Genomic DNA, 72,089 nt, shown 5'->3' with positions numbered 1-72,089 from the left:
AAAATACAGTGGAAAGCAATAACATGATTAATATTTTAAGTCTTTTCACCAGTAATACTATGTCACACTTGTAAACTCCCTTTAAGTTTTTTCATGCTATAGTATTTAAAGATTTTAAGTGTCATTATGTCCAGTTTATTGATAGCTGAGACATGGTGCAATAAAATAACTCATCTAGGGTTTCCACTTGGCCATAGGTTAGTCTTTAAATAAAAGATATGGTTTCTAATACACAATCCCCTGTTCAATCATTTGGGACATATAAAATTGAAGATATTACAGTGGTCATTATTGTGACCTTTGATCCCTTTCTGTATTATTAGTCATTTAAAAATAGTCTTGTAATAAGAACAGTGTAGGAAGAGAAGAGCCATTTACACAGAAGGTTATAAGCTACTCTCAGCAAAGACTGTCTTTTGTCTGGATATTTATATGCTAGTTATCTGTACAAGTTTCTGGAAATTATCACATTCTGTCACACTTGCAAGATATTATAGGGTTGGGAATCATCAGTTGACAATCCCAGCTAGTGATATTAAGTTGAACAATTTATTCTAAGTTTGTTCAGGAACTTATACTTATGTATGGAACCTGACTCTCAGGAGCAAGTGACAAGTGAGAGCTTTAAATGTGCCCAGAATGAATTTCTATTTCATTACTGAAATATTCTACTGGTCTAAATTATTCTGTAACTGCATTTGATCATGCAGCTCTCAGACCAAGGTTCATTTACGCTAAGGTTAGTACGGCTACAACTTAAATTGCTTAACAGTTCGGAGCATCAAAATTAATTCTCTTTCCTTTATTAAACATTTCTATTTTAAGTAGTTGAAACTTGATAAGGAGAAAAGAAAAATCAGAAGTCCAGCCTGGATGGAATGCCCTTAATTATTCCCTGGAATTGCAGCACAAGACCCTGAATGGGAATGAGAGCAAACACCAGAGCTCTCGACAGTGTGGGAGAAAGTGAACTTTACCTTTTGGTCAGTAAGTAGCGTTGGGATGTTTCTGTTATGGGAAGGGGAGGTTAAAAAAAAAGGAAAGAGGTAGAAAGGTGTGAGAGAAAAGAAGGAATTAGCCCCGGAGAGGTAGGATTGCTGCTTCTGCTGCCTTTGGAAGGATGGAAAGTCATCCCTGACGAGGGATGATTGCCTGATGAAAAGCAAACAATTGATGTTGTTGACTGAAATTACCTTCTCCTCTGAAGTAGTAGTACCTTTCCCACAGCTCCTCCCTCAGGAGCAATAACAGCACACCTGCCTTTTCATTATGCCAACAAAACAGATAATAGTACCATAACTACATTATTCCTATCAGCAATCTGCCACCTTAGGAAATTACCAACTTTGCCTGTGGCTAAAACCAGCAGCGCTGTCCGGGAACTGCTCAGCTCCTTCAGCTCCTATGGCAGAGTCATTTAAGGAAATGGCTTAAAACTCTCTGCAGAAAGCCTAGCTGAGGGGCATGTGCTGCACTGGAGCAGCCCCATGGCTACTGAAGTAACTTCTACGATATCCTGTGTGAGTTTTGTTATGTTAATCATTTCAATCCTATAGCAGTGTAAAAAAAAAAAAGAAAAGAAAAAAACACACTTATGACAATTCTGCTCATAGTCAGGTGCGACATAAGGGCTGAGGACTGGACATATTAGGGACAAATTAAGATTCAGATGACTCTAACAACCCCTTTTGAACATAACAAAAAGACATATGGGGCAAAAAGATGCATGTCAAAGAACAAAGAGGAATCATCAATACTGTTTGGCTGCAATTCAGTGGGAGACAGTCAGCTCTGCAGAAAGGCTTCAAAAGACCTAGAAAGGTGTTTAACCTATCACTTGAAGCAGTAGTATTGGATGTGACAGAAGTGTCAGGATCTGACTTACAGTTACCTGAAGATCATTATGAAGATCACTGTGAAGACATAGACTTAAGCCATAGTCTTCTCTACAGGAATGGATTCCACTGAATACTTTTACTCATTCACATTTCTGCTCACTCAACAATGATATCAAACATCATTGTCTGATACAGAACACAGCAGAAAACAAACCTCATCTTTATACTGTGGTGAAGCCACCAAGTGTTAATAGTGGTACTCAGCTCACCTAACTTTAGATATCAAATATGTAGCCTTTTAATTGTCATCCAGCTACTGAGTTTCATTTGTACATCAATGCATCTTGTATAAAAATCATATATATATATATGAATAAACATGTCTAAAAATATAAAATTTATTGTCCACAGAGAAAATAAGCATCTTTTGAAGGATGCATCCACCTTATTTTAGAGTCTATCATGGGATGAGATGAATCATTCTCTTAATCTGGCTATTTCTTGCTGCTGACTGTAAAGCCAAACCAGGGTGGCTGGCTTAGGTTTAACTGCCTGATTTTTAAGTGTATAAATGGCATCAATGAGTCTCACAGATAGTTTCTTGCTTGCTCTCCTTAATATCCCTGAAAGTTTCTTGACTTTCTAAACATTGAGGGGAAAGGGAAAGGTAACGATGCCTTCATGTGTTTATGGAGAACATCAGACATGCAAAGTTACAATTACAGCTAAAAATGTGTTTCTATATGTTACTGTAAGTGTCTGAACAGTCAAAATGTGATTTTAAATTTGAGTAGCCAACACCAAATACATTTCAAGAAAGATTAATTGTTATGCTGCTGACTACCCAAGGTGTAACTATTGTTAACCTTCTTTATGGAAAATTCATAAAATAACTCTTTTTTGCATCTCTTAAAGGTTTAAATTACAATGTTAGTGAAGATGAGTTGCCCCCTTCTTCCTAGGAAAGCCAAGTTTGTGCCCAAGAAGTGTAAGAGAAACTGTTTTGCCCAATAGATCTTGAAAAGCTGGGTTGCTTATCACTGTAAAGCTTTGAGCAGTTAAGGTAATTTAAATCTAAAGGGACTTGATGTGTGCCCAATATACTGGGTAGTATACATTTAGTAATATACTAAATGGTGTTAGCCTGAGGGCACCATGAAAAACAGAATGAAAAATGGTCTGTATGCATTTGTAAATATGCCAAATTTAAATATTCATAACTTTAAATCTTGTTTCTTTTGAGGCTTTGCTGTCTGTCCTTTCTTGATGAGTGTTATAGGCTTGCTAAATTTGATGTTTCCAGTTTCAGCCATTTGGAGTTAGTCAAGCGCAATAATCCCAAACAGAACATATGGAAACATCATTGTATTTTTTCTTACACACATAACTTGGAACTGGCTGAAATGATTCAACTCAAACTTTTCAGACAAAGAAACACCATTGGCCTGAGACCAAGACTAGGAGATGCAAGACTATAGAGCACATTTTTGAAAAGCTGTGCACATATTACATTACGAAATAAATATGTGAGACTTAACTGTTTTGATTGCTTTGCTGAATCACAAATTCATGGATGCTACACTGTTTTCATACAGCTGTACCTAGGATTAGTCATTATCAAACGAATTCAAGTTATTTGCATATTTGAAGGAATATAGGCCCAGCCATGACTAACGACATTGGAGAAGAAAGGAATGCGTTTGAAAACAAAAGTTGGACATTTGAATATAATTTCACCAAGAGCTGGAATTCAGAGAAGAAAGAGATTCAGACATCAAAAGCATTCAAAATATGTTTTGTTTAAAAAAAAAAAAAAGATTTCCAGCAACATACTGGTTGTATTTAGCTGTTTGATTCTATACAAATGTGTTATAAGTAAACTTATTCACAACATTAAGAGAAGACATTAAAATGTGGACATGTGGACATTTAATTAGAAAAGAAGCAGAGTGCCTATAGAACGTAACAATTCAGGGATGTAAAAAAGATTTTAAAAAAACAGGGAAAAAAAAAGAAGAAAAGATGACATTCAAGTAAATAGAAGAAAGCATACTGAAAAACCACTCAGGCTTCAGGATTGGTAATGAGTAGACAGCAGTAAAGAAATCTGTTTTGTCAATGCCATCAGTTCTTGAACTGAGGACAACTGCTTCTGCTGGAGTGGTATAAACATACCACCAGACTTCAGGAGCTCATAAAGTCCCAAGTATTAATATAGCAAACTACAAACAGGAAGATTGATTTTTTTTCAGATGAAAATGATCAAGAATATTTTTATGGATTCACTAATAAGGGAAAAACATTTCTAACACTAAACAGAGCTGTGATTCAGCATGGAAATACTTGGGACTATTCAGTCCAATCATCTGCAGGTGCTATTGTTCTTATGGGTGAGACCAGAAACAGCAATATCTTGTCTATATCTTATCTATATCGATGTCTAATTTACTAACTTCAGTGCAGCAGATTATCTCCTTCAGTATTATATCATGAATAGGGAAAGCGAATTTCTGCATGGTTCCTAAATTTGTTTGTGAGTATGCTTTGGTGAAATTGTCAGTAGGATTCATTTCTGATACTGTTTCTAAATCTCCTGTAAAGTTATGTGTGTCATACTTGAACTCTACGTGTATGTGAATATGAATCAAGAGGTTATTTCATCATGTGTCTAACTTTTGTTTTTTACATAAGAGAACAAGTAAGATATAATCACTAAGGAGTTTAATGAGGGAACCAGTTGTGAGAGATCATTACTGTAGTGACCTACACCGTGAGGTTAGAGAGAGAGAGCAAGACAAAGAACTTTCATCCTATTTAACTGCAGTTACAGAAGAAAGAAACAGTTTATATATTTCCTGCCTTTTTACAGCATCTGTTTGGTCTTAAGAAATAATGAGGTTTGAAAAAGATACTGAGGGTTTTTTTGGGTTGTTTTTTGGTTGAGTTTTTTTTGTTTTTTAAAGGGTAGAAATCTTAGCAAAGGCTATGAAGACTGGTTCAGTCCTTGATCACTCATAATGCACAAATAAGAGCATCTAACAGGAGTTCAATGCTCATTTTTTTGGTGAAAGCAACACTCAAATGATGCTAGGCTCTCTTGGACAATACAAATGAAATGGCAGTATTGTTAAAAGTTATCACACAACATTATCCTAAAAGGGGAAGGGGAGTGTGTTTTGATCTTCAGAGATTTTAGAAAATAGTGCCTGCAAAATCTGGGAATTAGAGGGTATGATCCAATTATATTTCACTTTTCTTCCACTTCTTAATTTTGCTAGATAGACTTTACAGCTTGTTGTTGACTACTGTTTTTATAGAACAATTCATTTTTAGTCATCTTACAACTTTTTATAATTTTATAGCCATAAAGATCACTCACATAAGATATTCTGTTTTCTGTGTCATTTCTCAGGTATTTCCATTTGGAAAACACAGAAATATTTTCTAAACATGATAGGTTTAAATCCATTCAGTTTTTCCACGTAGTTCCTCAAAATTCCACATATTGCCAAGACTGGGGAGATAACCCAGGTGATACTTTCAAAAGCAAATATTACATTAGCTGCTATTGTCTCGGTTAAAAAAAAAGTAGCTATTACCTAGATAGGGGAAGAAACTACCCACTATTGTTGATTATCTCTCTGTTTATTACTTATTAATTTCCTACAGAGGTAGTTCATGTGAGAGCATTCTTCAGTCAGGGTTCAAACCATACTGTTAATGTATTCAGGGCAATTAGAGATGCAAATAATTGTGTTTGTTTAATAAAGGCTCTATGGAAAATGTATAAATGTGTACAAATATACTGGTGTGCAGGTTTTCCAAATTTCTAACCTCACCCTCTCTGTTTGCAGAAAAAAGACTGGTTATAGGGTTCAGTTTGCTATCTGAGATTAAAACTTTATGTGTTGAATGAGGTGACCTCCTGAAGTAACTTTATCTCCTACCAAGACAATTTAAAGGGAGCTTCTATCCACCCTACTCAGTTGCCTGAAGTTATGCATACAGTAACTATTTCTGGAAGCATTCAGAGACACTAACCATCCTCCACTACTCAAAGAGGGAGTTTGTGCTAAAACGCGAAACTAATAATAGGAAATTATTATGTTTGTTCTATACAGGACATCACTTTAAACTTTCATATACAAAGAACGGTGAAAACATTAGAAAAAAAGACCTTTTTCTAAGTAAAGTATGTATTTGATTAGACCTGTGAAGGAAATACACTTCCCATCTTTTGAAGATTTTCAAGAGAGAAAAGAATACAAAAATATGCAGATAATCTGATATTCATCTCTTTATCCCTGAAATCTTTTAAGTTTTTCATGAAGTAGATTAGGAAATAAGACCATTGAAAATAAAGCAATGCTAAAATAATTTAATTTAGAAATTAATGACCTAAGTTCAATTTCTATTTTCTCTCTTTGACTAATTAATATATACCTAGTGTAGCAGGTCAAAAAGGGGAATTAAGCTATTGTCAAGTGGAGTTTCTTCAGTCAGCTGAGGAACAGAGCTCGCTTCAGATGCAGAAGAAACAACTTCCAAACAGTGATCATGATGAGGCACAGACATTTTTGACACATGAGGTTGGTGTCACAATCATTTACATATTGGATACTGTTGGTTATATTCAAGTATATGTTGAATATCCAAAGACTGTTCTTGCTAATGGCCATGGAGATGCACGACTAGAAATGAACTCAGGTTTCAAGAATGCTAGATAAATTTTTTGTTAGTTACTGCTGCAGACATAAAAATGGTTTGGACTTTGGACTTTGGATGTGAGAGTGAATTAAGTATATTATGATTTGCATTCATGTACGAAAGGGCATCTTGTTTGTTTTAATGGAATCAGAAGAGGAATTGACCTGCAATGCATTAATGTGTCAGGTGTGAAATGTTTGCAAGCTAGGAGTTTGATATCAGGTACCTTAAAACATTAGCAAAAATTAAGCTTCTTTCCCAGATAGTTGAAAAATCAAGCAAGACTGATTCTGGTGGTATTATAGAAGGGATGCTCATACATTTTAACATAATGCATAGAAAGTATGTAAATGATTGATAGAGTTTGTAAATGGCTATGTAAATAGACAGTGAAATTGTAAAAAATATAAAGTTAAGGATCTTAGGGGATCTCCTGTAGAGAAAAGAGGAACTATTTTCCTGTGAAATGTTCTGATTTTATTTTTCCTTGTTTCTCCTAAGCCACAAGAAAAACAAACAAAACAAAAATTTAGGCTGTGCTTGTTAGAAATGCAAATGAAATAATACTAATAGAAAATCACAAACTTACAGTTTGTGGGGTTTACTGTTCAAGTGTACAGTATTTCCTACAAAAATAATCATTAAAAAGTGCACATTCAATGAGGGAACAGATATTTAACTGGCCTATCCTCATCTATCAGTCCACAGTTTGCTGGATATAGACTGTTAATATCACATTATCCCAAATTATCCACAGATGGAGGATCCTGGATGATATGCTCAGAAAAGAGACAATTTACTTCCCACAATCTATGACCATGCTTCTTGTTTTGTTTTTCTTTATATATACTTTTTTTCTTTATTGCTGGATGACATAAGATATAAACTAAATTAAAGTGCGTTAACATGTGGACCCACCAAATAGTTTTGAAAACCTACATCTAAGAAATAGTTCCCCATGACACCAAGAAATTATTCTCCAGACTCTTTCATATATTCCCCCAAATTTGTTTCACTTTGACTAACTTCACTTTTTTATTATCTAAATATTTTATTTTTTTATTTTCTAAAAGCAAAAATGTTTTGTACAAATACTCTTGACCCATTCTGTAGCCTGCTCTGTAGGTATCTAATGAACCTTTTCTCTCTTGTAATGTCATTTTCTCTAAGCTAACTGAAGGAAAACCAGACTATATGGCAATGACTCACTTTTCCTATGCCTAGCGTCTTAGGAAAGGCTGTTCTTATTCATACGCTTTCTTAGCCTTATTTATTTATTTATTTAAGCATATATACAGAATTGACTTTATACTACATTATCCAGCCTGGCTTCTCTTAGACAAATAGAACAATGCCAGTGTTCACGGAGGGAGGAAGAGGGGGGTGAAGAGGGGAATGCTGAGGGAACAGGGGGCCGGAAGGAAGAAAAGGGTCCTGCTCTTTGGTAGGCAGCCCTGCTGGGAAATCTCAAATAAAATTCTTTTGAAAGGGAATGTTATTAAAAGTAACTTTAATCTTTCCAGCCAGACGGCTCATAAAAGCATACAATTAAGTCAAACAAATAAGAGCACTCTCTCTCCTATCTGTTTCCCCCTTCAGAGAGTAATTACTGCAGGGTAGTCATCTGGTTTTGTGCAAATAGCAGTGGAGTGCTTGAATGAGGTGCCAATTTCCCCCTCCCTAGCCCAACCCCTCTTGTTCGCTCCTACCAACACTAGCCTGGCTAACATACACAGCCAAGAACAAAGGGGTGAATTTCAATATTTCCTCTTTGTGCAAGGTTAATTGAAAATCAAAAAGTCACTTTTCGAATGTCATATTAGAACTGTTAGTGCATCAATTTTCTTCAGTTTCCTGTCACTGCAGGAGACCAGAAGAGGCAGAGGCATGCATTTGGATGGGAGTTAGTGAGGAAAGAAAGAAAGAAAGAGAGAGAGAGAGAGAGAGAAAGAAGGAAAGAAAAAGAAAGAAAGAAAGAAAGAAAAAGAAAGAAAGAAAGAAAGAAAGAAACAAACAAACAAACAAACAAACGAAAGGAGGAAAGAAAGAGAAAAGAAGGGAGGAAAGGAGGAAGGGAGGGAGGGAGGAAGGAAGGAAGAAACAAACAAAATAAAGGAGGAAAGAAAGAAAGGAAGGAAGGGAGGAAGGAAGGGAGGGAGTGTCCTGGTTTCAGCTGGGATAGCATTGATTTTTCTTCCCAGTAGCTGGTATAGTGCTGTGTTTTGGATTTAGGATGAGAATAATGTTGATAACACACTGATGTTTTAGTTGTTGCTAAGTAGTGCTTACACTAGTTAAGGACTTTTCAGCTTCCCATGCTCGGCCCGGTGTACAAGAAGCTAGGAGGGGGCACAGTCAGGACAGCTGACCCAGACTGGCCAAAGGGCTATTCCAGATCGTATGACTTCATGCTCAGTATATAAACTGGGGAAGAGTTGGCCGGGGGCAGCGATCGCTGCTTGGGGATGTGCTGGGCATTGATCGGCGGGTGGTGAGCCAATTGTGTCGTGTATCACTTGCTTTGTATATTATTATTTTATTATTATATTATTCTATTATTATATTATTATATTACTACATTATTATATTATTATTATTACTATATTACTACCATTCTATTTATTTTACTTCAATTATTAAACTGTTCTTATCTTAACCCACAAGTTTTCCCCTTTTGCCCTTCCAATTCTCTCCCCCATCCCACTGGGGTGGGGGGAGTGAGCGAGTTGCTGTGTGGTGCTTAGTTGCTGGCTGGGGTTAAACCACGACAGGGAGGAAGGGAGGGAGGGAGGGAGGGAGGAAGGGAGGGAGGACAGGAGGGAGGGAGGAAGGAAAGAAGGAAGGAAGGAAGGAAGGAAAGAAAATATTTTTTTTTATTTCAGGTAAGGCTAATGTCAAATTAAGGTTGTTTTCAGAAGTGTCTGGGTGTTTCCTTTTTTTCTGCCATTTTCTTATTTGGGATCATATTTAAGACTATGTGAAGTAAGCAGCAATCTGTCATGGTGTTGTCCAAAAAGCAGATTCTTTGCCCGGTGTGCAATAGGCCAATAATCACACACTCAGGAGAGACATTGCTTATTTATTTATTTCATGTCTGCACAGAGATGGGTGCTAGGTGGTAACTCCACAAAGCTAGCACACCGTCCCGATCGCGTACAATCTTTTTATACAATGCAGAAGGCAGCATCAGCAATTAGGTTTAGAGATAACTTCCGCTTATACAATGGGTCTATAAGTTTCTCGCTTTCAATTAAAGAGACAGTACAACATTTTTATACCATGCATGCTCAAAGGGTGAGGGTCTTCTCATTCAGGCTAGGGTCTCACAGTAGTGGGTGTGATTTTTAGTATTATAATGAGGACAGTTCACAGCAAGTATGTAATAGTTTACATACTTCCAGGATGCTCAGGGTCGGTTCCTGATTAGGAGTTCCTCAACTAATCACCGTTGTCAGCCTCAAGGATGGTCATTCTGACCCCAGACCATATGTTTGTATTTAAATTTCCTGTTCACATACAGATAGTTATGCAAAATCGAGACATATGGTCCTTGAGTCTTCTTTTGCCAAGTTGGAAGCATCTTGATTAACTGTCTCTTCAAGGCCTAATTGTTTTAGCTTGTCAACTTAACATTTACAAAGTACACCTTGCACAAAATGATCAGACCACTCAAAATCTCTAATTTAACCTTCAGCAATGGTAAACCTTTTAGGTGGCAAAGGAAGCAAATGCCAATATTTATCATTCATCACTTATTGTCGATAGTTGTTTCCTGTTAAATTAGCAAGCAGATGAGAATGATGAATCTCTACATGTTTTATCAAGGACTTAAGAAATTGTGAGGAATGATCACTTTATTCTTCTGCTCTGGAAAACGACTGAAGCCTTGGTGTTGTTTTCTGTTTTGATGATAAACTGTTCAGATCTGCGATACTCACTCATTAGACATTTGCAAGGTGTCTTGTTCACCTGGGGCCTCCATCTCTGTTAGAAGTTAGTTATATATGCTGCTGTAATAGAATCAATTCTAGGAGTTCTAAAAGAATGCTCTCTTGGAAGCACAAAGCCAGTTTATCCCCTATAAAAGAAAGGGAAGGAAGCAGAGCAAGAGGCCCCCTTGGCTCAACCACGAGCTCCTGGGTCTGCTTAAAACCAAAAGAGATGCGTACCAGAGATGGAGAAGTGGAAGGGCATTGCCAGAGTGTGCAGAGATGCAGTTAGAAAAGCAAAAGCTCAGCTTGAATTGGAACTGGCCAGAGACGTCAAAAATAACAAGAAGGGGTTCTTCAGGTATGTAAATTGCAAGCAGAAACAGAAGGAAAACATAGGCCCGCTGTTAAACAGTAGAGGTGAATCAGTCACCAACAATGCTGAAAAGGCAGAGGTTCTCAACACTTTCTTCACCTCTGTCTTTACCAACACTGTTGGATCCCAGGCGTTGGGAACGAAAATCCAGGAGGATCCAAACATAGACCCACCATCGGTGAAGGAGGAGTTAGGATGTGAATTATTACAGGAGCTTGACCCCTACAAATCGATGGGCCCTGACGCCATCCACCCGAGGGTGTTGAGAGAGCTGGCTGATGTCATTGCGGGGCCACTCTCCATAATCTTCGAGAAGTCGTGGAGATCGGGGGATGTCCCAGAGGACTGGAGGAAGGCGAATGTTACCCCTATCTACAAGAAGGGCTCAAGGGAAGATCCAGGTAATTATAGGCCCCTCAGTCTTACTTCAATCCCTGGGAAAGTTATGGAACGGATCCTCCTGGGGGCCATCACGAGTCAAATGAAGCACGTGACGGGGAAAAGCCAACACGGCTTCACCAAGGGCAGATCGTGCCTGACAAATCTGGTGGCCTTCTATGATAAAAAGTGACCTGCTCGGTTGACATGGGGCGAGCGGTCAACGTTGTCTACCTGGACTTCTCCAAGGCTTTCGAGACGGTTCCCCACGGCCTCCTCCTGGAGAAATTGATGTGTTATGGCCTAGACAAGTGGTCTGTGCGGTGGGTGAGGAATTGGCTGGTGGGCCACACCCAAAGGGTGGTGGCAAATAGGTCTTTTTCAAACTGGCAACCTGTCACAAGTGGGGTCCCCCAGGGATCGATATTGGGCCCAATGCTATTCAATATCTTCATAAGTGATCTGGATAACAGGATCAAGTGTAGCCTGATGAAGTTTGCAGATGACACCAAACTGAGTGGGGAAGTAGACACTCTGGAAGGGAGAGCCACCCTGATGGAAGATCTGGATAGCCAAAAAAGATGTGGACAGGCTGGAGGGGGTCCAGAGAAGGGCCACCAAGATGATCAAGGGTCTGGGAAGCCTGCCATATGAGGATAGGCTGAGAGAGCTGGGCTTGTTCAGCCTTGAGAAAAGGAGGCTTAGAGGTGATCTCATCACCATGTACCAGTACTTAAAGGGGAGCTACAAAGAAGATGGAGACTCCCTTTTTACAAGGAGTCACATGGTGAGGACAAGGGGTAACGGGTACAAGTTACTCCCAGGGAGATTCCGATTGGACACGAGAGGAAAATTTTTCACAATGAGAACAGTCAATCATTGGAATAATCTCCCCAGGGAAGTGGTTGACTCGGCTACACTGAACATGTTTAAGACTCAGCTGGACATAGTGCTGGGCCCTCTCGTCTAGATTGTGCTAGAAAGGTTGGACCAGATGATCCTTGAGGTCCCTTCCAACCTGGTATTCTATGATTCTATGATTCTATGATAATTAATTATAAGGCAATGGAGAAACAACGCATTAGTGAAATTCATGTTTGTGAAGAGTTTGCACACCAACTTACATATTCAATATAAAGATTTCAAAACTATTCTGCACCATCTTGAAAGTTGTGAATGTCACTGCAGTAGTGGAGATCACTTTTACTTCCAAGGCTAAGGGTGGATTCAAATGGCTTCCTATTCTTCATATGGGGTCAAAATTAAATAATTGGTAGCAACATTAGAATAAAACATGATGCTACTTTCATACTGTGTCCTTGTGAACTCAAGTTTCCATCATTATTTTCTTGAATTCAGGTATTTTGTATGATCCTACATTTACAATGAAAGTGACATGAAAAATTTTCTTTTTGGTTGGTGATTGTACAGTGTTTAATACAATGAGAGAAATGAGTAACTACTGTAAATATTATTTCACATTGTATCTTCTGCTGCAACTCAAATTTTCTGACTTCTTTATGGCACTTTCTTTCAGCAAAACCTGGGTAGAGTCTTTAAAGAAGTTTTGTGAAAATAATCCTCTCCTGCTTGTTGTGAATTTCCCCAGAGTATGGGACTTTTAAAGATGAAAATCTGTGTCTTAATCCAAAACTCATTAATACCAACTGAACTCTTCCTACTGAAGTTCAGAACTGCTCTTTAGCAAATATTTTCTGTTATCCTAACTCATTACCCCATCTTTCTCATTTATTTAATATAGATTTGCAATAAGAAATTCTGTGCGGAAAAAAATAGATTCAGGCCAAGATTGGCACATGAGCTTTGTTTTTCTGCACATCATATCTCCCCTCCAATCTGCATTCCCCTCCCTTGTTTAGATGAAAAGTTTCATCCAGTCCTGCTTTGTCCAGCAAACAAGTTTTATTTATCTATCATCTCGTAGATTTTTTTGTTGCTGTATTCAAAGTATGCATTTAATCCATCCAAGTTTGCCATCACAAGTGTCAAACGCCTCTGCTTAGTAAATGCTCGGTCATGCCAAACTTGAAGCTTTCGGTATATTGCTGAAACCAGCTGTGACCCATTACTAAAGCAGAAGCATTTGCTCCCAAGACTGCTGACTGCATGGAGCATGTACACCCTTTTTAAGGTTTGTCAGGACAGCAACAAGGCTTTTTTTTTTTTTCTTTTTTTTAAAAGCCTTTTAAATTTTGTGTAGACAGGTCTAAAATCAGCTTCCTAGGGGCTGTCTGATCACACAGTCCTCTTAGTCTTTCTTACTCTGTGGGAGGGCCATCATATTTCCTGCTCTCAGTCAGTAGTTGGCTTTTCTCTCTCCCCTCTGTGTAATGACTGGAGTCAAGAGGCCAGCACCTTACCCACCTCCAGAGATGATGTTATAGCTCAAACTTTAAAATGAGATTTTTTTCTTTCTGTTTTCTTTCAGTTCACACTTTTCAGGCAAAATCTCTATTCAGTTCTTCTCATTAGAAATATTTGAAGTGATGACTTTCTATTTATTATCTTGGTCCCAAAACAATTCATTTATTTTCTGCTAATGGAAAATAAGTCCTTTCATTCCAGCTTCATTTCTGGGTTCAGTTGTGACACAGTTCCCAGTTGTTATTTCTGCTTTAGTGCAGTTTTCTACATAGCAATGCCATGAAAGTCTACATCTAGCATGAAGTATATAATGATTCTGATTCTTAAAAACAAATCAGATAAAATTTCCACTGAAAAACTTGCATAAAGAAGATGAATGCAGTGGCTACAGGACTGCTACATTACCGTTAAATAACAGAGACAGGATTAAATAATGCATCTTAGCTCTCAGCACAGGAAAAATTCTTTTGCACTTGTGATATGCCATTGGCCCCAGGAAGAATACATTTTGAAAAGTTGGTGTATATTAGATTGTTATTTTTCATATCATTCTGCCTCCAATATTCGTCTGCTTTGGCTAAAGGTAAGGACAATTTTTTTTTTATTTCTTTTTTTTAAGTTTGAGGTTACACGTTCATCTGAAACTTTTAAGTGGATACTGAGAATTGATAAATCCTCATAAAACAATAGACTTTAGTGACTAGAAGAAAAGAAATGGAAATGAAAGTAAAGAGTTTTTGTTGTCCCTGGAAGTAGTGAGGATGGACAAGATCTTTACATATATGTTGATCACAGGATGACTATGAGATACCTGCCTGGTGGAGCCATGAAAAGTCTAACATAGTTCTAGAATGGATCAGATTTTTTTTTTCATTTCATACAGAAATTGAATTTTTAATATTACAGTACAAGGCACTGGTAAGATCTTATCAGGAATACTGTGAGCAATTCCTTGTGCCTATGGACTTAATCAAGGGATTCAAGCTGGAACAGGTACAGAAGGGACTATAAGCGTATTCAGAGGGATGGAACGGAGCATATGCATAAAGTAAAATTTGCAGGTACATGTCAAGACAGAAAGAGTATTTAAGGTGAGGATAATTAAGAAAATTAAAAAAGATAAGAATTGATGATGAATAAAAGCAGACCAAAATTTTAAGGTTTTTACTTATGTAATAGTAACAGTAGTAGTAGTAGCAGCAGCAGCATAGGACAAAGAACCTGGTTTGGTTTTGATGGAAAACAATAAGTACATAGAAGGAACTGCACTGTAATTCCCCAAGTTGGAAAATTATCTTTGTCTTGTGAGTTCTTGAGCATCTCTTGTGTCTGAGAGGAGTCTGGGTTGCTAATTATTTTCACTTTATTTATACCTTGTGAATGCCAAGCCTTAGGACCTTTATTGTTTGCCTAGCAGGGTCAGAAAAGATTTCCTCTTCCATAGCCCATTCATGAATAACTTAACATGTTTTCTTTTGTTTCTTGTTTTTCTCTGATGCATTGGAAACTAGCTCCAGGTAGCAGCTCTGGGATGAGTGCATCATGGTTTTTAGTGTTTTTAAAATTTCTCAGGTGTCTGCTTTATAAACCCATAAGGTGCACCTAAAGTTAACTAGCCATAGGATTTGGGGTCAGAAATGATTTGCCAGGTGGGTCAGCTTGCCATGGATTTGTGTGGGGATGGCTTACGTTTCCCTATAGCATGGGTTCATCTCCTCAGATATCTAAGAATTTTACCAAACTTATTATTTTATTAGGGAACACACTGTTTAAGAGCTTGGACACTGTCAATGCCTACAATCTCTCTTGCTGTATTCCTGAGTTGATTATAAATTTGGCTTTCAGTCTGTTATTTAGTCTGTCTTCAAAGTGTCTGTAGCAGGCTCCTTCCCATATGCTCATTATCCAGAGCAACAAGGAGATGTTTCAGTTGAAGCTGTACTGTCCTCTCCCATCGTGGGCACAGGCAATGCAGGTGGTGCTGCCAGCCTCTGCTATGGGCACCCTGGAGCTTCCTGCAAGGGCAGAAAGAGGGGAGGGTGTTTCTGAATTTATTTTTGCCCTGCTGACATCATGGCTGTTGTGCTGCTTCCTTCATATTGGTCTCTGAGCATATTCCAGATAATATATTTTTTTTCATCATTTTGAGAGTTCACATATGCATGGCAGACAAAATCAGGTCCCATACTGGCTGTAAGAGACTGAAGTGTTAAGAACAATTGTCTCAAAGCTTGCTTGTGTGTGTTTATCTGATAAGACCGGACAGCAGACCACTCTTTTGCCTGACAAGACCCGAGGGCAGACCACTCTTTGGCTTATCGAGTACCACCATCTGGCAAGGAAACTTGTGCAAACTTGCTGAAGCAGCAGGCCATTCTTTGGCTTATCAGGCACCACCAACCAACTGGTATCCAGGTCAGGCCGCTTGCCCCACCAGCAATATATTAGATGTGCATGTGTTGGGTACGTGATGTTGCCCTGGGTAACCAAAACGGAAATGAGAGGGCAAACTCCCTCTCCAACACCAGATAAAAGACGGCACAACGAAAGCTGAGTGTGGCCATCCACCACCGAAAACCTGAAGACTGAGGACCAACGGGATGCTGCTGGATCCATGGTGGTGACTATCCTTTGCTTCTCTCTCTCTGGATGCTTGCTTAAATTCCTCCTAACATTTCCTGCCTTTCCTATCACTTTACTCTTTTATATTTACCCAATAAAACGTCTGATTGGCGGCATATGACCTCGTTTGTGTCTTAATTTCGCCCTTGGGATTATTACAAACCTTCCCCGAGTCTGACAATCAGACCGGGACTTAACACTGGCAAAGTAGATCTCATTCTCTGCAATGGTTCAAATTAATCTCAGTGTCCAGTTTGTGAGGATACTGCTGAATGAGTGCAAGGATAGCTGGAACAGGACTCCCTAGTTTGTATATATTTTCAGGTGGTCTGCAGTAGAAGTAAATCCTTGCCTATGCTGCCTGTATCTTTTATTTATCAGTTACAGTTGGCCTTGTCTCAGTTTTAGCCATCCGCATGCCAGCTGTCTAGATAAAACTTATTATTTGTGCCCCATTTAAAGTCTAAACAGAAAGATGAGCACTCCCAAAAGATGTCTCACTCCATATATCTTAGACATCTAATCTAGCATTTAGCTTTCTCCATTCACTGGAGACAAAGCTAAACCAAGTGTCTTAGAACAGCCAACTTCTGCACATATAATGTTAACTAAAATGATTAACCTTAACATCTTTTAATAATTCAATAAAATAATTAGATCCATAGAAATATTTTCACTGACTTCAGTGTGGTTTGAGATTGGACCCTAAGGATCCCCTATGTTTTTCTGACATTTATCTTTTTTTTCCTAAAAGTAGCTTATAATAATGCTGTTAAGTGTTGGACCCCTGAACATGTATACTGAGGTCCTTTCTCCACTGACTTTTTAAACGTCCTCAAGATAAGAGCCTGATATTAATCAGAATTTTCTGTATATTACTAAAAAAATTCAAAGCTTTACTTGGATATTGTTGTTTTATCCTGCACAGCAATGCTTTCTGCAGATATACCGAGGAAAGTAAGGATAAAAAATTTGATACATCAGGATGCTTTTCCGCACAATTTGATATCTCAATTCCAAATAACCCCCAAAGAAAAATAGGAAAATAAGTCTTGTCTTTGAATATGATCTAGAGTTGGTAGATATTAAGAGTTCCACTGACCTATTTGGAGCAAAGCCATTTTTTAAGAAAAATGAGGTTTTGTTTCATCATTTAGACACTTGTTGGATCTAATCAGAGATTTCTATTATAGAAACATTATGACGATTCAAAATAGCTGAGTATTTCTGAACATTTCCAGAGATGACTTTACCTTGTGAGTCTTGAAAAAGAACCACATATCTGTGGACTATGTGGCAGATTTCTTAGTTTCTTGAATGACTGTTAGGTTCATCCTTATTCAGAATTAACCCAACATAGAGACTCAGATACAATAGAAACAGAGGGCATATCAACACACAGATTTAAATAAACAAAAAAAAACCCCAGAAACAACCCCCAACTTTCTGAGGAGTTAGCCTTGGTGGGAGGCTGCAAATCAAAGCTTTCTGGTTAGGTTTTTATTCCAATTTAATGGTGAAATCTTGCTTTCTTTTTGGTATCTGAGTTTGGGAATATTTTGTGTATTGCAGTTTAATATTTGTCATTGCTATACAAATTAGTAATTCACAATTGCACAGAAACCTGATACACTGGGACACACTGTGGAAAACCACATAACCCAGTAGCTGAAGTGAAGTCTTGAAAATAATCAGTTGCTTACAAATGTATAGCATCTTTCATATCCCTGGAAGTCTGTGACATGTAAACTTGCTAAGAGGTCTCATCATAGCATGAATTTGCTTATGACTTCTTCAACTTAAGCATTACTTTTTTCTCCTCCTTAAATTGAGTTAGTGAACTCCTCAGCATTCAGCAGTGTGGCTGCAGTTGCGATGAAAAATCTGAATTTTCTTTTGCCTTTTTCATGAGGGTCACATAACTCCTCGTTTTGCACTGTAGTTTTGAAAGAGGAGGGATAGGTAGTCAATGTTGTGTTTCTGTCTACTTGGTTATACAACTAAGATGGAATGGCTTTTTTAGAAAAGCATGGCTTAGAAAAGCAAGGCAATAAACTCCAAATATGTTCAAATCTGAGTGTCTGTGCCTATTTTTTCATCAACAGATACCAAAACTTAATGCTTAACTAAAAGCCAGACTTTGAAATCAAGGGATAGCAGAGCAAACCAGCACAAAATATGTACTTTTCTAGTCTCAGAGTTAATTTGATGCAGGATATTGATTCAATCCACAGTAAAGAGGGAGCAGCTGCAAAGTACATTTCAAAAAGAGAAAAAAGTTCTTGAAAGCCTCATAGTATTGAGAACAGGAATGTGACTTGTCTGTATTAGAAAAGCATCCCTGGTAAGAATGTGTTTCATTTAAAATTTAGCCACAGAAATGTCAGTGAAGATCTAATGGTTCCAGAGTTGCAAATAGGTGAAAGGGAAGGGGCATAAGTTGAAAAGGGACACTTTTAGGCCATGCACATAATTCCCATCATTTTCTTAATGCTCCCTTCTTTTTCAGACTTGTAAAGACCCAAGTAAACCTGCTCAGGCCCCCTTTCTAAGGCAGGTATACGAGCTGGGAACTAGGTCATGACAATCTCATGTCAGAAGATGCTTTAAGCACAAGTTCACTGTATAATCAAAGGAAAGTGGCTTACTTGATGGAAGGTAGCTTATATCTCCAAATCCTGGCTCAGGAGTTTGACTCATGGTTTTTTTACTGAATATAATTCCATTGGGGGAGGGATAAAGCCTTGATTTCCTTTGCTGGGATATAACTGTTTCTTATCCATAACTGTATTGCTAACTGAAATATTGATTTGTGAAATCTGGACTGACCTCTGCTTCTCCTTAAGCTACTCTTCAGTACAGGATAAAAAGGTGGAAACCAGAGAGAGGTTACAAAGGAAGTGTCAAGACTTGGCTGTATACATGCACTATCCATCCCCTTGATAAAACAGATCAGTTGAAAAATCTTGAACAAAACCACTGACTTTGCCATTACAGTGAAAGGGCTGCATGGGCAGAAGTAAGTGCTTTGAGAAAGGCACTGTATTCACAGTCATAAAGAATGATATGTTCTTTATATTCATCAAACAATTGGCATAGAGAAAAGACAGCAAACTTCCTTGAGAAACATCTGCTGCTCAAACCTTTTCAGAATTACCTTTGCTTTCCAAATGTATGGCAGATATAGTAAGTCTGTGCTGTTTTCCATACCGCTTCTCAGGCTGTGGCGGTGTGCTCCCCCTGTACCCTCCTGCCTCCCCCCCCCCATCTGACCTTTTCCCATGGCCCTGCTCAAGTGATAATCACCAGTGGCAGTTGTGATGGATGTATCCAGCTCAAAGTGGATTCAGGGGAGACAGACAACAACACAACAGCCAAGGGCTAATTTATGGCAATGTGTCTACCTAACCACAGTGCTGGTCAGTGTCCAACTCAAGCTAGATTTGGAAGAAACTAACATACTCAGTCGGCATGTAAATATGACTATGAGTCAATCATCTTACTCCCATAAATAGTGAGCAGCCCAAGAGCCCTTTGAGCTCTCCTGCACGGCAGCGGGCTGCACGCCAGGATGTCCCCTTGAGTAGGGACGCCTCTCAAGGTTACTCCTCGAGGTTGAGAGATTCCTTGCCGCAACAGGTCCTCGGTAAGTGACTAATAGCATGCTAAACTTTGAAATCTTAGCTAAGTGATATAAAGGATTGATTGCGCATATATAATCCTTTAGACATAAACCGTTGACCAAGTCTGGGACTAGGACTGGATCCAGCTGCACCTAGACTCCTCTTTGAGAAGGAGTTTAGAAAGCAAGGGGGTCCTCTCTGAACCTCATGACTCAATGGGAGGGTCTCCCTGATGGTCTTGTCTGACCCTGTCCTCTATACAGTAAATAATCAAGTGTATCTTGCCATCGAATCTTGTTAAACCACTGTTGCATTTATTATCAAACTTTGTTATCAATAAACATATTGCTCTTACAAGTGCACTCTCACTCCATCCGCGACACAGGCTTAGATATTGTATCCATCCAATACTACTTCATGCAAACCAAAAGGATTGCACAAATCCTGTGAGTCAGTCCTAACTCTCTTTCTTGAGCCTGCTAGCAAGGGTGAGAACTAGCACTGAAGAACCTGGATAAGGCATGTAAGCAAGAATTAGATCAAGGATTAGACTCAAAGGTTAGTCTCAAGGTGACTTAGGATCCTAAATTGACACCAAGATAGGATTTAGATACCACAAGTCCAAAACAGAGGACTGGAAAACCTCTGGCCCATGTCCATTCAGCCTCTGGTTTCTCATTTTATATCAAAGTCCTCCTGATTGCACCTGGGAAGCTTTTGAGACTATTTAGATCTGACTTTGTCTTGATAGAGACATTTTAGCACTCAGCTCAGAACCAGTTGCTTTGCCCAAGTTGCTATCAGATCAGATAGCATGCTCTGGAAATCTGACAAAACAATGATCGTTTTTCTCCCAAAATGCAAATTTGGCTAGTTTATTTAAAGTGAAAACATCTGAAACTGTGTTGGTTCAGATTTATTTTCAAGCCTACAGCTGTAGGCTGCCCCAAAATGGGGGTGAAAGGAACAGGAAAGGGGAGTGATAAGGAATGGGTATTTCCTGCCTTCCTCTTGAAGCTGTATTATTTTGCAGTAGATTTCTGCTTCTTAGGCTACAGAGAGAGAAGGAAGGTGATTATTATTTTTTATATTTCTAGGAGGCTTTCTGCTATTGCCAATGAAGTTGGAAGGGGGGGGAAGCTGTGATATATAGAATACATAGGAAGACATATGGAGTAATATGGAAATATATGATAAAAAATGAAGCATATGAAAATTTAACATTGCAATGGTTCACCTTCCAGTTTTTGGCCTCTAAATGTAATGAAGTTTCAGGAAAGTGCTTGTATTGCCTCCACTGTTAAGGATGAGAGAAAACTGACATATCAAGCAGACTCCAGGAGCCTGGGATCCCTCCTTCCTGGCTGTTGCATCCCCACCCGCTGCACGTTCAGAACGTGGAAGTCTCTCCCTCCCCATCCAATAGATGCAGCTACTGCTGTTTCCCTTTGCAGGTTTGACCGGCAGCAAGGCTGAGGGTGTATCCCACAGACACACACACACTCGCAGAGGATGCAGACAGGGGGACCGGCCACACAGACTACCATAGGCACAGCACTACCTTTAGTAGCACTCATGTGCACCAACAACATTCATGTAAAATGTGAATATAGAAAGCCCAGTCCTGTTCCGCCTCTCCAGCTGATCAGGATTGAAGTTCACACGCCCCCTCAATCTCTAGTTTCACAAATACTCATATTCACAGTCCTTCAAATACCAGCATGGCCTCTAGGTCTGTCTAATGTATAGGTCCATCTAGTATGCAGGTTTCCTCCTACTCGTTGGCTAGTCCAGCTTGAAGTCAGATAACAGAGAGTTGCATGCAATCACTCAATCATCTCACAAACATCCCCACAGTCAGGGATACCTTGAATATTAGCACAAGCTCTCAGTCTACCTAATATCCATGACCCTACCAGAGAACCCCTAGCACCACTGGCTCAAACTGTGAGTCTTTGCAGATGCAGGTATCCTCCTACTCATCAGCTAGTTCAGCTTGAAGTTAGCTAGAGAGTTATACATACACACACATGCAGGAATGATTAACTGGGGAAAAATAAATAAACCTATGTTTTTCTAGTGCTGGCTTTAGACCTCTCATACATACACATACACTCCAACATACACATACATATACACATAAACAGCAACTGACATACTGACATACTGACATACGAGCCCTGTGACCAGTGGCCCCTTTCCCAGTTTCTGGTAGCCAAACTTCTCTTGCACACTGGTCTCTCTGGATGCTGACACCTAGATCTATGGGTCCCATGACCCTCAGTCCCTTTGCCAGTCTCTGGAACTTTAGATCTCGCAGCACTCACATGTAGGACAGCGAATAAAATTGCGCAGGAGAAAATAGTCAAGAAAAGTATTCAATAAGAAGGTAGGGCAGACTGCTGTGATCAGGTGCAGTGCTCCATCAGACAAGCACACAGCCTGGCAGCTTGCTTGCAGGTGGCTGCTGCTTTTATCTGCCCTCCTTTCTATTTTCCCGCATTTGTTCTTCCCCCATCCATTCTCAGCTCCCCCTTCCCCCGCCTTTGACACTTCCACTAATCATCATGTGACAAGTTTTGCACAGTTCCACAAGCCCCTTCTGATATCTCATAATACTCATGTCACTCTTGAGTCCCCCTTTTCAGGTTGACCCTTTCCAAGGCTACCTCTGAGTAGTTTCATTAGTGGCCCATCAGCCAGTGGCTGAAGAGCTCAGGTCGTCATTATTGTTTCCATTATCACCTGTTTGTTAGCTCTGTGTGTCTGTGTGTTTAATTTATCACTTTCCTTGTTAGTTGTTATTTCTTTTATACTGAGTAGTCCTGAACAAAGTAATTTAATGAACCAGATGCTCTCACATGCTGCTTACCCTCACGTATACAATAAATGGAAATCATAGAATCATAGAATACCAGGTTGGAAGGGACCTCAAGGATCATCTGGTCCAACCTTTCTAGGCAAGAGCACAGTCTAGACGAGATGGCCCAGCACAAAAGAATGAAACTTCATAGAAAGGGACTAACAGTAGCTATCCACAGATAACTGTGGTTAGCAAAGTTAGAACAAAGGGAGAACATCATTAAGAAATGTTGACAGGAGTGTAGGCTTGACCCTTCTCTCCCCCCATTCTGGACTGCAGGGCACCAACGTCCATCCTGTTGGGGGTCTAAAGTCTAGACTGATCTTTTCCTGACACCAAGAGACTCATGCCCTCAGAGAGAGACTACTGAAGACCAGGTGAAGTACTAGGGCGTCCTGAGTGGATATAAATTGTATGCCACATTTCTACAGTGGAGAGATCTAGGTTCCCTTTTCAGTTAGTACAAAAGAGTAAGCACTTTTAGAGTGTGCTTCATCTGTTTCTATACTAGATCTTTAAAATATCTCATATAGATGTCCCTTTAGTCAACAGTATGATATCGGATCATCAGAGGATGATTCATTTAATGTATTTGTGCATCTGTCAAAGCACAATACTCAGGAAATCATTCTCTAGGGGTAGCAGTGCTCTCATGCTATAAAGGAGACAAGAAAACTAGCTCAGATATAAAAAATCATGATATGGTTATCGACAAGCAGGTAGTATGGGTCTCATGCTGGATACACATAACATTTCTTTCCAAGAATTGATTAGGTTTAACTTTTAAAGGTTGAACTTACATTGTAAATTTATATTGTTTCCAATCACTGAGAGATAATTAATCTACCCATAGAGACATTGTATCTGGCAGTTTAGCTCTCAGGGAAGCATAGTAGACTAAGAACTAGGGCACTGAAAGATTCAGTAACTTGCTTACAGTCACATGCATCCTATTTAGTACAATTCAGACTGAATTTACCTCTTCATCAATTTAATTTTAATCTCCAGATTGTATTTCCTCCACTGACATTTTTAATAGAGATTTTATTTTATAATATTATAACGTCTCATAATTTTGTTTCAGTACACATTACCCAATATATTATGTAAAACACAGTACTTAGCATAAATGGGCCATCACTATTAGACTATATATTTAGAAAAGATATTTAAATCACCACATTTTAAAAAATACTTTTAAGAAGTAGGGTAAAAAACAGTAAACAAGAAATTGAAATATTCAAAAAAATTTGGTTCAACAAATATCCCCTTCTCCACAGCCATTCTTTTTCCAGTTCTTCCTCATAGGCATGAGTAAGAAAACAAAATGTCTTCAGTTAATTAATTCATCAGTCTTAAATGCAGAAAGAATCATCTTTTCTAACATGGACCAAGGAATTCAAGCATCAATTACTGCAAGACATAATTTTTCAGTGGCCTTGGATGGAGCATATTCTTATGGAACTACAACCCCAAGCAGAGATATTACAGATAACTTCTAATGTTTTGCTTTAACTTTTGCATTCCTTTGCCAAGAAATCTCCCAGCTTTGTAGAAGCTGGTAAGTTATTCATGTTTAGGAGCATAACAAATATTCTTTCTTAGTTTTATACATCTTGCATGTTTCACAGCTATCTCAAGTGGATAGCTTTTTTCCTATCATATCTTTATTTTATCTTCACAGCATTAGAGCATTCAAGGCAGAACCAATAAAAATACAGGGTTAAACAAAGCTGTGTGACCTGTATTAGCTGGCTGAAAAGATTCTTTAATGTCTTAACCACAACCTCAGTACTCACCTAGCTACTTATTTTGTTGAGATTTAGGTCAAAGATCAATTACATTTGTAATTATGCTATATATCACAAAAAGGTGATTCTGCAAGAGTCCAAGACCAACATGTATCATTAGGAAAGTTCTTATTAAAAAAAAAAAAAAAAGAAAAATACATGGTTAACTTTGAATAGCAATTTTTTCCTCCTCTCCAAGAAAAATATTCTGAGCGTAGTCATATCTGCCACTATGTAACTACTATTATGTAACTACAGACATGTATCTTCAAGTAATGCTTCACTTCTAGTGCTATGTTCATTTTCACCTTTACTTCAATTCAAATTTTTGATGCCAATGGAAGAAACTCTGTGTTACCTTCTACAATGAAGAATCTGAAAATGTATTTCCCTTTTGTTCAACTTCGTAATTTTAACTTTTAATTAGGAAAGTGTGCATTACGTAGACTTGCAAGAGTTCATGAGAATTTGAACTTATGGAGATTTCCATACAACCATCTGTTTAACATAAAGATGGCCTTGTGCATGGCACCGAATATGGAATTCTGAAATCCAATTTCTACCGCCAATTTTACTTCTAATCTGTATATGGCCTTGAGCATGTCATTTCAGCTTCCCATGCCCTTAGCTACCCTTCAGTCCTTTACCTTTCCTTGCTATTTAGACTATTAACTCTCTGAGGCAAGCACTTTCATCTTGCAGGTAGGTGTACAGTGTCTAGCACAGCTAAAGTACTATTAGCCCTTGAGGCACTGCAATAGTATTAAATAATTTCATCTAACCATGTGGAGTAATTAATGTGGAGTAATTAATTGTGAAGCTGGAAGAATAATTCTAATATATAATAATTCTAATTATATAATGAGGAACATGGTCTATTATTTTATTATTATTTCACAACAGTGTCCCGTTAATTGTTATTTCCTTCACCACAACTGCAGCAGGGAAAATCAGTAGCTGATGGAGATTCATAGTGAAAAGACAGAGATAAAGAGCCAAATTTCAAACTTTTGATTTTCAGTGCTTCCTCTGACATTTATTGGCTCCTCTCCTCTCCCAGGGCTGGGAGCCTGATAGTTCCAAGCTGTCTTTTGCCATTGTGTGGTTAAGATGACCATTGCCAGTTCTTCCAGGCAGCATCATTCCTAGTGAGTTTAAGCAGGAATTTGGTGAGGAACACTCTGTAAGTTCCAAGCATGAGGTCAGAAGGAAGGAGCGGATAAGTGTTTTCCTGTCAACAGGTTTCTGATATCAAGATTTGCCTACCCAGTAACAGTCATGTCCTCCAGAGCAACCTGCTTTAACTGACCCTATTTAAGTAGGCAAGCTGGACTAAATGATCTCAAGAGGTCCCTTCGAACCTCAACGATTCTGTGATTTATTTCCAGAGGCTTTCATATAGGTTTGTAAACACCTAATTAATGAATTAATAACATGGGAAGTTCATATGTTTCCAAATCATGATACCAAAGTGAAATTTCCTGGATTTCATTATTTGCTAATATGTTAGCCTTAGGAAGAAATATATTTCAGTCAATAAGTTGGTAAGACTCAATTTTCTGAAAGGTGTAATATCCTTGAAGGCTATGTCACCTTTCCAGGACTAGTCTTTAGTCTTTCTTCTCCTTCCTTTCTAAAATCACTTTCTAGGCACTCTCACAGCTTTGTTATGTTGGTCTAGTATGACCAGAATAAACTTTTTTATTCCTTTCTGGCCTGGCTTTTTAGCTGCAGAACCATGAATGTGCCAAACATATTTTGATTTATTATTAGGATTTTAATAGCAATTCAAGGATCACATGAAGATTTTACTATCTTCTTACTTAAATATACAATTTTTAAGTCATATATATTTAGTTTTGGAACTACTGTTAAAAAGGCAATGGTTTGAGCATAGAAAGACATTACATTGGTGGAGGTTTTTTGTGCTGTTCAGCAATGGATATCTGTGAAGTAGCAGGGTACTATATTACGATCACTATATTTTATTATTTTGTCTGCTTGTTTCTCAAAATGAAGAGACAATATGTTCAATTGCCTGTCAGTGTTTAAGAGGCATTTGGACAATGCCCTTAAAAATATGCTTTAACTTTTGGTCAGCCCTGAAGTGGTCAGGCAGTTGGGCTAGATGATTGTTGTAGGTCCCTTCCAACTGAACTATCCTGTGCTATGCTATGCTATACTACTCTATTCTATTCTATTCTATTGGAGCATGCCAACAGGCGTGGGGAATTTGTTTAGAAGTTTGCTGGTGTGAGAAGGTCAGATCTCTTGGGAAATGTGGTTTCCAGAAGTAGCATGTCTCTAGGTCAGGATTCAGAACTATCTTGGATGGTTAGAGGTTTTCTTTTGTATTTGTGCATAAGTCCGCATTCTGTATCCAAATAAATTGTCTCTTAAAGAATACCTGAGTTTCAACCGCAAATACAGTAGCAGGTACCGCAATTCATAGGCTGACCCTCAGAGGTTTTGCTAGATGTTTTATATGAACACTGAAAGAAAGAAGTAAAAGTTAATTGTTGATTTCCTACTTTTTGCTGCTGATAAAATGAGCTGTGCTATGGAGTGTATCAACATGACATTCACAATAAAATTACATGTGCTTCATCAGTATAGTTCACTCTCTTCCATTGCTTGCATGACCCAACTAAAGAAAACACTTAAGCACATGCTCAGGACTGACTGGTTTAGGACATTTTCAGGCTATAATGAGGAACTGTATAAAAGTCCCTCAGATCAGTATAGACTGCAATGGATGACATTTATCTGTCTCATATACAGCACCAAAAGTTGTATATATTTTAGCTAGTCACTCTAGTTAAGTAATCTAGCTAAGATAGATTTTCTTTATAATAGGTGGAGTTGAGTAGTTATTTTTAGCATGTGACCCTTCAACTTATTTTATTTACATTAGTATGAGACAATAGAACTATGTCTAGTCCAGTGAATCCCACCCTCACTTTGTTCTGACAGCTCATTTTATCCTTGCTTGTCTCATCTCATCTCCCTTATTGCCCCATCCCAACAAAATATCAAAGGAAAGCATACCTGGACTTCTTTTAAGGCCATACATACCCAAGGGCTATATGAGTGACAAGGCAAAGTACTAGCTTTCCTGTGATAAGCACCACAGTTTTTTGTCAGGGGAGGGAGGAATCAGGAGGATTAGGGAAAGTAAACTGAATTGTTTTGCACATAAATACCTATGTGTTTGGCTGGTGTGCTACAGGAGAGATTGCCTCTGGGCTGTTTTATGTGCCAACTGTTTGGGGAATTGTGTTTTGTTGCTGTTGTTTTTTATCCCTTTCCTCCCCTGTTTATGAATTATTGTAGCTTGTATGATCTAGCTTTGGAGGGGGTGGGGGGGTATTATTTATTTATTTATTTGATTATTCAGCTTCTCCTCTTTACCTTCTTCACCCCTTCGGAATGGGGAGGGAGTGTAATGGCAGCCGTTGTATACAAAGAAAATAACCCTGGAGGACCCCAGAGAGGCTTGAGGAGTTTAATGAAATAATTAGGATATAGTTCTTAGATATTTTTACACAGCAGCTATTCAGGGAGAGGAAGAATCCACTCTGTCTAAAATAGGAATTTATCAGAACACAGGACAAAACTAAAATAGTTATTAATAATTAATGATAGAAATAAAGAAAAGGTAGGTGGTGCTAACTGAAAAATAGAGAAGCATGAAAGACTTTAACTACACTGTCTCAGCAATTAGTTAACTTATCTTCTCTCTTGTAATCAGATAGGTAAAGTAAATTCCCTTCCTTTTTTAAAAGCAAACTCAAGGTGCTCTGACTTTTTTCACTGCTTTTCTCTATAGTCTTTGTCTTGCCAGGGGAACGACACAGGAACTGATGTGCCTATTTCTATGCATTATGTATAGACTCTAAGGGTGTACTTTCTTTGCTCAGACTCAGATGTCTACTATGCAGATGTCTTCATCAAAGCTCATAATCCTAATAATCCTCTGTAATCCTTGGAGGAAAATAGTCCATTTTAAGGGTGATTTCTCTCATCATAATGCAGTCATTAAAAATATATGAGAGTTCATATACTAGATCCTTTTCTTTTTTTTTTTTTTTTTTTTTTTTAATAAGGAAACCTCAGATATAAATGTATGGAATATTTAGCTAAAGACAGGTGAGATACAGATAAATCTCATCCTGAGTGATCCACAAACAGGATTATGAGTTTCACCATCAAGACACCTAAAAGTTAGGCACTGTGATTCACCACCGCAAAATTCAAGTCCCTTTTTGGATTTTAGCCACTTGCCTTGACACAACAGCTGAATTTTTAGAGTCAAAACACTTCTCAGTACTCTTGCAGGAACACAGGTAAGATCCATATGTACCAGAATAATTGTACATAAGATAGTAAAACATTTAGACTTACATTACAGAAATCTTCATTTTGCCAGTATTCCTATAATTCATGCATTGGGTATATATTTTCTATTTTGCAAAAGAACTCAGCAATAAGAGCTGCTGGGCCTCAAGCACATGAAAACAATTAGCAAATTTTGTCCATGAGCTGGCTACAGTAGATGGCCATGAATATTTGTTTAACCAATAATTTGGATCCTTTTCTATTTGAGCTCAGGTACTATGGTTTTCTGGCATAACCTAAAGTAAACTCTCACTACAGCCTTTTTAATGAAACAATTTAAATATGTGCATGCATTATCACAACAGCGACAAACACAACAACAAAAGAAATTGTTGATTTCTGCACAAATTAAGCTCTTTGCTAATTTGCACAGATGCAATTGAAACAATAAACTCAATGAGAACAACAAACTGGCTAATTAGCTTAATGATCATTTAATTTTACATTTGGTAACAGATACATTTTTTTTTTCCTTTACTAATAAGATGTAAATTATAATCAACTGGTTTCAAATCTTAGAAGTATAATTTTGTAGATTTTAACTGCTATGTAAAACTGTGTGATGGAAGATCCATCTGCTACTGTTACTAGCAGTGATTCAAACATGGCAGTGATTCTTTGCTTTATATGTTTGATTGTGTATGACGGCAGATGTCAAAGACTAAACCAGACCAAAACCTGCAAATCCAGTCTGAAAAGTAGATGTGCCCTAACCTCTAATCTTAGCTTTCCATATAGGGCAATAGCGATTATATTGTAGCTCTGTTACTGTATGGGCTGGTCTACGTTACCTACAAAAAACAGAGTGACCTAAAGGCTGCTCTAACTTGCGCCATAGTGGTATGGCCTGCTAGAAGAGGAGAATGACTGGTATAAGAAAACTCCAGCACACCCAAAACAGGAGCTGCCTTTACCAACTTAGTGCTAAAAGAGACTGACATAAAGTGGCCAAACTGTAATTGACTTTTTGGGCTCAAGATCTAAAAAAGTGCATGCCTTGACACAGACTTTGAAGTGGACTGATTTTTCAAAGTATTTAAAGCCCAACATTTTCCACTCATGTTTAAGTAATTTTCCCATATTGGTATTTTCTTATATTTTGCTTTCTCTGGCTATCCATATCAACAAAACACAATTGCTAAAATCCTTACTGAAAGCAAAGCCAGTTAAAGTTTAAACACAGATTCATCTGAAGATCTGAAGAGACAGAAAAACTACTTAGCCTTGTGATTTGGTCTGACAAACGCTAAAGCAATGAGAAACAGAATTGCCTTTCTAGTGATGTTGTATAAGAAGCTAGTCTCCACCATTACGCACCATTATCTTCCCAGGTGCTCTTCTAACTTAATTTAATATAATCATAGAACAGAATCTTCACCATTCACTGTATTTTCTTGGATAAATTTCATAGAATCATAGAATCATAGAATACCAGGTTGGAAGGGACCTCAAGGATCATCTGGTCCAACCTTTCTAGCACAATCTAGACGAGAGGGCCCAGCACTATGTCCAGCTGAGTCTTAAACATGTTCAGTGTAGCCGAGTCAACCACTTCCCTGGGGAGATTATTCCAATGATTGACTGTTCTCATTGTGAAAAATTTTCCTCTCGTGTCCAGTCGGAATCTCCCTGGGAGTAACTTGTACCCGTTACCCCTTGTCCTCACCATGTGACTCCTTGTAAAAAGGGAGTCTCCATCTTCTTTGTAGCTCCCCTTTAAGTACTGGTACATGGTGATGAGATCACCTCTAAGCCTCCTTTTCTCAGGGCTGAACAAGCCCAGCTCTCTCAGCCTATCCTCATATGGCAGGCTTCCCAGACCCTTGATCATCTTGGTGGCCCTTCTCTGGACCCCCTCCAGCCTGTCCACATCTTTTTTGTATAACGGGGACCAGAACTGTACACAGTATTCCAGGTGTGGCCTGACAAGCGCCGAGTAGAGTGGGATAATGACTTCTTTATCTCTGCTGGTGATGCCCTTGTTGATGCAACCCAGCATCCTATTGGCCTTCTTGGCCGCAGCAGCACACTGTTCACTCATATTGAGCTTCCTGTCCACCAGGACGCCCAGGTCCCTTTCCACAGAGCTGCTCTCCAGCCAGGTGGATCCCAGTCTGAGCTGCACTCCTGGATTATGTTTTCCCAGGTGCAAGACCTTACACTTGTCTTCTTGTTAAACTTCATAAGGTTCCTGTTAGCCCACTCTTCCAGGCTATCCAGATCTTCCATCAGGGTGGCTCTCCCTTCCAGAGTGTCTACTTCCCCACTCAGTTTGGTGTCATCTGCAAACTTCATCAGGCTACACTTGATCCTGTTATCCAGATCACTTATGAAGATATTGAATAGCATTGGGCCCAATATCGATCCCTGGGGGACCCCACTTGTGACAGGTTGCCAGTTTGAAAAAGACCTATTTGCCACCACCCTTTGGGTGTGGCCCACCAGCCAATTCCTCACCCACCGCACAGACCACTTGTCTAGGCCATAACACATCAATTTCTCCAGGAGGAGGCCGTGGGGAACCGTCTCGAAAGCCTTGGAGAAGTCCAGGTAGACAACATCCACCGCTCGCCCCATGTCAACCGAGCAGGTCACTTTTTATCATAGAAGGCCACCAGATTTGTCAGGCACGATCTGCCCTTGGTGAAGCCGTGTTGGCTTTTCCCCGTCACGTGCTTCATTTGACTCGTGATGGCCCCCAGGAGGATCCGTTCCATAACTTTCCCAGGGATTGAAGTAAGACTGAGGGGCCTATAATTACCTGGATCTTCCCTTGAGCCCTTCTTGTAGATAGGGGTAACATTCGCCTTCCTCCAGTCCTCTGGGACATCCCCCGATCTCCACGACTTCTCGAAGATTATGGAGAGTGGCCCCGCAATGACATCAGCCAGCTCTCTCAACACCCTCGGGTGGATGGCGTCAGGGCCCATCGATTTGTAGGGGTCAAGCTCCTGTAATAATTCACATCCTAACTCCTCCTTCACCGATGGTGGGTCTATGTTTGGATCCTCCTGGATTTTCGTTCCCAACGCCTGGGATCCAACAGTGTTGGTAAAGACAGAGGTGAAGAAAGTGTTGAGAACCTCTGCCTTTTCAGCATTGTTGGTGACTGATTCACCTCTACTGTTTAACAGCGGGCCTATGTTTTCCTTCTGTTTCTGCTTGCAATTTACATACCTGAAGAACCCCTTCTTGTTATTTTTGACGTCTCTGGCCAGTTCCAATTCAAGCTGAGCTTTTGCTTTTTTAACTGCATCTCTGCACACTCTGGCAATGCCCTTCCACTTCTCCATCTCTGGTACACATCTCTTGGTTTTAAGCAGACCCGGGAGCTCGTGGTTGAGCCAAGGGGGCCTCTTGCTCCGCTTCCTTCCCTTTCTTTTATAGGGGATAAACTGGCTTTGTGCTTCCAAGAGAGCATTCTTGAAGAACTCCCAGCACTCGCTAGAGCTCCTTTATCCTCCATGGAAGCTTCCCACGGAATCCCTCCCAACTGAGCTCTGAGCGAGCTGAAGTTTGCTCTTCTAAAATCTAGAACCCTTGTCTTGGTGCTAACCTTCAGCATGCTCAGACGGATCCCGAACTCCACAATATTGTGATCACTGCAGCCAAGGTTGTTACTGACCGAGATGTTACAAAGCAGGTTTTCTTGGTTTGTGAATAGCAGGTCCAGCAGTGCCTCCTTCCTGGTTGGCACATCTAACATTTGTAAGAGGAAACAGTCCCCTATGCATTCCAGGAACTTGATGGATGACATGCAAACTGCTGTATTGTTCTTCCAGCAAATGTCTGGGTAGTTGAAGTCACCCATTGGAACCAGGTTCTGTTGACCAGACGCTTGCCTTAGTGTCCTAAATATTGCTTCATCGGCTTTATCGTCGTGGTTTGGAGGTCGGTAGCAGATGCCCACTGTAAGGTCCTGCTTGGAGACGACCCCTCTGATTTTAACCCAGAGGCATTCAATAGAGCACTCATCACAATCACCGTAGTTGACTTCGATACCTTCGAGGTTTTCCTTAATATAGAGTGCAACTCCTCCACCTGTTCTTCCCTGCCTGTCTTTGCGAAACAGCCTATAACTGTCCATTGCGATTCCCCAGTCATGTGAGTTGTCCCACCATGTCTCAGCTACTCCTATGATATCATAACCTTCTGACTGGGCATGGAGCTCCAGGTCCTCCTGTTTGTTTCCCAGACTGTGTGCATTTGTATACATACACTTGAGGTGGTTGCTCCTCTGGTACACATCTTGGGAGACAGCTAAGGAGCATTTGTCGCCGCTCTGGTTGGCCTGACTTACTCCCCAGTTGGAAGTGGTGGCATGAGCATTTCTGTTTTGGACCCCACCCCCCGAGTCCTTCAGTTTAAAGCCCGCCTCACCATTTTTTCATTTCTTTGCTTTATTCCACCAATTCCTATGAATTCTCAAGCTGCAGAAGTGGCAGACTTAATTTAACATCAAGGAGTTTTTTAAAACAGCAACATAGACACACACAAATTCAAACCTTTTCGTAACTTGGGAAAAGTTTCCTTTGATAGGCAATCAGAAGGAATAAAGAGGGTGCTGATCTCAGCCTAATGCCACTGAATTTACTGAAGGGTAGCTTGAGGGCATGGTAAATTTTGTTGATCAAGACCATGAGATACTCCAGACTTAGAGGAATCTGAATATGACTACTGAGATGAACTTTCCAGCTGCCACCATCCCTAATTAATAGACCAAAGCAATCACTAGCTATCCCCATGCTTTATGGGAATTTGCAGGTAGATTCACATCTGAACTGTGCTGGCTGAGATGACCTCTATCGAGAACTTCAGCATAGCAAAATCCAGTTGTACCAGTCGACTTCTTGCCTGGCTAATGGATGTTGCAAATGTATTGCTAGCAGGACAAAAGCTATGTGGCCACCTACAGCTTTCTGTCAAGACTTTAAAAAGAAATACCAACTGTGTGATAAGAAGAAATCAGCTTGCCAAAACATTACAAAAAGCAAGAGCTTCCAACTCACTGAAACTCTACTTAAGTTATTATATGCTTGAATGGCCCCTGGAACAACAGATAGCTGTGCAATTAACGCAAACCTTGTCATCCTTCTCCACCTCCCTTGTCTCTGCACAGGCCAGTAATGAGGCTCTTTTAGACACAGAATGTGTACAAAGCCCTGACAAACCACCTCAGTATGCCAAAAAAGCTGAGGGGAACAGCAGGAAACATGACCGCAGTTACAAATAATGTCAGCCCTTTCTATATTCACAACTTTGGGTTTTGGAGTCAGTTTGCACTGAGATGGAAGAATGTACGCTTGACTGTTGTTAAGTATCTGTCTCCAAGGGAATTATTTGCGCTTTTGAGGAACAAAGCAACAAAGTCACAAGGGGAAAGCTTGCCCTTTTTCATGGACTAGCCATTTCCCTGGTAGGATCTATTGTGTGTCAGGTGGAATAATTACTGTCTGAAGTTTCCTGTTCAGATGAAAAAGCATTGGCTGGTAAACCATTTTCTAATAAATTCTAAAAAAAAATAAAAAGAAAGCACATCTGTTTTGTAAAATCACCAAATAAAACACAATGCCAGACTTTCTAAACAACTTAGTTTTGAATTACCCAGCTTTAGAACAGACTTGTTTCATAGACTAATCACATGCTTTATTCACTCTCTTCTTGCACAGCTCTTTTTATAGAGCTCAATTTTGCAAATTACTCCGCTGTGCAATTGACCTCACTTCTAGAAAAGACTGTCTGTCTTAAAAATTCTACCTTGGTCTTTTCAGTTTGAGGACATTATTCCCTATAATACCATCATTAACCACCTTAAATAGTTCCTCCAGGAATTTCATGTTATCAAGTATTTATAGACAGTTACCATCATCTTTATTTCTTGAAAGAGGTTCATATAGCTTCATAGCTTCATAGATTATGAAGCCAGAAGGGACCATCATCTGACCTCCCTCATAACAGAAGTCATTGGACTTCCCTGAATTAATTCTGTTTGAACTAGAATATATCTCTTATAATATTTTGACTTAAATATTTCTAGCGTTAGTGAATCTACCAAAACCCTAAGTTGCTCCAGTGGTTAATTACTGTTCCTGTTAAAAGAAAAGTATGTCTTCTTTCTGGTTTTAATTTCTGCAGCACTGAATCTAGGTAAGCACATTACGTTTCCATTACACAGATAAGCAACCAAATGATAACACAAGAGGTGAGAGGAGAAGGTCTCCCAGTTTTGATTTGTGGGTGCTTTTCCAATTCAGCTTGTCAAGACAGTCTTGTAGCTATGCAAAGGGAAAAGGGTATTCAGAAGTCCATTCTAAATAACTGTGTGTTCCTGATTCTGTGGCCTAATTCACCTCATTAGTATTGCTGTGCTAAAAAAATACATTGCTGATTTTGGGGTTCTTGGCTCTCACTGCAAAAAGAGACAGAAGCATACATGAATATTTAATGCAAAGCAATACATTTTAGGAATCTGAGTAGGGCACTCGGAGATTTCCATTTGGCCTTCTCAGCACTCCCATACACACCCTTTCAGCAAGTTACCTAACCTCCTGTGCATCAATTCATTTGCCTCGAGTCAGACTCACTAACCAGACAGATGTGCCTCAAAGACGGAGTAAGTCTTATCTATGAAGTATTTAGAGAACTTTTAGTGAAAGTTGTAATGCTTTATTATCATTGCAGATGATGAGTTTTCCTCTCCTGTTTCTCATGCTTGTTGAGCCAATTTTCAATTGTTTTTTCTTGATTTCCTGTGTGTGAAAAGATCACAAAGCATCGAGTAATTTCTTTTTTTGTTCTTATTTGCAGCCCTTATCACTCCCCCTAGAATTACAGTACCTGCTTGCAATCATGTAGCATTACCTATGGAGAAGACTAAAAATAAAGATGCCACTGCAGCTGTAACACAGAATGGCACATTTTGAAGCTGTTTACGCTTGTTTTGTGCAACCCAAGATCAGGAATTTCATCTGTTACAGAACATCAACTTGCTAAACACAAATCTTTCCTATCCAAAAAAGTCACTAACTATGTGAAGTTGTAATCTTGAACAAGCTGATATCAGCAGAATGGCAGTGAGCCTAATGAAGATACTGGATCTCAGAGAGATGTAGCTGTATTAGAAATGAGGGATGTTAGGAAAGGAATGCTCAACGGTGGAGCTAAATTCAACATTTCACTCTGTGCATGACTATGAAATAAGGAAGAGCTTGGGGGACTACAAGGAATATTTTGGAATGAAACAAACTCTTATTTCTCCCATTGGACCACTTTAGACCCATTGCCTAAGAGGGCTCTATGATGGGGGAAAAAAAAAAGCTTCTAAATGAATGCAGATTAAAATGACCTTGTTGAATATTTTCACAAAAACTGCATTTGCAACTAAAAGCTCTCAGCCTCCTTCAGGGAGTAACTAAAGATGTGATTCATCTGCCTCAACCTAACCTTCTGAGTCTGTATCTGAGATAGTCATCATCAGTTTCTTGATATCAATATAAGGAAATGGGCAACATCTGGATAACATTCATCCCATCCTAAGATAGGGACCTACGATAGATGTATTGCCTATGGTCATGCCTTTCTCTCGACTGATTGTAGACAAATTTTCAAACAACTGTCTCAGACATCAAATTTTTATATACCTAGGGTTAAATTAGATGAATACCAACCGTAAACCCCTCTAAATAATCTTTATGTAGGAACAGAGCAAGAGTTCCCCCAAATTAGAAGAAATTAAAGGCAAAATTTGATCTGTTGCATTTAGCCTCCTAGTTTCATACCACTGATTTCACCTGGGGGGGAAAAAAAAACAACCCCCAAAAAAATCCACTCTTCACTTCCAGTGTTAAGCACTGGTATGGTTTGTGCACATTAAATATTTACTCTTTTCGATCTAATAAATTACAGGTGTGTAAAATCACCCCCCTCTTCACTCAATTCATATACACATTTTGAAACAAACTACCACTCTGTATGAAAAGGACTTTGTGATTTTTCAGTTATATTGATTGGAGTGCATATAAAAAAAAAGTGCAATAGACAGTGCAAGGCAGGGCATACTCATTTCTAAAATTCATCATATATGTAAGAAAGCTTAATTTTTTTTTGTTCTTGTTATGAATCAGTATGCATCACTATTATCTACTTTGAAAATCCAAATACGATGCTATTAAGTGAAGCTAACTACTCATAGTTATCAACCTCATTCACAAAAATTTCATTCTTTTCCTTTTTCATTCACAAATATTTTGTGATTAGCTCTAATTTTTATGATTCTCCAAGAATATGTAACAAACGTTTCTCTTGAATACCTCCCTACATTCAGAATACTTACTAAATGAGTTTGTTTGGGTATATATTGTGTGATTGGTCATTTTAATCTCCTTATAATTAGCATTCATCAACTGGGCCAAGATAATTGCAATAAAAGAGAAGAAACATATCAACAAACCATCCAACTATTAGTTCTTAGCTAGATATTGACAATTAAAAAATAAGGTCATCAGCTTTGGGAGAAATGCAGGGCATCTTCCTTGTAACTTCAGCATTGTCTGGGACATTGCTAACACAAAACGTGATGATTTGTAACGTTTCAGACTACATTTCATCATCTTCCAAGAGATTCAGATTACAACTTCATCACATTTAGTATCTGTACTAGAGTTTCGTGGAAGATACTTCACAGGAGGAATTTGGAAATGATACACCATAGCCACATAGAATTACTTTGGATTGCATGGACCTGCTGAACTCTGGCTGAAAATGGTAAACGCAGGACTTCTGTGAAGCATCCCTGGATTTCAAAAATTGTTCAGTCATTTTTGGATGTGGAGGAGTAAAAGATTACCTCTGCTGAGATTCTGAAACGTCATCTTTAAACAGAAGTTACTGATTTTACAGAGGTAATACTGAGAAGTAAACACTTCTGTCTGGGAAAAAAAGAGTTTAAAAATGACATTTCTTCTTTGGCATGTACTGGGCATCTTGGGTGCTATGAAAACCAGTCTAGCTGTAGGAAAGTTTTCAGTTCCCTCTCAAAATCAGCAAAATTAAGCTCAGCACTATAAATGACATTCTTGGTGCTGGGCAAATGTCGTGGTTTAACCCCAGCCAGCAACTAAGCACCACACAGCTGCTCGCTCACTCCCCCCTGGTTGGGATGGGGGAGAGAATCGGAAGGGTAAAAGTGAGAAAACTCATGGATTGAGATAAAGACAGTTTAATAGGTAAAGCAAAAGCCGCGTGCACAAGCAAAGCAAAACAAGGAATTCATTCACTACTTCCCATTAGCAGGCAGGCGTTCAGCCATCCTCAGGAAAGCAGGGCTCCATCATGCATAACGGTTACTTGGGAAGACAAACACCATCACTCCGAACGTCCCCCCCTTCCTTCTTCTTCCCCCAGCTGTATATGCTGAGCATGATGTCATGTGGTATGGAAAAGCCCTTTGGCCAGTCTGGGTCAGCTGTCCTGGCTGTGCTCCCTCCCAGCTTCTTGTGCACCTGGCAGAGCATGGGAAGCTGAAAAGTCCTTGACTAGTGTAAGCACTACTTAGCAACAACTAAAACATCAGTGTGTTATCAACACTATTCTTACACTAAATCCAAAACACAGCACTCTACCAGCTACTAGGAAGAAAGTTAACTCTATCCCAGCTGAAACCAGCACAGCAAACTTAGCCATTGTCACGCTGACCATTACCAAGTCCGTTTGCAGGATGTGCCCTTACCCTTTTTAAGTCTCTTTTTTTTTTCAGATGTGAAATAGAAATAATCAAATTTAGCTACCTCATGCCATGTTGTTATGTGTGGAGATAAATAGATATTTCACCCTCTCACAATACAAAAATAAATATTTTAATTTCTTGATTTTACATAGAGATTTCCCTCTTATTTGGCTCTTGATCTATTGAGAGCGTGGCAATTAACCTTGTATCCCAGAGAAATAAGGAGAGAGAAGAATTCAAAACTCTCAGTCCCCAAATCTCACACCTTCCCTGTTAGTGCCCCATGTCCAAACAATATTTGATATGTTCTTCCATGCCAGCCAAGTGGATTTTGCCAGGACCTCAAGGGCGGGAAATTCCAGATAATATTAACTGTGAAGAATATGTGTAAGAGGGGAGGGATGGCAAAGGATAGAGTATATTTACTTAAGCTCTAGCCCATTTTCATTTCCAGGATTTTGTCTACATGCTTTACTGAGCCTTTGCTCAGAAATTAGACTGCTTTCTTTAAATCTTATGCCCGGCTTTGGCTTTGAAGCTGTTTCATAAGATGGCAGCTTGGATGTGGCACAGCCATGAGGGCATATTTTAAAGTGTCAGATCTAATATTAAGCTTTTCAGTGTTGGAAAAGAAATGTAATTTGCTTTGAGGGCTGGACTTACTTATTATTGAGAAACATTGTTGCAATCCAAATTTTTCATTAAATCTCTTTCTCTCCCTCTTTCATTCTGTTGCTCCCTCTCCCTCTCTTTCCCACACACATGAACTCATACACACTTATAGTCACAAGCACACTTGTACCTCATTCTTTTTATCTCCCAGTCCCTTTTATATCAGAAAAAGAATTGAGCCTTGTCATTTCAGAGGGAAGTGGCAGCTTGATTTAAATATGTCATTAAAAAGAAGATAGCAATTGTGAAATCTTCTAGATATTATTCCATTATTTGCTAGCTTTCCAAAAGAAAATGTCCCATTTTACTGCTTGAGCATAAGCCAGGTTGTGTTAAAAATAATGATCCAATAATCCAAATGCTTGAAACTTTGAATTTTGCACAAAACAAAATATTGATTATGCATACTGTGCCACACCTTTATGCTGTCAGAAAATGAGATTAAATGTCATTAGTTTACGATGCTCATTGAAGATGAAGGATGAGAGAGAGAGAAAAAGATAAAGGAAAATTTCCCTGTAGTCAAAATAATCTGTTTTTCAGAACTCTGGTTCTGTGATTTGTCCTTTCACTTCAGCATTTTAGGACTCCTAGCAGAAAGGATAGAGTTAAAAGAGATGTGGCAAATTTCCACCACTAGCATTACAGAATGCACAGCTAAACATTTCCCCAAAGTAGTTACTCCAGCCACTGGCATGACATTCATTCAGCTCTGTCTTGCAATCACATACTGTGTCAATGTTAAAGCAATAAGATCTTTCTTTAACACATCTGTCTGCTTAGCTCCAGGACCTCATATTAGGGACCTCCAATGCAATGCTACTGATGAACAGCTGGTGGCAGGAGGATCATGCTTTTCAAATGAGTCTGTAATGATCTGCATTTCAGATGAGTTTGGATGTCATGTCAACAGCTGTAGAGTGGACCATACCCACCAGGCAAAGATCACTAACCACATTGTTCCTTGTCCAAATATGTGATATAGGAATATATATACACATATATGCACATATATATTTCTCCATTATCGCTTGGTTTGCTAATACCAAGCTAAAAAACTCCTTTTTAGCATGTCATTTGGCACAAAGTTGGCACCTTTGCCTATTATCATGGAGAAATCCAGAGAAGTGGAAATGCCATTCTATTAGGTCTGATTTCTTTTTTGAATGCCAAGATAAAAAGTACTCCCTTTCACTAATTGGTGAAAGAACTCGATGACTACCGAATGCCTAAGAAAGCAAAGAGAAACACAAGCCCTGAGCACATGACTGTTTCACCAGTCTTGTTCATGCTTTACTTTCAACAAATGACTATAAGTGCAGCTGTAAGAGTAAGGCTGGGCATCATAATTGTTTGAGGCAGTCACTCATATAAATAAATATGTAAGCAGCTTTCCAAAGTGGATGACGACAGTAAAAGTCTTGAAGCTCTCTTTTCTCTAAAAGTTAAATTAATTCAACTTAGTATGATTGTAATGTTTTAACCAGACTGAGTTCCTGTTCCTTTGTTTTATTGTCTTGCCTTTCTTATAACTAGAAAAAAGAGCTAGGTGATTTAATTCTGTCTTAAGGCTTCAATACTATGAGTACTAGTTTTATAAATTACTGATTTTTATTAATCATACAATTAACACTCATTAATCAATGCATATTTTAAAGCTATGGGAATAGGGTTTTTTCCAAGTGTAAATTTAATTCTTAGAGAAAAGTAGAAGCACTGAAAAGAAAACCCTAAATCAGTTTGTCTGTAGATAATAGCAGTAAGAAAGAAAAACATCTTCTTGCTAGCAGCATCTGTCTTGGCAAAGTTAAATAACAAATTCAGTGTCCATGGATGCTGACACTATATAGTTTGTTAACGAGAGAAGAAATTATTATTTGTCTGTATTTCAAATTGCCATCAGGTATCTTCTTGAATGATCAATGCATTTTAATACTTGTTCCCAGAGAGAAATGCATTTGTCTTCCAAGGATCTGAAAATTAGCTAAGAAATCTATGAGGTCATATTGTGGTTTTGATATCTTCTGCTTATTCTTTCTCTCTCTGCCTCTCTCCTTATGTACATATGTACATACTTATGTACAGGCCTGTCAGCCTGATCTTGGTGCTGGAAAGGTCATGGAGCAGATCATCTTGAGTGCCATTACGCGGCACGTGTGGGACAACCGGGGGATCAGGCCCAGCCAGCATGGGTTTATGAAAGGGAGGACCTGCTTCACTAACCTGGTCTCCTTCTATGACAAGGTGACATGCTTAGTGGATGAGGGAAAGGTTGTGGATGTTGTCTACTTGGACTTTAGTAAGGCCTTTGACACAGTCTCCCACAGCATTCTCCTGGAGAAACTGACTGCTCATGGCTTGGATAAGCGCACTCTCCGCTGGGTTAAAAACTGGCTGGACGGCCGAGCCCAGAGAGTGGTGGTGAATGGAGTCAAATCCAGTTGGCGGCCGGTCACGAGTGGTGTTCCCCAGGGCTCAGTATTGGGGCCGGTCCTGTTCAACATCTTCATTGATGATCAGTATGAGGGGATCGAGTGCACCCTCAGGAAGTTTGCAGATGACACCAAGTTGGGTGGAAGTGTCGATCTGCTGGAAGGTAGGAAGGCCCTACAGAGGGACCTGGACAGGCTGGATTGTTGGGCCAAGGCCAACTGCATGAGATTCAACAAGGCTAAGTGCCGAGTCCTGCACTTGGGTCACAACAACCCTATGCAACACTACAGGCTTGGGGAGGAGTGGCTGGAGAGCTGCCTGGCAGAAAAGGACCTGGGGGTGTTGGTTGACAGCCGCCTGAACATGAGCCAGCAGTGTGCTCAGGTGGCCAAGAGGGCCAATGGCATCCTGGCTTGTATCAGGAATAGTGTGGCCAGCAGGACCAGGGAGGTGATAGTGCCCCTGTACTCAGCACTGGTGAGGCCGCACCTCAGTGTTCAGTTTTGGGCCCCTCGCTGCAAGAAGGACATTGAGGTGCTGGAGTGTGTCCAAAGAAGGGCAACGAAGCTGGTGAAGGGTCTAGAGCACAAGTCTTATGAGGAGCAGCTGAGGGAGCTGGGGTTGTTTAGTTTGGAGGAGAGGAGGCTGAGGGGAGACCTTATTGCTCTCTACAACTACCTGAAAGGAGGTTGTAGTGAGGTGGGGGTTGGTCTCTTCTCCCAAGTAACAAGCGATAGGATGTCAGGAAACAGCCTCAAGCTGTGCCAGGGGAAGTTTAGGTTGGATATTAGGAAGAACTTCTTCACCGAAAGGGTAGTCAGGCATTGGAACAGGCTGCCCAGGGAAGTGGTTGAGTCTCCATCCCTGGAGGTATTTAAAAGACGGGTAGATGTGGTGCTTGAGGACATGGTTTAGTGGTGGACTTGGCAGTGATAGGTTAACGGTTGGACTCGATGGTCTTAAGGGTCTTTTCCAACCTTAACGATTCTATGGTTCTATGATATGTGTTTATAGATACATATACAGATTTGATCTGTATATTTATATATGCATATGTGTATATGTATATTTTTATATATATATATATGTATTTGGATACACACACGGACAGAGCAAATCTGGGTCAGCAATAACTATTATAGTCTGAATATTGCTCCGAACAAAGTTACCACACGATTTCATTTCTCGTTTCTATCTCCATGTGCATATCTGTGTACATTTGCGTGTGTACATGTGTGTATAAAAAAGAATCTGGTTAGAGCTGTCTTTGTTCACTCTTGCTTATGGCTGAATTGGATGGGTCCCAGAGTAAAAAGAAGAGCAGTGACTAATCCAGGGGCCACCCATGGCCCTTGAGATTGTTGAACATCAACAGGATTATCTTGAAAAGAATAAAGAAGAGAAAAAAAATATTCTTTGGTTTCCATGCAGACAAGGGCTTGTTCTTTGCTTTTAAATAAATACTCTCTGTTTTGCATTGGTTTTCACCTTGCCCTTCCTATTCTGTCTACATTGTCTGCACTCTACTTAGGACATCATGTGCAAATTTTTGCCAATGTTGTGACTAAATGTGCAACATAAATCATGCTCCTGTTTAACCGAAGGCATCCCTTCAACTTTGGACCAAATTCCTCATCAGATAAAAATCAGAATAGTTTCCCATTTTAGCTATAGTACACTAGTCATATGTCTGTTTCCTGTATTGATACTACAATATTATTATGATAATATGTATACAGCATTGCACAGAAGTAGCTTTTTAAAAATAGAGAAACTGAGTTTTGTACCAAAATTTCCAAGCTCAGTTGCAGATTTCTATCTGAAAGCCATGTGTAAGAGTTAAATAATGCAGCAACAGTAGTAATTATTATTCTAAATTGCACCATTTTGCTTGGGTAAGATTTGGGTTTCTGTCCTGGTTTCAGGTGGGATAGAGTTAATTTTCTTCCCAGTAGCTGGTAGAGTGCTGTGTTTTGGATTTAGGATGAGAATAATGTTGATAACACACTGATGTTTTAGTTGTTGCTAAGTAGTGCTTACACTAGTCAAGGACTTTTCAGCTTCCCATGCTCAGCCCGGTGTACAAGAAGCTGGGAGGGGGCACAGCCAGGACAGCTGACCCAGACTGGCCAAAGGGCTATTCCATACCATATGATGTCATGCTCAGTATATAAACTGGGGAGAGTTGGCCAGGGGGCAGTGACTGCTGCTCGGGGACATGCTGGGCATTGATTGGCAGGTGGTGAGCCAACTGTACAGTGCATCACGTGCTTTGTATATTATTATTGTATTATTATATTATTATTACTACGATTCTATTTAATTTTACTTCAATTATTAAACTGTTCTAGTGTATCACTTGTTATTGTATTATTATTATTTTATTCTTATTATTACTACTAGTATTACTACTATTCTGTTTTATTTTGCTTCAATTATTAAACTGTTCTTATCTCAACCCACGAGTTTTCTCACTTTCACCCTTCCAATTCTCTCCCCCATCCCACTGGGGTGGGGGGAGTGAGCGAGCGGCTGCGTGGTGCTTAGTTGCTGGCTGGGGTTAAACCACGACAGTCCTTTTTGGCGCCCAACGTGGGGCACGAAGGGTTTGAGATAATAACAGATTAACTAGAGTGTATTAAGGAATTTGTACCTGTTAACAGTTGCTGGTCATAATATTGATTCATCTGTTCTCGGTATTAGTCTCCCTGATCTGCACCATGCTCTTGTTTTTGCAGTATGTGTTAAAGATTGGTGTTGGGTTTTGCAGTTTGCTGTGCTCTGCAGTCATTAGTGAGGTTTTGCCTGGGAGATTTGTTATTAAAACACTGACCTTGAGCACTATGTGGTGTTTGGGTTCTGTACTGAAGCCGTTACTGTACTTCGGGTACCACCTCATGGAGACAATTAGCAATTATACCTCTTCCTCTGAGAGGTTTTTTATGGAGGAAATGCAGAATGGCACCTTTGTTGCTTTCTTCTATGATGTTTCCTCCTTCATTGCAATAACTTTTCAGTATCTTGAACATCCCTGGATAGTTAAGATATATCTATTGGTAGTTCTTGGGAATATTGTTTCAGTTTTGTCTAAGAAGGTTAATAAGCAGTTTAAGAATATCATCCAGAGATCTGCCCCAAGGCTGGATAGTTATGAGTGGCAGGGTGTATGGGAGAGCATGGGCAAATGCCTAGGACGGTGGGCACCTCCAGTGTTTTGGAACTTCACCCCTGAACAAGTGCAGAATCCTGAAAAATGAGTAGAATATTTGGAAAAAAAAGTATGTCGTCACCCTGGCAATTCTAGGGAGACACAGATCACTGCAACGTGCTGGGGCCTGGCCCATGCCTACTGAGCCCTATTCAACACTCTTCAGAACCCTCAAGGGGAAGAGAAGGTCTCTGGATCTGATGAAAAAAAGACAGGTGCTGTGGCTACGCCAGCCCCCGCGAAAGTTACTGCGGCTATGCCAGAGAACCAACCTGTGCCAGTATCAGTCGTCCCTATACAGAAGAAAAAAAGACACAAGAAAATCAGCTCATTTAGTAAGGGCTGATGATGAGCCAGGGCCATCAAGAGAACAGGAGGAGGAAGAGGCAGAACCTGTAAATGAGATGGTAACCACCCAATCCCTATCCCTGAGTGAGCTGCGAGATATGCGAAAAGATTTCAGTCGTCGTCCAGGCGAGCACATCATCACCTGGCTGCTCCGATGCTGGGATAACGGGGCCAGTAGCCTGGAATTAGAGGGTAGGGAAGCCAAGCAGCTGAGATCCCTTTCTAGAGAGGGGGGCATTGACAAAGCAATTGGAAAAGAGGTAAAAGCCCCCAGCCTCTGGAGGCGACTCCTGTCAGGAATGAAGGCAAGGTATCCCTTCAAGGAAGATGTTATATGCCAGCCAGGCAAGTGGACCACCATGGAGAGAGGCATCCAGTACCTGAGGGAATTAGTCGTGCTGGAGGTGATTTACAATGACCCAGACAACGAGCAGTTACCCAAAAATCCAGATGAAGTCCAGTGCACATGACCCATATGGCAGAAGTTTGCACCAGCCTCTGGGAAAATAGAACGATACAATGGACTGTTAAAGACTACACTGAAAGCAATTGCTGGTGGGACATTCAAACATTGGGATACACATTTAGCAAAGGCCACCTGGTTAGTCAACACTAGGGGATCTGCCAATCGAGCTGGCCCTGCCCAATCAAGACTTTTACGTACTGTAGAGGGGTATAAAGTCCCTGTAGTGCACATAAAAATATGCTGGGGAAGACAGCCTGGATTACTCCTGCCTCAGGCAGAGGTAAACCCATTCGTGGGATTGCTTTTGCTCAAGGACCTAGTTGCACTTGGTGGGTGATGCAGGAGGATGGGGAAGCCTGATGTGTACCTGAAGGGGATTTGATTTTGGGTGAAAATAGCCAATGAACTGAATTATATAATGTTAGTTGCTATATAATACTGGATGTCATCACTTCAATGATTACTATGTGCCATATCGACAGTATACAGCAAGAATCACCCAAATTAATGAAGAATGAACTTTGAGGAAACCAAGCAAAGCACAGAGGTGATTGATAGAACCAGAACTGGCTTCAGCGGGCAACAATCCAACACCACACACCATCTCTCCTGCCCTGAAAGACTGTTATGACAGATGAAGCCCAAAGTCATGGACTAAATGAACTCAGCGAAGGTTTTGGAGGGATGGCCCATAGACTAAGGAAATTATATCTATGTTTGTATATATATATCAAAAGACTGGAAAAGTGGTGGTGATTAATTGGAATGTATTGGAAAGTGTAAGACCTGGGCATAGTGTATAGGGTATGGAATAAGGGATGGATACTGTCCTGGTTTCAGCTGGGATAGAGTTAACTTTCTTCCCAGTAGCTGGTATAGGGCTGTGTTTTGGATTTAGGATGAGAATAATGTTGATAACACACTGATGTTTTAGTTGTTGCTGAGTAGTGCTTACACTAGTCAAGGACTTTTCAGCTTCCCATGCTCTGCCAGGTGCACAAGAAGCTGTGAGGGGGCACAGCCAGGACAGCTGACCCAGACTGGCCAAAGGGCTATTCCATACCATATGACATCATGCTCAGTATATAAACTGTGGGAGCTGGCCAGGGGGCAGCGATCGCTGCTTGGGGACGAGCTGGGCATCGGTCGGCGGGTGGTGAGCAACTGCATAGTGTATCACTTGTTATTGTATTATTATTATTTTATTATTATTATTACTACTACTATTACTACTATTCTGTTTTATTTTGCTTCAATTATTAAACTGTTCTTACCTCAACCCATGAGTTTTCTCACTTTTGCCCTTCCAATTCTCTCCCCCATTTCACCAGGGGTGGGGAGTGAGTGAGTGGCTGTGTGGTGCTTAGTTCCTGGCTTGGGTTAAACCACGACAATGTGCCATTCAGTCTTTTTACCAAAGCAAGTGCATTCTTACCTTGACTTTAAAACTACCATTAAGCGATTATTCCTAAGCTTTTGAATGATCTCCCTTTTAGAAGGACTAACATAATTATTTAGGGTTTTTGAAGGGCGCAAATATAAACATCGTCATTTTCACATTTTAACAGATAGACTTGATATAAGAAATGCTTGGAATTGGCTTCTGCACAAATATAAGCGTTTCCTCTCTTCCCATTCCTGTCTCATTTGAGAATAAGTAGCAACAAAAAATGTTTCTTAACACCCAATGGTGTACTTAACGCTGGCAGAAGTATGTGTCTCCTATAGATTTATGGTGAGAAATGTCAATATCAAAGTGTCTGTGACAGCTCTTATCTCTGCTCTGTTGGGCTGCACGTGTATTAAAAGCTGAAAGCTAACTTGTTTTTTCTTATTTTATGTCTGGTTTTGAGGCTCATGCTTCAACCATCACAACAAGGTCACATGGACACATGGTGGATGTTATAAATGGAATCATAAAAGTTTGGCCACTTACCTGAAATGAACCAACACATTAGCTTTGATTATTTAAAAAACTCATAGCAAAAATAAAAAACATAAGAATAGCAGCACTGGTTCAGATCAGGGATTCTTCTTGCCTATATTGCTTCTCTAATGGTGACCATGAAAGATGTCTAGGGAAGAGCAAAAGGAGGGCAAGCTAGCAATAATATATTGTATAATTAAACTGCATGGAAGGTGCCACTACCTTGAGAAATATCTGTGAATGTGGGTGGTCCTATATAAGTGTTAAACTCAGCCTGCAAGTTAGACTCTCATTCATGACTGCTTCAGTGGTAACATATACTGGAAAATAAAATCAATTAAACAAAATAAAAATGTCTTTGAAAACATTTCTGACCAATGCCACCAATGGATCAGATCTTCTGCACACCCTAAGAAAGAGCATTATAAACAAGATTCTTATCATGTAACTTCAGAGGTGCTAAGTCAAAATCTGCCATCCAAAAGCAAAGCTGTAGTAATAATTCAGGAATCCAAAGCCATGTTTGCCAGTATGGATGTGTGTGACTGCTTCTCTATACATTCATAGATGTCCATAAGTATCAGAAGCAACAGTTTCTGGTGAATGTGAACTAAGAGGGGATGACATCCACGTGGTTCTCTGTTGTCACCATGTACTGATTATAGCAATAACAGTCATTTTCACTTCTACAGCCTTTTCATCCAAGGACAAAATTAGCATTTTCAAGGTATTATGAGATGAAGATCACAAGATAAGTGCTAAATATCATACTATTATTATGATTCATGGCATTGCTTATATCACTGAGTCATACTGCATTTCTGATAGGATTAGATGACACATCAGATATAGGTAGTGAAGTACTGTAAAAAAAAGAGTGACACAACACCGTAATAATGGACCTTACAGTATTTTCTGTATTTGTGGAGAATCACAAAATAACAGCAGCTGGAAAAAAATTTAGATAGGTTGGCACATCTATATACGTACAGAATGTGGTTGGTTTTCCTTTCCTTTCCTTTCCTTTCCTTTCCTTTCCTTTCCTTTCCTTTCCTTTCCTTTCCTTTCCTTTCCTTTCCTTTCCTTTCCTTTCCTTTCCTTTCCTTTCCTTTCCTTTCCTTTCCTTTCCTTTCCTTTCCTTTCCTTTCCTTTCCTTTCCTTTCCTTTCCTTTCCTTTCCTTTCCTTCCCTTCCCTTCCCTTCCCTTCCCTTCCCTTCCCTTCCCTTCCCTTCCCTTCCCTTCCCTTCCCTTCCCTTCCCTTCCCTTCCCTTCCCTTTCCATCAAAGAAAGTTTATCTCACATTTGTCACCCCTTGCATGCATGCACACACACACACACAATGCCTGCACACACACAAATAAATAGACTTGCTTATACAAAAAGTGTTCAAGGAAAAGGCTGTGCTTGCCTGAAGCAGAGGCCAGATGCTTTGACTTCCAGCTTTCTTCCATCAAAGCTGTGCAGTTTCAAAATTAAAATCTACAACAATAATGAAACATATTAAAATGCACGCAAAGTCTTGAGGGCTTATAATATGCCAAAAACTGGCAATGCATGTTTACATCCATATATCAACTTGGATGTGCTGAAAAGATTTAAAGTGTAAAATATGCAAATATGTGTCATATTGTCACACTTGGTCTCCCTAATGGAACTCCCTTTCATCTCAACTCTCCTTAATTTCATGAATATTGCATGCCCCTCACACCTTTTACTCCTGCTGTTGCTAGGCTGAGAAGATTATGAAAATATGCTAATAGTAACTTTCATCAAATAAAAGTTGCAATAGTCTAAATAATAAAAAAATGTCTCTTAAAATACAAATGGTCGAGCTTTTTTAAGCTATTTAATTTTCCACTGGAATCTCAGACAACTACTGGCCAATTAAATCAATAAGGAAATAGTGGGGAAATTATAAAAACCTTTGCATGTAGATTGGTGAATTCAGCAAATATTTGTGTGCATGTGTGCACACGTGTGTTTGTGTGCATGGTAAACATCTTGGGTGGATCTATATGGACAAAGAATCTGGGGAGGATTTCAGTTTTGCCATACTTTCATTTATGCACCAGACTCTCCTTATTTTCTTTGATTTACAAGGCCTGCTAAGCAAGTAAAAGTAATTTTAAAAGTTTCCTCACATTCACTATACAGCCCAATTCTTCTAAACTTTTCAGAAACCAGTACTACTTTGATGAACAGAGCTCTTTGGACATTTAGGGCCAAAAAATTGGAGCTAAATTATAATTTAAAAAAGGAATTTAAAAATAAATCTATATATTTTTAAACTGCATGCATTATTTCTAGTGGATTGTCAGTTCATTCTTGGCATTTGAGTTAACTTCTTCAGCTTAATTCAAAAGTTTTCCTGTGTATTACACTTCTGTTGTTAGAAGCATTCATTAAATAAAGCCCTTTTTTCTATTTTCAGGTTTTAAATGAAAAGGTTTAAAGAGAGAAAGGGAAAAGAGAAGGGAAGGGAAGTCACAAGAAAACAGGTGACATATAGACATCATACAGGCAATGACTAAGGACCATTTTAACAAAGTCACAGGATGGCTTAAACAACTGTGTACTGTCTGCAGGTGTAGTGTGACCTTAAAGATATATGGGGAGTCATATCTTTCTTTGTTGAAATCACTGTGGGTGGGAAGAGACAACTACAGCTGGCCACAGAGAGAAATATGCGGACACTTCTGGGGGGAAAGAGGGAAGGAGAGATGCAGAAGCAGATGTTGACACAGGTTGCTGATGCGACACTTATTAGGCTGTCATGGGCATGTCTCTGCAGGGTGCCCCTTGCAGCATAAGTGCTGAGGAAAAGGCCCGGATCCCAGCTGACTTTGGTGATGGTGTATGTCCACGCCCATAGAAGGAGATGAGCTCCTGAGAACATCTCTCCTTGTAAAACCAGAGTGACACACTAGACATCTTCCCCTTTGTAGCATTCATCTGGATACACTTTTGAAATCCAACAATTCATAACAGTGTCAGCTGCAATGGGGTAATATTATAAAAAGTCTGTCTGATTACTGTTTCCTTTATTTAAAATCAAGGAAAAAAAAACAAGCAAAGTTTTCTAAGTGTTTCTGTTGCAGCCTTCCTACAGAGGCAGAGCTCTCACATGAAATGGGCCTTTTTTCAAAGAAGAAATTGCAGCTGCACCTCAGTTCATGTGTCTAGATGTTAGGCTGGGGCAAACTGACAGAAAAACAGGTAGTGGTTTAATTGTATCAAACACCTTTCAGAAACATCCCCCTACTTCATCATGGCACTACCATGGTTGCTGTCGACAGATGGCATGGGGTACTGGTGGATGAAAAGCTGGATGTGAGCCGGCAATGTGCGCTTGCAGCCCAGAAAGCCAACCTGGGCTGCATCAAAAGAAGCATGGCCAGCAGGTCGAGGGAAGTGATTCTGCCCCTCTGCTCTGCTCTGGTGAGACCCCACCTGGAGTCCTGCGTCCAGCTCTGGGGTCCGCAGCACAGGAAGGACATGGACCTGTTGGAGCAGGTCCAGAGGAGGGCCACAAAAATGATCAGAGGGCTGGAACACCTCTGTTATGAGGAAAGGCTGAAAGAGCTGGGGTTGTTCAGCCTGGAGAAGAGAAGGCTGAGGGGACACCTTATTGCAGCCTTTCAGTACTTAAAGGGGGCTTATAAGAAAGATGGGGACAGACTTTTTAGCAGGGCCTGTTGCAATAGGGGCAATGGTTTTAAACTAAAAGAGGGTAGATTCAGACTAGATATAAGGAAGAAATTTTTTACAATGAGGGTGGTGAAACACTGGAATGGGTTGCCCAGAGAGGTGGTAGATGCCCCATCCTTGGAAACATTCAAGGCCAGGCTGGATGGGGCTCTGAGCAACCTGATCTAGTTGTAGATGTCCCTGCCAATTGCAGGGGGGATGGACTAGATGACCTTTAAGGGTCCCTTCCATCCCAAAGCATTCTATGATATGATTCTATGATCTCTGTAATAATCATGTAACTTTCTAAAACTGTTCTTTTTATTATCTGTCCTAAGCTCATCTATTTTTAACTGTTGAGATTTATTATAAATGGAATAACACAGCTTATAAGGTCAGGTAACCCTTGATTACAGCTACTGTAAATCAACCTAGATTCATTTTAACGAGACATCATTTTTTTTTTTTTTTTTCCCTTTCATTTCAAAGAATTTCTCAAAGAATAAACTTTTTCATTGATTGGTGTATGACCATTTTTTGGTTTCTTTTTCCCACAGATTTCAATCAATGAACTTTCATTATTTCCAGAACCTCTGAGAGTTTTAGTTTTACTCTTTTTTTAACGGAGCCACTGGAAATCCAAAGAGAGCTGTGGCTGTTAAAAATGAAACTTTGCATTAAGCAACAGAATACATCTTTCTGATAGCTCTGTAATTCTTCTACAGATTTGGGATACGCAGGTTAGCTTACATAAATAAAGCCATATGGATTAGATGCTGAAAGCATTTTAAGCACTTCTGTTGCACTTTAAATGGTGTTTACTCTGCATTAATTCATAAAAATCCCACCTAGCAATGGGCTAGGTATCTCAGACTGCAGACATTAGTTGAACTAAAGGTTCTCAAAATGCATGTGCCCAGAGACAGTATTGCCCAAGCACTGTACATATAACTCACTATTGGGCTCTGACAAAAGACCAGAGGTTCAGACAGTCACTATGTCTGCTCTTAAGTTCCCTGGAAAAGATCCATCACTCCAGCAGGGACCCAGCAGTGACACTGCCTACTGGAATAACAACACAGCTGGACAAGGACTTAACCCCAGGACCCCACATTCAAATGGAGTCTTTCTTTCTGACCAGTAGGACCATGTCTGCTTGCTCAAGCTGTCTTTGATCCTATGTATCTTACAATTATGGCTAAAAAGCAGACCTGTGTCAACTGAAGGGACAAAGAGTAGCCTTTCTCCCTCACTGATCTACCATTTCACATCCATCCTTTTGAGGGTTAGTACTGTCGGATTGAATCTCCCTGTGTTGCTGAAAACTGCAGTCCATTTCTCATGTTCTAGTTGAATGGAAACTACTGACACAGCAAGCAAAAAGTACCTGCTTCTTTCTCTCCCCATTAATGCCATCTTCTGTTTGTCTGTAAGCAGCAAATTTGACGTTTGAAAATATGTGTGATTAGATGGCATGTGTATTCCTTTAAGAGACTATTTCTTAGCAAGGCTTCTGAAGAGTCTATTTCTTTTAATTTTTCATAAAGTGTGGCTTATGAAAAATTTAAATGAAATCATTTAGTAGTGATTGCTCCATAAACACAACATGAACTCCTTTAAAATTCCAATTATATAGGAGCTCACCTTTTTAAGTGGTTCCGAATGAGACTAGCTAAGTGCAACCACAGTCCTTTCAGATGGATGGGATGTAAAACCAAGGGCTTGACCATTTTTGGCCATTAGAAATCTATGGCTTTCCCCCCCCCCATGCAAGTACAGGGTGGATAACCAGATGATCTGGCTAAATTCCAAATGGAATAATTACATTCTAGCTACTTAAAATGCTCCCTTCAGTTTCAATTATTGTGGTGGTGCTTCCCCCCCCTCCTCTGGACCACCTTACAATCACAGGGACTCCTGTCAAGGCTTGGCCTTTGAGCAATGAGTCTGGAGATTAGGTGCCCCTTGGTCGTACCAGGCACTCTTGCATGGCTGAGCTGGGGAACAAGGATGCCTTGATCTCACCTGGCATAATCAGTCACCCCTTGACAGCTTGGGGACATATCATTGGGGATTGTAACTCGGGCGGATCAGTACGAGAGGATCTTACCTGCCTTGCTGAGATTAACGAGAACACAGAAATAACCGACCGGAGCTGTGGCCAGAATGGAAATTTACTGATGCCTAAAGTCAATCATCTCACAACCCTATAAACAGCAGTACCAAGGGAGACCCTTTGAGCTCTCCTGGACCGCAGCAGGCTGCGCCAGAATCTCCCTCTGAGTGGGACGCCTTTCAGAGCTGTGAACTCTTAAATTTGCATACGGAGGCGTGGCAACAGGACCTGGGCTGATCTCCAGTGCCCTTCACTCCTTGAGGCTCAACCCTTCGCCCATTGAGACAATCATTTGAAGTGAGTATTTCACTGAGCACGAGGGGAATTTTTGATGGGTACCTTTATCTGGGCATACCAAACTCTCGAGGGATTTTAAGAGGTACCTTTATTAGGTCTATTGTGTGATTGTGTGTGTGTGAGAATTGATTCAAATATCATAGTAAACTTTATTTAATCACTTTGCAGATACTAGAGTAACCAATGATTAGTTACTGCTAAATTCTTGTGATTCGCTCCTTACTGTGAACAAACCCTAAGTTGCTGCTAAATACATATAATCCTTAGCCATAAACCATTGACCAAGTCTGAGACTAGGATTGGATCCAGCTGCACCTAGGCTCCTCTCTGAGAAGGAGTTTAGAAAGCAAGGGGGTCCATTCTGAACCTCGTGACTCAACAGGAGGGCCTCCTTTACCCCCCTTGTATTTCCTTCTATCTATCTCAATCTTCCCTTCTCTCTCTCTCTCTTCCTCTCTCTCTCTCCATATATTCCATTCATTTAAATAGTGATAGAGTGAACCTTGCCATCGGACTTTGTTAAATCACCCTTTTATGAATTTCTATTAAAATCACTATTTGCAAATATCTTTGGCGGTGATTATTTAAGCAACCTAACTGCTCATTCGAGACAGCTGCAGACAATATTCTTCTTTGCTTCCTCCCCTCCGACAACGTGCTTCACTGCTGCCCGCTGTTAAACAGCTGCCATGTTCTACCCCAGAGTTAGTGGCATTTTACTGGTTGTTAAAATAATAATAGACTAGCACTTACACACTTAGAGGAGAGTATAAGAGACAAGTTGACTACTTTATGGACTTCTAATAGATGGATCTTAAGGTGTGGTATCATAGTCGCTATAAGGGACATGTACAGAGATGTTCATTAAGATGGCTCCACCAGAGTCAATAAAGCTGTGTTAATTTACACTATATAGAAGACAATTTCAAAGTAATGAGTAGATTCAGAAATGCAGGCCTGATCTTGATCGTTATGAAACATAAATTGGGACCAATTCCATCAAGGTAAACCAGTTTAACAGATGGTAAATATGATCAAAAGCAGACCCTTTGACATTACACCCTTCAGGGAGAAGACTCTCCTACTTAACATTAGGCATGCCCTTAACTTTGTTTTTTGTGAAAGGAGAAACTTGATGGAATAGAGAAGCTAATTTCAACTTTTGTGTGAGAGCTAAACCCATTTTAATAGTATTGAACATCTCAAATAAGAAGTGATGTGCTTTTAAACACAAACTCACGGCAAAGTTTCAATGTAAATATTTCTGAATTTGAACACAAATGCATGCTTTCTATTGGTCTGGCAGTGTACTCAGCAGCACATCCTTTATCATGCTTTTTTGAGTGCATTCTGTGTTCCTGAGAATAATTGCTCTTTTACTAACATGTATATAAAGAGAAAATGCTTGTCAGAATTTTTGTACTAAACCAAACAAAAAGTAGATAAATAATGCCAGTTCAGATTTAGCAAACATACTTGCAAACACATTTTTCTATTATTCAATGAGCTTGATATTTAACATATATTTTCTGCTGTAGCATAAGCCTGTTGCCTCTTGCTCCTCATGGATGGGGGAGAATAATTCATTCCTCCTCCCTTTACAATGTCCCTTTACATATTTGTAGACAGATATTTTATGTCTCCCCTCAATCTCCTTTTTGTCAGAATGAACATGACCAGCTCTGTTAACCTTTCCTCAAACTGGCAGCATTATTTTCCAGTCCTTTTTATGATTCTCTTGCTCTTCTCTGAATCCATTCCAATCAGTCTTTTCTTTTTGAAATATAGTGCACAATATTCCAGCATGGCATTGGTTGCCTAGAAAATAGAGAAGGAGAAAGAAAGAGAAAGAGAAGGACATGTCAACATTTGCAAGTTCAAAAGTGAAGTTCATTGCAATTTAACTGCATATGCTCAACGTGTCCAACAAGTTCAGGACTTATTGTTTATGAAAACTGAATAGATGTGATTGAAATCAGCATGGTGGCAAGTGGTAATGATTACCCAAATGGATTCAAAATATGCAGATATATTTTAACTATGTCACTTTTTTTTCACTACCCAATCTACATAATGCTTCTTATAAGGCATATGAAGTTTTGATCTTACGAAGACTTACACACATGATTGAGTAGCCATATTCATCTTCCTGGGACTATTTCCTCCACCATGTGAGAAAGCCTGTGAATGTTCCCAGACCAATATAACATCCAAGACAATATTGTAGTGAAAATGTTATTTTCCTTGTATCCTCCTGATGACTTGTTGCTGTACTGCTCCATACACACTATTCCCTGAACTTGTATTTACATAGCGTGGTTAATGTTTTTACATCTTACTTATCTTTAAAAATTTCTTTTCATTGATTTCATGCCATTCCTCCACATATCAAGACTGTATTGTATTTTCTTTGCAACTCAGATCCTTGGAAGATATTATCTCTAGAGAAAGTTAATGCATTCTGTTCCCCAAGTTGCTAGCTAAAGCACAGGACCTCAGGGAAGTTGCCCATGAACTTCACACTGTTTGACAGCGTCAGACACAGTCAAGTTGGATCCACAATTCTAGGCACAGATTAGATAATTATGTGGGCAAATGTCAAACGATAACTGTGCATGTACATAATTATTCAATCTGCACATATAACCCTCTTAATGTTTGCAAATTAGGCATGCAACTTCATCTATAAGTTAGTTGAATGTGTTTTCACACTCATCTAGCTAAAAAGTCAGGCATCCAAACTGTAATAATTATACAATTGCTATGATTCTACTTTCACTTGTGAAATTTTCATTTAATGACAATTCTCACAAACTATACAAAAGTCTTTTGAGTTTGAGTAGAATCAGGTGCTCTGTCTTTAGTTTCTTTCTCTGCATTTTAGATGCACTATGAGAACAGCAAGTAAAATCCTGTTTAAGATGTGATTGAAACCATCACCTGTTAAACTAGTTTCTTCTTTCTGTATTGTCTGGCCTAAGCCAGAAGAAAATGACAACATATATTTATGCTATGTGCTGAGCTTTAAGTTATTAAACCCCCCCAAATCAATGTATTCATACTTTTTTCTTTGCTTTCTGTAATCCTCTCTGCCAGACCTATGAAAATAGACTAGAACATTTCAGCTTCTGTTTAAACTCATAATCCCCTTCTCATTCTCATTCAGAGCACTCATAGACATGCTGATAGAAACCCCATCAAAGTCCACAGAAAGATTTCCTTTGACACCAGTGACTGTTGGATCAGGACATAAGTTCCCCAGATTGCCAGGGATTCATTCATTCTCCTTCTTCTCCTGAAAGATGGAAAAATAGTTTTGTATTTGATTTTGGGGCAGACAAGAGGATTCCAATGCATTTGAGGTCTAATGCTAATTAAAAAGAAGACAAAACTGCTGACCTGCAGTTTCATTGATATGCTTCCTTCAAATCCCAGAATATAACTGCCCTTTCCAAGTTCATTTGGACCTTTTTGGTGAATTCTCAAAAATAGTTGCTAAAGGTTTCCTTACACTTCTTCTGGCAGACACTTTAACAGTGTAGATTAGATTTCATCAGGCCTTGTTGATTTGACAATGTTCAGGTTATCCCAATATTTTTTAACCTGGGCTATCCTAATTCTGCCTTGTGGCCTCTTTCTTCCCTTGTTAACTATCACTGCCTTAAGTACCTTGTTACTATCAGCCTTTTCAGTGAAAGCTAAAGCAACACACCCATTAAGCCTTTCAGCCTTCTCCTTATCATCTATTATCTGCTTCTTCCCCCTCTACTAAGTAGCAGACTTAACATTTTCTTTTATCCACCCTTCATTTCTTAGACTCTTTGAAAACTTTTCCTTGATCCATTTTACATCCTTTGCTAATAGTAACTCATTTTGTGACTTTGACTTTCTGACTTGTGCTCTTACAAGTCCTTACTTTTCTCCTATAAGGGACCCTGTGTCAGAGACTGTGAACCAATTTCTACTGTGCTGTTTCACATTTGAATGGAATGTTAAATATTTAAACAGCAAAGTTCTTCTTGTGGTTGTTAAATCAGTATTAAGTGATAGCCAGAGTATCCAAGGAATAGAAGGGTCCTCTGACTTACAGTCTCAGGTAAATTGCATTGGGACCTAAAAACTTTTTGAAATGAAGATGTTGTACTTAATTGAAGATTTAATGACTCAGTCGGCGAGGCACACGGCGGCACCAACGGTAAGTCCTGCGACTGGGTGCTAGATTAGGGTGGAAAAGGGGGTTTCCTGAGCCGGGGAACCCGATAAAGAGCCTGGTGGGGCTTTTGCACCAAAAACCGGCAGCTCTCGAGAGCGAGGCAGACGGGGCTTGGGCGTTGCCGGGGTAACCGCGGGAGATATAAACTCTCCTAGGGAGCGGTAGCGACCAGGATGTGGCGTGGCAGTTCGCGCAGGCAGGGCGCAGTCAGCCGGCGAACTCTACTTGTGGTCTTCGCCCTCCCAGAAGAGACCTAGCCATGGTTTCCACTCGGGCAAGAGCCATCGCCAGAAGGGATGTGGCGATGCAGACGGAGCTCCCACTAAAACATGCTGCCACCCAGGTCTCTGGCTGCAGGGAGTGCCAGAGCCTTGCTCTGGTGACGGAGGGCAGCCAAGACAACACTTGCATGAGGTGCGAGCAGGTGGAGGATCTGCTCAGCTTGGTGGCAGAGCTGAAAGAAGAAGTAGCAAGACTGAGGAGTATCAGGGAGTGCGAGAGGGAGATAGACTGGTGGAGCCACTCCCTACCATCCCTGAGACAAGCGCGCCAGATGGAAGCATCAAGAGAAGGAGAGGCTCCCCTACCCTCTTGCCACCAGGCAGAAGGAGGGGACCTAAGAGACAGAGGGGGGTGGAAACAGAACCCTGCTCGATGCAGCAGCTGAATCCTCTCCCGGCCGACCTCGCCTTCCCAGGTGCCCTTACACAATAGGTATGAGGCTCTGGAACTTGAGGGCCAGGAGGATGATGATGCAGACAAAGATCCATCCAGGGGGTTGACTAGGGTGAGCCAGTCAGCCCCACACATTACAACAGCCACTGGTAAGAAAAAAAGAAGGGTAATTGTCATAGGTGACTCCCTTCTGAGGGGAACAGAGGGCCCGATGTGCCAAACAGACCCATCCCATCCCATAGGGAAGTCTGCTGCCTCCCTGGGGCCCGGGTCAGAGACATTACCAGGAAGCTCCCTAGGCTGGTACAACCATCTGATTATTACCCACTATTGGTTGTTCAGGTTGGCAGCAATGAGGTAGCTGATAGAGGTACAAAGATGATCAAAAGGGATTTCAGAGAACTGGGGTGATTGCTTGAAGGATCAGGAGCACAGGTAGTATTTTCCTCCATCCCTTCAGTAGCAGGGAGGAATATGGAAAGGAACAGGAAGACCCATCTCACTAACACGTGGCTCAGAGGCTGGTGCCAGCAGTGGAATTTTGGGTTTTTCAATCATGGGGCAGTTTACATGGCACCAGGCCTGCTGGAGACAGATGGGGTTCACCTGTTGCAAATGGGGAAAAGGATTATGGCTCAGGAGTTAGAAGGCATCATTGAGAGAGCTTTAAACTAGATGCGAAGGGGGAAGGGGATAAAACCAGGCTTGCTAGGGATGAGCCTAGGGGTGGAATGCCTGTGTTGGAGACGAGATCAATAGCCCAACTGAAGTGCATTTACACCAATGCACGCAGCATGGGCAATGAACAGGAGGAGCTGGAAGCCACTGTGCGGCAGGAAAACTATGATGTGGTCGCCATCACGGAAACATGGTGGGATGACTCACACAACTGGAATGCTGCAATGGATGGCTACAAGCTCTTTAGAAGGGATAGGCAAGGAAGGAGAGGTGGTGTGGTAGCCTTGTACGTTAGAGAGTGTTTTGATTGTCTAGAGCTCAACGAAGTAATGATAAGGTTGAGTGCTTATGGGTAAGGATCAGAGGGAAGGGTTACAAGGCAGATATCCTGGTGGGAGTCTGTTATAGACCACCCAACCAGGACGAGGAAACAGATGAAGCATTCTACAAGCGGTTGGCTGAAGTCTCGCAATCTCTAGCCCTTGTTCTCGTGGGAGACTTCAACTTACCAGATTTCTGCTGGAAATACAACACAACAGAGAGGAAGCAGTCTCGGAGGTTCCTGGAGTGTGTGGAAGATACCAGCTGCGTCAGGAAGTTAAGCGAGCCAACCAGGGGAGGTGCCCTGCTGGACCTGCTGTTTACAAACAGAGAAGGCCTGGTGGGTGATGTGGTGGTCGGAGGCCATCTTGGGCACAGCGACCATGAAATGATAGAGTTTTCGATTCTTGGAGAAGTAAGTAAGGGGGTCAGCAAAACCACTACCCTGAACTTTAGAAAGGCAGACTTCGGCCTGTTTAGGAGCCTGGTTGAGAGAGTCTTTTGGGAGGCAGTCCTGAAGGGCAAAGGAGTCCAGGAAGGCTGGATGTTATTCAAGAAGGAAGTCTTGAAGGCGCAGGAGCAGGCTGTCCCCATGTGCCAAAAGACGAGCAGGCAGGGAAGAAGACCGTCCTGGCTGAACAGAGAGCTTTGGCTGGAACTCAGGAAAAAAAAAAGTTTACCACCTGTGGAAGAAGGGGCGGGTGACTCAGGGGGACTACAAGGATATTATTAGGTTATGCAGGGAGAAAATTAGAAAGGCAAAGGCCCAGCTAGAACTTAAACTGTCTGCTGCAGTTAAGGATAACAAAAAAGTTTTTACAAATATATCAGCAACAAAAGGAGGGCTGTGGGATATCTGAAAAACCAAGGACATGTAGTGAGCAACCCAGACTCAGACTATGTGGACTTAATCTGCATTTAACGCAAGAGGAATTCAAGGATGCTGCGAAGGTCGACTGCGGTTTGGAAGACATGAAACAAGCAGATTAAGAGGAAGAAACTATTGGCTTGCAATGTTGAAAACAAGATATGGGAGAAGCGGGCGGTGCGTGTGAACTATTGTTATGAACGAATCAGAATATCGCTAGTAGCGCATGAACAGCATATTGCCAAACATAGTTAACCAATTAGCGATAAGTTTATGCATGATCAGGAAGGCAAGAAACTATATTAACTAAGCTGTGTATGTAATAAACCAACATTTTGCTTGATCATATTGATCGTGTGCTGTGTCCGTGACTTCCGCGTCAGCAGGTGGCGCCCGAACAGGGACCCTCAGATCGGAGTTGGATTTTCTGACGAAACCGAGAACGGAGGGGGCGGAAGCCGGCCGAAGGTGAGTGCTGCCCCGGCACTCGGGAGACGCTAGCGCGAAAGGTGGAATCTCACCCTGATCAGGTGAGCGGCCGGGGAGGAGATGGGGGCTACCATGACAAAAGAAGAGTCAGCGGTGGTTAAGCTCCTCCAACATATCCTCTCAACGAGAGGTATAAGTTATGACTCGTCTACTCTGAAAGCGTTATTGCTCTGGGCAAAAGGAAAGGATTTGATCCCCACGGTTGGAGTTGCCTTTGATGCTATGACATGGGAGAAAATAGGGGCAGAACTGTGGGAAGAAATAAGTAAAGGATCCAAAGAGACGAGCAAATTCCCCACTGTGTGGAGAATGATTCATGAAACTTTAAAAAGCATCGGGGAGGAGCGGCAAGTCGCTGCATCGGCATTCGCGGCTTTGACTCCAGGTGGCGGGCCCACCTCTGCAACCAGTATGTTGTTTTCGGGTCCGACAATCCCTGCAGCGACCCCAGCCCGCGTTGCAGGAGGGGTCCGGATCCTAGCAGGGACTGCAACTGCAGCTCCCACCACCACCGAAGTGCAGTCACCAGAAAAAAACGCTGCGGAGGCTACTCCACCATCGCCCGATGTACCACAGTCGGACCGCCCTCCGAGTTACGATGAGGCCGATCCACCAAATCGACCTCCCTCACCGGTGGCGACCACCTCACTTTACCCTCCTTTGCCACCAGGTGGCGAAGAGGAGGAGGAAAACAATGGTGTTCTAGAGGAGAAAGCTGAATTACAGGAATTGATAAAAAGACTAGAGACTTTAGAAGCGCGATTGGCGGCCCCGCCAGAAAACCCACCAACGTCACTGTCCGCATTATACCCAGGACGGTCAGCACCCAACGTTTTTGCTCCAACTAGGACACCGGTGGAAACTGGTGCTTTTCCGTCTTTGCCACCACAACAACCATCGGGGGTGTGGTGTGGTGTGTGTGTATTCGGGCAAGGGATGTTGGTGGGAGGAGTTGGGGATCCGTCAATGTGATGGAAAGGTGTTATCCGAGATGCCATGATAGAGGGACAGGTTTTACCCATGGCTTTTCCTGTTGTAGTTGGTAATAATGGGAGAGGTGTATGGGAAGCACTGGACTGGAAAATATTGAAAGAAGCGAAAAGTGCTGTTACTCAATATGGTTTAAAATCACCATATACTCAATCTATATTACAGCACATTTTTTCAGCACAGTTATTAACTCCTTATGATTCTAGAATGATTGTCCAGATGCTATTACCACCATCGCAACAATTACAATTTTTCCAACATTGGCAAACTGCCTGTGATAGGGCAGCTTCAATACCTCGACAACAAGGCGATCCGTTATTTGGAATACAGGCTCAAATGTTAATGGGCGCAGGGCCTTTTACGCGACCTGATTGGCAAGCGCAGTTTGCTACCGAGGTATTGCAATTGAGTCAGGAGTTAGCTTATAAAGCTCTTATTAACGTGCATGATGAGAAAATTAGACCTGCTTTTACCGCTGTAAGGCAGGGACCCACTGAATCATGTGGCAAGTTTATTGATCGTTTGCACGCTGCAATTATGGCTCATCCAGATATGGATGAGGGAATGAAAGTAAAGTTCTTAGATATGCTTGCTTTTGATAATGCTAATGAAAAAACAAAAAGAGCACTCAGTGTGTTGCCAAGAGGATCCAGCACAGGACAGTTGCTAGAGGCTGCTGAGCGAATGTTAGAACAAGAAAAGGCTACGGTTATGGCTGCAGCTGTAGGTGCAGCAGTGAAGCCGTTGGTATCAAAAAGGCAAGGGGGAAAAAAGGACAAGAAGTGCTTTAATTGTGGAAAACTAGGCCATTTTAAAAAAGAATGTAGGAGTCCAATTAATACTGAGGGTTGGAAAGAAAAATGGTGTACGAATTGTAAAAAAGATAATCACGACACCCAAGAGTGTCGAAAATCGGGAAACACGGTGCGGAGTGCGCCACACCCACGCGTGAAGACACAAGTGCAGGGTGCTTGGACCGCTGCGCAGCCGCCACAGCCGGTAGCGCCGGAGTGGACCTGGCAACAGCAGTAGACATAACTTTAACAATGTCTGAGGTTAAATTAATTGATTCAGATCAACAAGGACCTCTAGGGCATGGGTTGAGTGCATTGCTCATAGGCCGTTCTTCAATATCACGAAAAGGTATATTTATAGTACCAGGACTCATCGATGCGGATTTCTGCGGAACCATAAAGATTATGGTATATACCTTAACGCCACCACTTACAATACCAGCACAGTCTAAAATAGCTCAATTAATACCATTTCATGCGTGTGTCCCTAAAGCGCATTCAATTGTACGTGGGTGTCCCGATCCAATGTCGGGAGAGGTTTCGATACGATCCCAAGGACGAGATTAAGACGCAAACGAGGTCAAATGCCGTACAACCTCTTGACTTTATTTTGGCGAACGAAGGGGTGAGGACCGGGTAGGGAGATGGGGGGAAAAAAAAGAAAAAAAAAAGAGAGAGGAAAAGAGAGAAAAATAGAAAGAGCGTGCTCAGGCGGGTGAGAAAAGAGCCACGTAGGGGAACTAGCTACCGCCACTCCGAGCCTGGCGTTGTCCCGTCGATCAAAGGTCCAGTTGGTCCAGCCTCTGTGTCCGCAGGAGCAGCTTCCAAGGAGGTGCACGGTGAAGGACGAGAAGAGAAAAAGAGGACCTCAAAAGGCGCACGCGGTCCTTTTATAGGGCCATGCACATGCGCAGAGCAGGTCTGCGTACATGCAGTTTGCGCTTCTGCTTTTCGCGCCCTGGTCTCTGCGCAGGCGTGCGTGCAGTCCATGGCCCCGCCTTCCGCGTCCTGGCCTCTGCCTTTCGCGCCCTGGTGTCTGCGCAGGTGTGCGTGCAGTCCATGGTCCCGCCTTTCGTGTCCTGGTCTCTGCATGGGCTGTGGTGGTTTCGTTGGGGGCTGGATGTCGGACCCAGAAGATGGCGGTAGAACGGCAATGTCGAGACAATTCTGGTTAGTCCTTGACAGTGGGCATGGAGGTTTTGGATCCACAGGAGTACCAAATGTGTTATTAGCAATAGATATTGCCAAGGGAAAACCTGAAGAAAGGGTAACATTAAGACATCCTAATGGACAATCTTTAGTACTGTCAATGTTAATTGACACGGGGGCAGATGTAACTATTGTCCCTATCACAAAATGGCCTCGTCATTGGCCACTGGTACCTGCAGCTACCAGTGTTGTGGGAGTCGGGGGGGCACAATGCACGATGATTAGCAAATTACTGATAGCATTCAATTTTGAAGATGGTGCCACTGTTACCACAAGGCCATATGTAATGCACTTGCCTTTAGCTCTTATAGGTCGGGATATATTATCCCAAATGGGAGCCAAACTTGTAACCCAGCATTTTTAGGAGCGGCCATGGTTGAGCAGCCCATCTTAAAACTCACCTGGACTACGACAACGCCAGTGTGGGTAGACCAGTGGCCGCTGAAACAGGAGAGGCTGCATATTTTACAAAATTTAGTTAAAGAACAGTTAGAAGCAGGTCACATTGTGCCTTCCACAAGCCCTTGGAACACACCCGTTTTTACCATCCCGAAAAAATCTGGAAAATGGCGATTGTTGCATGATTTACGAGCGGTGAATGCTGTAATGCAAAATATGGGGGCATTACAGCCAGGATTACCCTCCCCTGTGATGATCCCAGAAAACTGGGACTTACTCATCATTGATTTGAAGGATTGTTTTTTTACTATTCCTTTGCATCCTGAAGATGCAGAAAAATTTGCATTTACAGTACCATCAATCAATAAACAGGAACCGGCAAAAAGATACCATTGGGTGGTACTACCTCAAGGAATGAAAAACTCACCTACTCTGTGTCAAAATTTTGTAGCATGGGCCTTACAACCATTCCGAATGAAACATCCATTTTTACTAGTTTTTCACTATATGGATGATATCTTAATTGCTGGAGAAAAAATGGATGTGGAAGGAACTTTACAAAGGTTAATAGAAACCTTAGAACCGAAAGGTCTTAAAATTGCTCCAGAAAAGGTACAACGACAAAATCCATGGCAATATTTAGGATGGACAATTACTGGGAGCGCAGTCAGACCACAGAAGATCATACTCAAAACAGACATTAAGACGCTCTCAGATGTTCAAAAACTAATGGGAGATTTACAGTGGGTAAGGTCAGTTAGTGGAATAACTAATGATGATCTAGCTCCCTTGATGCCTCTGTTGGGAACCTCAACCAGAGCCAATGAACGACGAAGCCTGACGAAGGAACAAGAGCAGGCATTGGATCACATTATAAAAAAGGTTTTGACAACAGTTGTACAAAGAAAAATTAGTGATTTGCCTTTGCAATTTTAAATTGTTAACTCATCACCCAACCGAAAACACTTAATAGGACTGATAATCCAAATAGATAGCCCACGCATCAACATTTTAGAGTGGGTATTTTTATCCTATCAGCCAAAAAATACCGTCTGTACACGGATTGAACTATTAGCTAATATGATCATCAAAGGTAGAAGAAGGATTTGTGATCTGACAGGACAAGAACCTGAAACCCTGTTTGTACCTATAGCACAGAATTATTTAGATTGGCTTTTAGCAACATCAGAAATGTTTCAAATCGCTTTAGCCGAATATCCAGGTACTGTAACCAATAACTATCCTTCCACGAAAATTTTGCCGCTTTTACAAAATCAGGACTTTGAAGACATCCCTTATAGATCAGAAGTACCAGTTGAAGGGCTTACAGTATTTACTGATGCTGGTAGAAAATCGAAACGAGCTGCTATTGCTTGGTATGACAATAATCAATGGAATCATCAACTTCTTACAGGTCATACCGCCGACTCTTTACAAACCCTCGAGCTGAGAGCGGTGTTATGGGCCTTTCAACGCTGGCCCGACAAACCTCTAAATGTAATTTCAGATTCGCTCTACGTAGTAGGAACGGTACAGCGCCTGGAACGCGCTATGATCAAATCACTGAAGAATAACACCTTATATATGTTATTAATGCAACTTTTATTTTTATTGAATCAACGCACTAAACACTATTTTGTGACACATATTCGTAGCCATCAATTTGATCAAGGCTTGTCGATTGGAAACAACATAGCCGACAAGTTGGTTGCTACCATCTGGAAAAATCAAAATATTAACCTGTTTGAGCAGGCCCGTTTATCTCATGAATTTTTACATCAATCTGCAAAAGTATTGGCGAAACAATTTGATTTAAAACTATCAGATGCCCGAGGCATCGTCCAATCCTGTCCTGCCTGCCAAAAATCAGGATTCGGTTTAGGTCTTGGGGTCAACCCTCGAGGTCTGGGAGCCCTACAGTTATGGCAAATGGATGTCACCCACATCACAGAGTTTGGACGGCAAAAATATGTACACGTTAGCATTGATACTTATTCGCATGCAATCTGGGCCACTGCTCAAACAGGGGAAACAGCCAAACATGTTGTAAAACATATGTGTGCAGCCATCGCTGCTTTGGGGATTCCTCAAGAGATAAAAACAGATAATGGCCCTGCATATATCTCTAAAACATTCGAACATTTCTGCCACTTGTGGGGCATTCGCAGAATCACAGGCATACCACACTCTCCTACAGGACAGGCGATCGTAGAACGCGCACATGCTACGTTAAAGTCGCTGTTGCAAAAACAAAAGGGGGGAGAAATAGCCCCTGCTGAACGTCTTGCAAAAGCGATTTACGTTTTAAATTATTTACGGTTAACAGGGGACCGTGAATCTCCTCCAATTGTTATACACCATATGTCATTTCAATCGGGAATACAGAAGATCGATTCAGTATCGGTAAAAGTACGATATCGTGACTTAAAAACTGGAGAATGGAAGGGTCCTGCAGAAATTAAGATGACAGGTCGAGGATATGTTTGTGTTTTGACAGACAAAGGTCCGAGGTGGGTGCCTAGCCGCTGGGTGAAACCATGGAGAGAAGAGTCGGGACCACAACAGGAGTTACCATGATAGGTTTTCTCACGTCATTCCTCTCCATCATTGGTAGTGGTCACTCATGGATTTCAGTACAACCACGTACAAATGTTTGGGTAACTCTAGCTAATAAAACAGGGCAAGATTCAATCTGTTTAGCGGCAGCAAATGCAGGCAACCCATTTATGACATGTTTAGTGGGGACTCCGATTGGCGGTAAAGAGTGGGAGTATGTTTGTAACTCCTCCACCATCAGGCATGCATGCAGAGATATAGCTAACGACATCAATGATTTTGAATATTAAAAAACAAACCCACAGATCTTGAAGAAGTATTGAAAAATATTCAAAGGATTGTAAGTCAGATTTAGATTTCTGGACAGCAGATAAAACAACTGTAGAAAGACTAGCTCTTTAGGTTTTAATTCATGGTTAGCTGGGTTAGGCATTTCAGGTTGGGGAAAAGATCTAATTATCCATGGGTTTATATTATTATTGGGATTATTATTAACTATACTTATATTAAGATGTGTTTTTAAATATTTCATGAAAGCCGTGGAGCGTATGATGAATGGAGTCTGGATTGCTCAAAAACAAAAAGGGGGATTTGTGGGATATCTGAAAAACCAAGGACATGTAGTGAGCAACCCAGACTCAGACTATGTGGACTTAATCTGCATTTAACGCAAGAGGAATTCAAGGATGCTGCGAAGGTCGACTGCGGTTTGGAAGACATGAAACAAGCAGATTAAGAGGAAGAAACTATTGGCTTGCAATGTTGAAAACAAGATATGGGAGAAGCGGGCGGTGCGTGTGAACTATTGTTATGAACGAATCAGAATATCGCTAGTAGCGCATGAACAGCATATTGCCAAACATAGTTAACCAATTAGCGATAAGTTTATGCATGATCAGGAAGGCAAGAAACTATATTAACTAAGCTGTGTATGTAATAAACCAACATTTTGCTTGATCATATTGATCGTGTGCTGTGTCCGTGACTTCCGCGTCAGCAGAGGGCCAAGGAGAATCTCCATCCTTTGTTGGATGTGGAGGGAAACTTTGCCACGAAGGATGAGGATAAGGCTGAGGTACTTAATGCCTTCTTTGCCTCAGTCTTTAATATTCACACTGGCTATCCTCAGGGTATTCAGCCCCCTGAGCTGGGAGATGGAGATGGGAAGCAGAATAAAGCCCCAGTTATCAAAGAGGTAACAGTTAGCGACCTGCTCCTCCACCTGGATGCCCACAAGTCTCTGGGGCCAGATGGGATCAACCCGAGGATACTGAGGGAGCTGGCAGAGGAGCTCGCCAAGCCACTCTCCATCATCTACCAGCAGTCCTGGTCAACCAGGGAAGCCCCAGCTGACTGGAAGTTAGCTAATGTGACACCCATCTACTAGAAGGGTCGGAAGGAGGATCCGGGGAACTACAGGCCTGTCAGCCTGACCTCGGTGCCGGGGAAGGTCATGGAGCAGATCATCTTGAGTGCCATTACGCGGCACGTGTGGGACAACCAGGGGATCAGGCCCAGCCAGCATGGGTTTATGAAAGGGAGGACCTGCTTCACTAACCTGGTCTCCTTCTATGACAAGGTGACATGCTTAGTGGATGAGGGAAAGGTTGTGGATGTTGTCTACTTGGACTTTAGTAAGGCCTTTGACACAGTCTCCCACAGCATTCTCCTGGAGAAACTGACTGCTCATGGCTTGGATAAGCGCACTCTCCGCTGGGTTAAAAACTGGCTGGACGGCCGAGCCCAGAGAGTGGTGGTGAATGGAGTCAAATCCAGTTGGCGGCCGGTCACGAGTGGTGTTCCCCAGGGCTCAGTATTGGGGCCGGTCCTGTTCAACATCTTCATTGATGATCAGTATGAGGGGATCGAGTGCACCCTCAGGAAGTTTGCAGATGACACCAAGTTGGGTGGAAGTGTCGATCTGCTGGAAGGTAGGAAGGCCCTACAGAGGGATCTGGACAGGCTGGATCGATGGGCTGAGGCCAACTGCATGAGATTCAACAAGGCTAAGTGCCAGGTCCTGCGCTTGGGTCACACCAACCCCATGCAACGCTACAGGCTGGGGGAGGAGTGGCTGGAGAGCTGCCTGGTGGAAAAGGACCTGGGGGTGTTGGTTGACAGCTGCCTGAACATGAGCCAGCAGTGTGCTCAGGTGGCCAAGAGGGCCAATGGCATCCTGGCTTGTATCAGGAATAGTGTGGCCAGCAGGACCAGGGAGGTGATAGTGCCCCTGTACTCGGCATTGGTGAGGCCGCACCTCGAGTACTGTGTTCGGTTTTGGGCCCCTCACTACAAGAAGGACATGGAGGTGCTGGAGTGTGTCCAAAGAAGGGCAATGAAGCTGGTGAAGGGTCTGGAGCACAAGTCTTATGAGGAGCAGCTGAGGGAGCTGGGGTTGTTTAGCCTGGAGAAGAGGAGGCTGAGGGGAGACCTTATTGCTCTCTGCAACTACCTGAAAGGAGGTTGTAGGGAGGTGGGGGTCGGTCTCTTCTCCCAGGTAGCAAGCAACAGGACAAGAGGAAATGACCTGAAGTTGTGCCAGGGGAGATTTAGATTAGATATTAGGAAAAATTTCTTCACGGAGAGAGTGGTTAGGCATTGGAACAGACTGCCCAGGGAAGTGGTGCAATCACAGTCCCTGGAAGTGTTCAAAAAGCGTGTGGATGTAGTGCTTAGGGACGTGGTTTAGAGGTGGACCTGGCAGTTAGGTTAATGGTTGGACTCGATGATCTCGGAGGTCCTTTCCAACCTTAATGATTCTATGGTACTATTTTCTTACTTTTCTTTTTCTCTTTCCTTTTCTCTACAAATAGCTTTAGTGCCAGCTTTTCTGCTCTTTAATAAATAAACGGAAGTCATTTTGGTTTATTTTTCTATTAAAATAATGTGGTTGAAAACAACATACAAATAAATAAATTTTTCATTTTTCATTCTCACCATTTTTAATTGGATTTTTACAGCTTCTACTGAGATACTGAAAACTTGAAAAATTGATAAGAAATATAATTTGGAGAGGCTTTGGCTGCCAAAATAAGTTGTGATTTCCACTTGAGGGAGAGAGAGAAAATGTGTGCTTCTTTAGGGCTAGGCTGTCATATTTAAAATTCCAATATTTTTCTGCAGAACATTATTTAAATAAAAGGTCATTTTCTACTTAAAAAAAGAAAACAGAAATCAGAAACAAACAGTTCCCCAGAGTTCTACAGGGAAATAAGTCATTTTCTCTTCAAAGACTTGGTTTTCAGGCCTTTGAAAATCAAGAGCAGTAAGTGCCACAGCCTTTTCCTTTCACACTACAAGCTCCATTATCCTTTGGTTAGTAATGACTTAACCTGAGCCAATGGTATCAGCTTTTGCTTGCTGTATTTCCACACCTCCACAATCAAACATAGAGGTGTAGATGTTTCAGAGTAGGGGATCATTTCCACCTGTTGTAGTAATCAGCTTCAACTTATTTGCACCAATCCTTTGTGGTCTGACATATCTCTGCTAGTGAAAGTTAATTTGTGTTTTCTGATGGTTACTTAGATGGAAGGAGCAAAAGGCACTCATCCATTTAGCAATATACACTGCTGACTATCATGTCTCTCTTCTCAAAACCTTAACTGACAGAAATGGACACTATAGTGGAAACCTTTGAGTACGAGGCTTTATGGCAGCACATCCAGGAATGTAAGCTTTTTTTTGGTTGCATAGGTGCTGAGATATAACATAAAGCGGATTGTTTCCTTCCATTACTCTATATCTATAAGTTTTTAGAGAAGTATCTGATGCAAGACCAACAGATGAAACATGTGGTTGACACTGCCTCAAGTAAGGGGACCATTGTCACATCTGGATTGGTGTGTACTTTCCACCAGATTTGTAATGATATTTAAATACTTAAGGCTATAGATGACTAGCAATGTCTAAAAGTGTCTGAGCAGGTTAAGTATCTAATTTCTCTTAAAATATATTCATCTAAAAATCTTGAAGTTTCTAATGGATTTTTTTATCAATATGATACCAATTATGCTTACATTATCATACACAGTAAAAGGGGAAAATTTACCTCTTGGGAAGTCTGAGTAAAGAATGTAGCATCCCGAAAGGTATTTACAACAGAGTAACGTGGATAATGGTCTTTATTCACACATTTACAAGTCAGAAATTCGCTGCCTTTTCTCGAATAGCTTCCAATTTTTAGGTTAACAACTGCCCACACAACTATCCTATATCTTCAGTATCAAATGTTTTTTATGTCCGTCTCTGGATATAAATCTATCCATCCATAAGCTGTTTTTGCTTGAGTGTTCAGAGCAGGGCCAAATTTCAGTTTGAAGGGAAGAAGAAAACATCTTTCAAGGAAATAGTTATATTATTCTAGGTGCCACAGCTGTGTTTTACATTGTGTTCTCCTTTTTTTTGCCCTCAGTTTTCCTCCTCTAGATCTATTTTTACTTTGTTTTTCTTTATCTCCCAGCCAGTAAAAGACTTGACAAGACTAAGAATTTCCCCTCAGCAATGGCTACAGTTTTATTGTGCTTGTCAAATTTTGTATGACCGCTGATTATTGCCAAAGGGGTTTTATTTTTTTTTCTGTACAATTTATTGGTGATCTGACTATGTCAAGCAAAAGCTCATATTCGACTTCACAGAGTTAAAGCAGCATATTTCAAACAAAACATCCACAAGATTTTGTTTTTCTATATTTAAGATGAGCAAAAAAGGAGGAGCAAAATAGATGACCTGGATGTCATTAAAAAAATTAAAAAAAAAAAATCACTACTGCCAGGAAAAATAATTACTCTGTTTAACCTTATGTGTTGTTCCTTACAGCTGCTCTTCCTTGTTCCTTCAGATGGAAGTAAAATGACACAAATCCATAACGTAAATATACTACTATGTAAGGAAAAATCTGTATGGAGTTCATGGATTAAACTAGCAGTAAATCTATGGAAAATCTTGGGCCTGGCACTTCAGATAATTCTTTAAAGGAAAGAGCACAGAGGTGGAACTCTGAAGATTTGAGTGTGGTTATAAGTATTGTCTGCTCTATTTAGGATTTATCCCTTCTGTGTCCTATAAAATGCAATAATCATACTGGCATCTTCTGTAAGGTGATTTGAGA

The sequence above is a fragment of the Platalea leucorodia genome, assembly GCF_965183815.1.
Source record: "Platalea leucorodia genome assembly, chromosome: W".
Lineage (NCBI taxonomy): Eukaryota > Metazoa > Chordata > Aves > Pelecaniformes > Threskiornithidae > Platalea > Platalea leucorodia.
Note: the sequence above shows the minus strand (reverse complement) of the source record.